This window comes from Pseudophryne corroboree, unplaced genomic scaffold (assembly GCF_028390025.1).
Source record: "Pseudophryne corroboree isolate aPseCor3 unplaced genomic scaffold, aPseCor3.hap2 scaffold_1128, whole genome shotgun sequence".
Classification (NCBI taxonomy): Eukaryota; Metazoa; Chordata; class Amphibia; order Anura; family Myobatrachidae; genus Pseudophryne; species Pseudophryne corroboree.
Window position 1 is genome coordinate 99,558 of NW_026967754.1, and position 72,089 is coordinate 171,646.

General features: G+C 38.9%; 7 non-coding genes across 7 annotated transcripts; 3 read left to right on the plus strand and 4 right to left on the minus strand.

The window, feature by feature from the left end:
- Window positions 1-10,568: 10,568 nt before the first annotated feature.
- TRNAS-ACU (transfer RNA serine (anticodon ACU)) lies at window positions 10,569-10,642 on the minus strand. Its single transcript has one exon. It is a non-coding gene; the product is annotated as a tRNA-Ser (tRNA).
- Window positions 10,643-11,737: 1,095 nt separating this feature from the next.
- TRNAY-AUA (transfer RNA tyrosine (anticodon AUA)) lies at window positions 11,738-11,811 on the minus strand. The gene has a single exon. It is a non-coding gene; the product is annotated as a tRNA-Tyr (tRNA).
- A 12,278-nt stretch (window positions 11,812-24,089) lies between these two features.
- Window positions 24,090-24,163, minus strand: TRNAS-ACU (transfer RNA serine (anticodon ACU)). Its single transcript has one exon. It is a non-coding gene; the product is annotated as a tRNA-Ser (tRNA).
- Window positions 24,164-25,237: 1,074 nt separating this feature from the next.
- Window positions 25,238-25,311, minus strand: TRNAS-ACU (transfer RNA serine (anticodon ACU)). The gene has a single exon. It is a non-coding gene; the product is annotated as a tRNA-Ser (tRNA).
- Window positions 25,312-55,460: 30,149 nt separating this feature from the next.
- Window positions 55,461-55,534, plus strand: TRNAS-ACU (transfer RNA serine (anticodon ACU)). Its single transcript has one exon. It is a non-coding gene; the product is annotated as a tRNA-Ser (tRNA).
- Window positions 55,535-56,608: 1,074 nt separating this feature from the next.
- Window positions 56,609-56,682, plus strand: TRNAS-ACU (transfer RNA serine (anticodon ACU)). Its single transcript has one exon. It is a non-coding gene; the product is annotated as a tRNA-Ser (tRNA).
- A 12,277-nt stretch (window positions 56,683-68,959) lies between these two features.
- Window positions 68,960-69,033, plus strand: TRNAY-AUA (transfer RNA tyrosine (anticodon AUA)). The gene has a single exon. It is a non-coding gene; the product is annotated as a tRNA-Tyr (tRNA).
- The last annotated feature ends 3,056 nt before the right edge of the window (window positions 69,034-72,089 follow it).

The following is a 72,089-nucleotide window of genomic DNA, read 5'->3' on the forward strand; positions in this document are numbered from 1 at the left end:
TTACAATACCAACACCGTTCTCTTGATGCATTCCATTTTGAAACATTGGGGCAGATCTATTAAGCCTGGTGAACTGATAAAGTGCAAGGTGATAAAGTACCAGCCAGTCAGCTCCTAACTGTCATTTTTCAAACCCAGCCTGTGACATGGCAATTAGGTACTTTATCACCATGCAAATTATCATTCCACCAGGTTTAATAAATCGGCCGCTTATTCATTTATGTACTAGTAGTTAGAAGTAGAAGAACTCTAACAGAAACCACTAAGCTCATCTACAGCCACACCACACTGTATATGCCCAATATCACCTGATCTTAGGCCTGGTTTGTTCTTGGATGTGAGACCACCTGGGAATACCAGGTGCTGTAGGTAGTTTTATACTACCAACACCGTTCTCTTGATGCATTCTATTTTGAAACTTATTCATTGATGTAGAAGTTAGAAACAGCAAAAATCATCTACAGCCGCATCGCACTGGATATGTCCAATCTCATCTGATGTTGGAAGCTAAGCAGTGTTGTGCCTGGTTAGTTTTTGGATTTCAGGTCCTGCCTTCTGGTTTGGCCACGGCACCTCGGAAATTCACCAAGGTCATGGCCGTGATGACGACCCTTCACCATCGGTGGACCAGGGAGGAATCTCTCCTCCCGATAAACATTCTGGAATTGCGGGCAGTGTTCAATTCATTGATACTGGCCCTGCCTCTAGTACAGAACAGGCCTGTTCAAGTACAATCGGACAACGCCACCACGGTAGTGTACACAAATCATCAAGTCGGCACTCGAAACTGCATGGCAAAGCTGGAAGTATAAAAAAATCCTCAGTTGGGTAGAACGTCATCTGCCAGCAATATCGGCAGTGTTCATTCCCGGAGTCCTCAACTGGGAAGCGGATTTCCTCAGTCGTCAGGACGTTCACGCTGGAGAGTGGAGAGGCTGCAGCAGAAATATCTGCACTGGTGTCAGTAGGTGACTGAGGCAGGGATGACTGGGAGATAGTGGGTGACTGAAGCATGTATGAGTGGGATATAGTGGGTGACTGAAGCCGGGGTGACTGGGAGATAGTGGGTGACTGATGCAGGGGTGACAGTGATAGTGGGTGACTTAGGCAGGGGTGACAGGGAGATAGTGGGTTACTGAGGGAGGGGTGATAGGAAGGGGTTGGGTAAGTATGGGAAGAAAGTGGGTGACAGGGATAATAAATGAATAAGGCAGGGATGATAGGGAGATAGTGGATGACTGTGGCAGGGGTGACAGGGACAGTAAGAGACTGAGGCAGGGGTCGCAGGTATAGTGGTTGACTGAGGCAGCGGTGACTGGGAGATAGTGGGTAACTGAGGCAGGGGTGACAGGGAAAGTGTGCGACTCAGGCAGGGGTGATAGGGAGATAGTGGGCAGCATATCTCTGCCTCACTGCAGCAGCACATTCCTGCTTCACTGACAGCAGCACATCCCTGCAACGTTGACAGCAACACATCCCTGCAACATTGACGGCAGCACATCCCTGCCTCATTGACGGCAGCACATCCCTGCCTCACTTATAGCAGCACATCCCTGCCTCGCTGACAGCAGCACATCACTGCCTCGCTGACAGCAGCACATCACTGCTTCACTGACAGCAGCACATCACTGCTTCACTGACAGCAGAACATCCCTGCCTCACTGGCAGCAGCACATCCCTGCTTTACTGACAGCTGTATATAGGGCCTAATTAAGACCTGATCCCTGCTGTGCATATTCACACAACAGGAGATCAGGTCTGAAGTGCGTGTGTGCTGGTGCCACAGTGCACCGGCACATGCCAGAGATGCGATCAGCATCTCTGCCCAGTGAGCGCCTCTGCCTGATTGACAGGTAGAGGCGGTCACTGGGCAGGAGGAGTCGGGCCAGCGGCGTTGTGCCGCCATTTTGGGAGCACAGTCAGGACAACGCAGACATGACCGGACCGTATGGGGGCGGGGCCGTGACGGCTGTGTGACCCGGACAGCAACAGGCCTTATTTACTAAAATCTCAGATAAATTTTATGGCATTTATGTGCAGTCTAGTTTGCACAGTTGATAGAGTGTTGATCTTGCACTATCAATGTAAGCCTCACATAGGTTTGATACACATGTAAGTTTGTTTTTATTTTACTACATTGTGGTTTGTGGCTCTATACCATGTAATGCATGTCTTTTAACAGTAGTCAAGTCTTCCAATGTGCTTGTTAGTGAAACCCAATACATAGCTTTATTTTATTTTGTTTCTTCAAATATTACATAGTAACATAGTAACATAGTATCTGAGGTTGAAAAAAGACAATTGTCCATCGAGTTCAACCTATTTGTGGTGTCCTATGCATGATGATTTTACTAAAATGTCTGACTGATGCTGCTGTCAGCCATTGCATTTTATCCCTATTTATAGTAATTATAATGCATGACTATGCACCATACCCCTGGATATCCTTATCCAATAGGAATTTATCTAACCCATTCTTAAAGGTGTTGACAGATTCCGCCATTACAACTCCCTCGGGCAGGGAATTCCAAACACGTATTGTCCTTACCGTGAAAAAGCCTTTACGCTGTATTGTGCGGAATCTCCTCTCCTCTAACCTGAGCGAGTGTCCACGAGTCCTCTGTGTTGATCTAACCAGAAACAGGTCCCGCGCAAGCTCTGTGTATTGTCCCCTTATATATTTGTAGATGTTGATCATATCCCCTCTTAGTCTCCGCTTTTCCAATGTAAACATGCCTAGTCTTTCAAGCCTTTCCTTGTATTCCATCATCTCCATGCCCTTAATTAGTTTGGTCGCCCTCCTCTGTACCTTTTCAAGCTCCAGGATATCCTTTTTGTAGTACGGTGCCCAGAACTGTACACAGTATTCAAGGTGTGGCCTCACTAGTGATTTATATAACGGGAGTATAATACTCTCGTCCCTAGCATCAATACCCCGTTTTATGCATGCTAATATCTTATTAGCCTTCTTTGCTGCAGTCCTACTTTGGGTACTACTGCTTAGCTTGCTATCTATGAGGACACCTAAGTCCTTTTCCAGTACAGAATCCCCTAATTTTACCCCATTTAGTAGGTAGGCATATGTCTTATAACTTTTTTTTTCAATATATAAACATTTTTATTATAAGATTTTCAATGACACAAGTACATCCAAGTTGCAGATTATGGATTGTGAAGGACAAATCAACCATATAAACAATTTAAGCAATTTAAATTGCATGCAGGTAGTAGAATATCAAACTCCTTGGATGAAAGTTGGTCGTAATAAACTAGGATAGAAAAGAATAAAGTAGAAAATAAGATTTTAAACCTACCGGTAAATCTTTTTCTCGTAGTCCGTAGAGGATGCTGGGGACTCCGTAAGGACCATGGGGATAGACGGGCTCCGCAGGAGACATGGGCACTTTAAGAAAGACTTTAGTTCTGGGTGTGCACTGGCTCCTCCCTCTATGCCCCTCTATGCCACAGTTAGAGAAACTGTGCCCAGAGGAGACTGGCAGTATGAGGAAAGGATTTTGTTAATCCAGGGCAAGATTCATACCAGCCACACCAATCACACCGTATAACTTGTGATAAACTACCCAGTTATGAGTACGAAAAAACAACATACTGTAGCATCAGTGCAGGATTGATGCAACTCTAACATAACCCTTATTGAAGCAATAACTATATACAAGTATTGCAGAAGTAGTCCGCACTTGGGACGGTCACCCAGCATCCTCTACGGACTACGAGAAAAAGATTTACCGGTAGGTTTAAAATCTTATTTTCTCTAACATCCTAGAGGATGCTGGGGACTCCGTAAGGACCATGGGGATTATACCAAAGCTCCAAAACGGGCGGGAGAGTGCGGATGACTCTGCAGCACCGATTGAGCAAACATGAGTTCCTCCTCAGCCAGGGTATCAAACTTATAGTATTTTGAAAAGGTGTTTGAACCTGACCAAGTAGCAGCTCGACACAGCTGTAGTGCCGAGACCCCTCGGGCAGCCGCCCAAGAAGAGCCCACTTTCCTCGTGGAATGAGCCTAGACCGATTTCGGTAACTGCAATCCAGCCATAGAATGCGCTTGCTGAATCGTGTTACAAATCCAGCGAGCAATAGCCTGCTTTGAAGCAGGGGCACCAATCTTGTTGGTTGCATACAGGACAAACAGCGCTTCAGTTTTCCTGACTCTAGCCGTCCTGGCCACGTAAATCTTCAAAGCCCTGACCACATCAAGTAACTCGGAATCCTCCAAGTCACGCGTAGCCAAAGGCACCACAATAGGTTGGTTCATGTGAAAAGATGAGACCACTTTTGGTAGGAATTGAGGACGGGTCCGCAATTCCGCTCTATCCACATGGTACACCAAATATGGGCTTTTATGTGACAAAGCCGCTAATTCCGACACTCGCCTAGCCGAAGCCAAGGCTAATAACATGACCACCTTCCATGTAAGATATTTTAACTCCACCGTTTTAAGTGGTTCAAACCAGTGTGATTTTAGAAAACTTAACACCACGTTAAGGTCCCAAGGTGCCACCGGAGGCACAAAAGGAGGCTGAATATGCAGCACTCCTTTTACAAAAGTCTGAACTTCTGGAAGAGAAACCAATTCTTTTTGAAAGAAAATGGATAAGGCCAAAATCTGGACCTTAATAGAGCCTAATTTTAGGCCCAAATTCACTCCAGTTTGTAGGAAGTGAAGGAAACGGCCCAGATGGAATTCTTCCGTAGGAGCATTCCTGGCCTCACACCAAGAAACATAATTTCACCATATACGGTGTAATGTTTTGACGTTACATCCTTCCTAGCCTTTATCAGCGTAGGGATGACCTCAACCGGAATGCCTTTCACTGCTAGGATCCGGCATTCAACCGCCATGCCGTCAAACGCAGCCGCGGTAAGTCTTGGAACAGACAGGGCCCCTGATGCAACAGGTCCTGTCTTAGAGGAAGAGGCCACGGATCTTCTGTGAGCATTTCCTGCAGATCCGGATACCAGGTCCTCCGTGGCCAATCTGGAACAATGAGGATTGTTCTCACTCCTCTTTGTCTTATTATCCTTAACACCTTGGGTATGAGAGGAAGAGGAGGAAATACATAGACCGGCCGGAACACCCACGGTGTCACTAGGGTGTCTACAGCTACTGCCTGAGGGTCTCTTGACCTTGCGCAATACCTCTGTAGCTTTTTGTTGAGCCGGGACGCCATCATGTCTATCTGTGGCAGTTCCCACCGACTTGTAATCTGTGCAAAGACTTCCTGATGAAGTCCCCACTCTCCCGGATGTAGGTCGTGTCTGCTGAGGAAGTCTGCTTCCCAGTTGTCCACTCCCAGAATGAACACTGCTGACAGTGCGCTTGCGTGATTCTCCACCCAGCGAAGAATTCTGGTGGCTTGTGCCATCGCCACTCTGCTCCTTGTGCCGCCTTGGCGGTTTACATGAGCCACTGCGGTGACGTTGTCTGACTGGATCAGAACCGGTTGGTCGCGAAGTAAGGTCTCCGCTTGACGTAGGGCATTGTATATGGCCCCTAGTTTCAGGATGTTGATGTGAAGACAAGTCTCTTGACTTGACCAAAGACCTTGGATATTTCTTCCCTGTGTGACTGCTCCCCAACCTTGGAGGCTTGCCTCTGTGGTCACCAGGATCCAGTCCTGAATGCCGAATCTGCGTCTGCCGAATGGAATGGCTTCGTATGATGCCACCATCTTTCCCAGGACTCGAGTGCAGTGATGCACTGACACAAGTTTTGGTTTCAATAGGTTCCTGACAAGAGTCATGAGTTCCTGGGCCTTTCCTATCGGGAGATAAACTCTCTTCTGGTCTGTGTCCAGAATCATGCCCAAGAAAGACAGACGAGTCGTAGAAACCAACTGCGACTTTGGGATATTGAAAATCCAGCCGTGTTGCTGTAACACTTTCAGTGAAAGTGATACGCTGTTCAGCAACTGCTCTCTTGATCTCGCTTTTATGAGATCGCTCAAGTACGGGATAATTGTGACACCTTGCTTACGCAGGAGAACCATCATTTCCGCCATTACCTTGGTGAAAATTCTCTGGGCCGTGGAAATGTATTTGGAGTGTAAGAAATGAAAGGATTGTGAGAGGTTTAAGAAGCAATGGTAATTATGTTAGATGTTTTAAGTGTTTGCAGGTAAAATTGCATTGGTGCAGCTGTGCTTAAAAAACAAAATTACAATAATACAGATACAGGCATTTGTAGGTGAAATGGATGGTTTATGAAATGTCCAAGTAAGGTAGTTCTGTGCTATGTAATCAGATGCAACAATCAGGAGGTGAGTGATCTGAGGAGTAAGTGACTCACATTTGTTATTAGTTCTTCAGTTTTCTTTGTTTTGTTAGATTGGTGTGCTTCTGTTTTCCTTCTTTTTCACTTCGATTGAACGCTAATTGAACACTGCTGTTATGTGTCAATTTTATCACGCTTTTATAAAAATGCACGCTTAGATCAATAAATGCACAGCCAAATGGCTTTGCACAGCCTACACCATTGGACTTAAGTAGAAGACTATTACAAGTGAAACCAATAATTTAAATCTGTAACCACACCCCACCCCCTCAAATGCCAGGCAATAAATTACCTTAAAAGCTACAACCAGGCATTCCACAAAAATTAAACTGGGTCTATATCATTCAAAACTTTAAAAAAGTACTTCAAAATCACATACTATGCAATAATGTTTCAATTTGCATTACCCAGCAGAATTAGCTTTGCATATATAGATATAGTGCAGCAGAATAGATTGGTGGTTGTAGTCAATTGTAATTACCTGTAGGTGACAAGAAGAGAAGAAACGTCAATTCACAATCGATATCAGCTGAAGATAAATTAACGCTGATTGAACGCTGCGTTATGTGTCAATTTTATCACGCTTTGATAAAAATGCATGCTTAGATCAATAAATGCACAGCCAAACAGCTTTGCACATCCTACACCATTGGACTTAAGTAGAAGTCTGGTGGTCAGCAAAATTTTGCACTGTCCTCCTACTATATATAGTGCGCACAACTACTAAAATACACCACAGGTATGGATGGATAGTATACTTGACGACACAGAGGTAGGTAGAGCAGTGGCCTACTGTACCGTATTGCTATATATTATATACTGGTGGTCAGCAAAATTCTGCCCTGTCCTCCTACTATATATACTGCGCACAACTACTAAAATACACCACAGGTATGGATGGATAGTATACTTGACGACACAGAGGTAGGTAGAGCAGTGGCCTACTGTACCATACTGCTATATATTATATACTGGTGGTCAGCAAAATTTTGCCCTGTCCTCATACTATATAATACAATGCAGCACAGATATGGAGCATTTTTCAGGCAGAGAACGTAGATATTTTCAGCACACTGAGCACAGATATTTGCAAGCACACTGAGCACAGATATTTGCAGCACACTGAACACAGAAACTGAGAAAACGCTGCACGTCCTCTCCCTATCATCTCCAATGCACAAGTGAAAATGGCGGCGACTCGTGGCTCCTTATATAGAATAGAATAGCTGCTGACGGGCACGATTGAGGGAGGAAAGGGACATGTGAATCCAGCCCATAGATGCAATGTGAATATGTAATTTGTACCTTCCTATCTTAAAATGTATATACAGTGTATATGTCACAACTGAGGGCCTGAGCTGACTGGAGGCAGCCTCAGTTGTAGGGGCTGAGGTGTAGTGGAACCTGGGAGGTTGTATCAGACCCCTGGACATGTAAGTTAAATGTAGAAGAATTGCCCGAAGGCGTGCCCACGACAACCAGGATAAAAGTCAATGATGTTTATTTTGACAAACTCCATGCATCACAGCAGTAATAAAAGAGAAACATAAAATCAGCAGAGAAATAATACAGTTCCTGGGTACTACAGGAGGACAAGGACCACAGGGCTCTGGTAGTATGAGACAGTTCTTATTATCTTCTAGTTGGAAAGTCCTTACCAGGCCCGACTGTAGCAATGGAGATAGCCCAGGATCATACTAGCTGGTGTTCCAGGAAAAGCTGGGCTGCTGTGGATAAAATGGCTGCTGTGGGTACTGGCTGAAACCAGACTGATGTAAGCACGGAGTGGATTGCTGGATGGAACCAGCCAAATAATAAATGAAGCTTGAGAGCGATGAAATATGATTGATATATGGAGTTTGAGAGCGGTGAAATAATAGTGCCGGTGGTGAGTGGTAATCTGCGGAAATGATACCGGCACTTTAAGAAGAGCTGATCTCTGCTGGAAGCTAGGCTGGAAGCAGGTAAATCTGTAACTGGAAACAGATGAGTCCCAGAGGACTGGAGAGTCAGGCTGCACCGCAGGTGGTAGACTAGAGCGGGTCTCTTTAGTGGAGGTTTGGAGATGGTAACTGGAACCTGGAAAACAACCACGGGAGAGAGACAAACTGGAACTAGGTTTGACAACCAAATCACTGACGCCTTCCTTGCTCAGGCACAGAATACTTATACCTGCAGCAAGGAAGGGATTGGCTAGGCAATTATGCAGATTACAATGGAAACAGCGGATTGGTGGAAATGAACAGGTGACAGAATCCAACATGGCTGCGCCCATGCAGACACTTGGAGGGAAGATTGGTTTGATAATCCATGTGGGAACTTTAACAGCAATGGCGGCGCCGGCAACAGTAAACAGGAGACGCCAGACTGATGAGTGCACATTTGAACCACGCGGGCAACAGCGGAGGCCGCGGCTGACATAAGCGCCACTCTGACATCCTGCATGCAGAAACTCAGGGACGGCGGCGGAGGCTGCGGGAGATGCCATTCAAGATGTAACATGGTGCCGCTGTGACAGCGTCTCAGAGTGACAGGAGAGGAGGCAGGAATGGGGACATCAGAATAACAGATGGGATCCGGTCCTGGAGCGCTGAGCCAGCCTTAGGAGGCATCTGAAAGGTAAGTTATGGCGTCCAGATACCCGGATCGTGACAGTATACACTAGAGGTCTTTCCGAACCCCCTAATCCTAACATTGTAATTTGCTTTAGGGCGCACCTCCAATTAGTCTAGTGTTTCTTGCTGCCTTTCCAATGAAGCAAGTTTAATTTAGTAATAGGTGAAAAACCATCCCTACAAAGGTGTTAATCAGAGACTTGGCTTTGTGGACACTTTTCAGAGAACAAATTTGTTAGCATAAAAATAAAGCCAGAAAATTAAGAGCTGTTTAATCACTCAATTGGATTTTTTTACCAGCATATTTCTTTTTCTCTGCAACCCACTGCTAAATTGTGCTTCCTAGCTGTTTTTATAAAATCACTGAATCAAATCTAACTCTGATTACATCAGAGAAGGCCAGGTACCCTACACCATAAGAGGGGGTTTGAAATTTTGACTTGTCTACTTAAAGATCACCAAAATCTGATAACAAGGTCAATTACATCCCTGGGTGGGATTGAACCACCAACCTTTTGGTTTATAGCCGTACACACTAACCAATTGCGCCACAGAGACACTTTGCAAAAGTCTATACTGACAAAGGCTAATAAGCATTCATCTAAAACGTTTCCTAGAAAAACTTTAAAAAGTCAATAATCTGGAGAGTTTTTGTAAGATGTTTCTTCCATCAACCAACGAAGAAACACATTGGTACTTTCCCATGATGAGTGAGTGCTTCAGGATCTCTTGCACTTACATGTGCAGCAGAGTACAGCAATGGAAGCATGCTGGGCCCATAACCCAGCGGTAGGCAGATTGAAACTATCCTCTGCTATATGCATTTTTTTTTGTTAATTAAAGTAATCCAAAACTGGGATTGATATTTTGGCTCTTTTATTTTTACTTAAAGTACAATAACTTTTACCATTTAAATTTGTTTTAATAGTATATTGACAGTATAGTTTTCTTTAAAAAATCCACTTAATTTTCTTTACCCTATTAATAAAATGGTAATTGACAAAAACAAACTACATTGTCACCAGAAGAGCAATACAAAATGTACAAGTGATATATTAAAATCATCTTTCCAGCTTGAATTTCAATGATGCATTGGGGCAACGATTTTGTGAGAAACATTTTCACCCTTAAATAAAGATTTTCTTAATCCCTTACCTGTGTGCTAATTAGATATCACCTTGTTTTCACATTAAACAGACTTCTACATGAGACAGCAGCAAGGATGCAGTGGCGGTAATGTTTCCTGGTGTCAACCTGTATTATTTCAGTAGACATTGAAATGAAGATGCATCTTGCTGCCTTTCCAATGAAGCAAGTTTAATTTAGTAATAGGTGAAAAACCATCCCTACAAAGGTGTTAATCAGAGACTTGGCTTTGTGGACACTTTTCAGAGAACAAATTTGTTAGCATAAAAATAAAGCCAGAAAATGAAGAGCTGTTTAAATCACTCAATTGGTTTTTTTTTGCCAGCATATTTCTTTTTCTCTGCAACCCACTGCTAAATTGTGCTTCCTATCTGTTTTTATAAAATCACTGAATCAAATCTAACTCTGATTACATCAGAGAAGGCCAGGTACCCTACACCATAACAGGGAGTTTGAAATTTTGACTTGTCTACTTAAAGATCACCAAAATCTGATAACAATGTCAATTACGTCCCTGGGTGGGATTGAACCACCAACCTTTCGGTTAGTAGCCAGACACACTAACCGATTGCGCCACAGAGACACTTTGTTAAAAGTACATACTGACAAAGGCTAATAAGCATACATCTAGAACGTTTCCTAGAAAAACTTTAAAAAGTCAATAATCTGGAGAGTTTTTGTAAGATGTTTCTTCCATCAACCAACGAAGAAACACATTGGTACTTTCCCATGATGAGTGAGTGCTTCAGGATCTCTTGCACTTACATGTGCAGCAGAGTACTGCAATGGAAGCATGCTGGGCCCATAACCCAGAGGTAGGCAGATTGAAACTATCCTTTGCTATATGCATTTTTTGTTGTTGATTTAAGTAATCAAAACTGGGATTGATATTTTTGCTCTTTTATTTTTACATAAAGTACAATAACTTTTACCATTTTAATTTGTTTTAATAGTATATTGAAAGTATTGTTTTCTTTTAAAAATCCACTTAATTTTCTTTACCCTATTATTAAAATGGTAATTGACAAAAACAAACTACATTGTCACCAGAAGAGCAATACAAAATGTACAAGTGATATATTAAAATCATCTTTCCAGCTTGAATTTCAATGATGCATTGGGGCAACGATTTTGTGAGAAACATTTTCACCCTTAAATAAAGATTTTCTTAATTCCTTACCTGTGTGCTAATTAGATATCACCTTGTTTTCACATTAAACAGACTTCCACATGAGAAAGCAGCAAGGATGCAGTGGCGTTAATGTTTCCTGGTGTCAACCCGTATTATTTAAGTAGACATTGAAATGAGGATGCATCTTGCTGCCTTTCCAATGAAGCAAATTTAATTTAGTAATAGGTGAAAAACCATCCCTACAAAGGTGTTAATCAGAGACTTGGCTTTGTGGACACTTTTCAGAGAACAAATTTGTTAGCATAAAAATAAAGCCAGAAAATTAAGAGCTGTTTAATCACTCAATTGGATTTTTTTACCAGCATATTTCTTTTTCTCTGCAACCCACTGCTAAATTGTGCTTCCTAGCTGTTTTTATAAAATCACTGAATCAAATCTAACTTTGATTACATCAGAGAAGGCCAGGTACCCTACACCATAAGAGGGGGTTTGAAATTTTGACTTGTCTACTTAAAGATCACCAAAATCTGATAACAAGGTCAATTACGTCCCTGGGTGGGATTGAACCACCAACCTTTTGGTTTATAGCCGTACACACTAACCAATTGCGCCACAGAGACACTTTGCAAAAGTCTATACTGACAAAGGCTAATAAGCATTCATCTAAAACGTTTCCTAGAAAAACTTTAAAAAGTCAATAATCTGGAGAGTTTTTGTAAGATGTTTCTTCCGTCAACCAACGAAGAAACACATTGGTACTTTCCCATGATGAGTGAGTGCTTCAGGATCTCTTGCACTTACATGTGCAGCAGAGTACAGCAATGGAAGCATGCTGGGCCCATAACCCAGCGGTAGGCAGATTGAAACTATCCTCTGCTATATGCATTTTTTTTTGTTAATTAAAGTAATCCAAAACTGGGATTGATATTTTGGCTCTTTTATTTTTACTTAAAGTACAATAACTTTTACCATTTAAATTTGTTTTAATAGTATATTGACAGTATAGTTTTCTTTAAAAAATCCACTTAATTTTCTTTACCCTATTAATAAAATGGTAATTGACAAAAACAAACTACATTGTCACCAGAAGAGCAATACAAAATGTACAAGTGATATATTAAAATCATCTTTCCAGCTTGAATTTCAATGATGCATTGGGGCAACGATTTTGTGAGAAACATTTTCACCCTTAAATAAAGATTTTCTTAATCCCTTACCTGTGTGCTAATTAGATATCACCTTGTTTTCACATTAAACAGACTTCTACATGAGAAAGCAGCAAGGATGCAGTGGCGGTAATGTTTCCTGGTGTCAACCTGTATTATTTCAGTAGACATTGAAATGAAGATGCATCTTGCTGCCTTTCCAATGAAGCAAGTTTAATTTAGTAATAGGTGAAAAACCATCCCTACAAAGGTGTTAATCAGAGACTTGGCTTTGTGGACACTTTTCAGAGAACAAATTTGTTAGCATAAAAATAAAGCCAGAAAATGAAGAGCTGTTTAAATCACTCAATTGGTTTTTTTTTGCCAGCATATTTCTTTTTCTCTGCAACCCACTGCTAAATTGTGCTTCCTATCTGTTTTTATAAAATCACTGAATCAAATCTAACTCTGATTACATCAGAGAAGGCCAGGTACCCTACACCATAACAGGGAGTTTGAAATTTTGACTTGTCTACTTAAAGATCACCAAAATCTGATAACAATGTCAATTACGTCCCTGGTTGGGATTGAACCACCAACCTTTCGGTTAGTAGCCAGACACACTAACCGATTGCGCCACAGAGACACTTTGTAAAAAGTACATACTGACAAAGGCTAATAAGCATACATCTAGAACGTTTCCTAGAAAAACTTTAAAAAGTCAATAATCTGGAGAGTTTTTGTAAGATGTTTCTTCCATCAATCAACGAAGAAACACATTGGTACTTTCCCATGATGAGTGAGTGCTTCAGGATCTCTTGCACTTACATGTGCAGCAGAGTACAGCAATGGAAGCATGCTGGGCCCATAACCCAGCGGTAGGCAGATTGAAACTATCCTCTGCTATATGCATTTTTTTTTGTTAATTAAAGTAATCCAAAACTGGGATTGATATTTTGGCTCTTTTATTTTTACTTAAAGTACAATAACTTTTACCATTTTAATTTGTTTTAATAGTATATTGACAGTATTGTTTTCTTTCAAAAATCCACTTAATTTTCTTTACCCTATTATTAAAATGGTAATTGACAAAAACAAACTACATTGTCACCAGAAGAGCAATACAAAATGTACAAGTGATATATTAAAATCATCTTTCCAGCTTGAATTTCAATGATGCATTGGGGCAACGATTTTGTGAGAAACATCTTCACCCTTAAATAAAGATTTTCTTAATTCCTTACCTGTGTGCTAATTAGATATCACCTTGTTTTCACATTAAACAGACTTCCACATGAGAAAGCAGCAAGGACACAGTGGCGTTAATGTTTCCTGGTGTCATTCTGTATTATTTCAGTACACATTGAAATGAGGATGTATCTTGCTGCCTTTCCAATGAAGCAAGTTTAATTTAGTAATAGGTGAAAAACCATCCCTACAAAGGTGTTAATCAGAGACTTGGCTTTGTGGACACTTTTCAAAGAACAAATTTGTTAGCATAAAAATAAAGCCAGAAAATGAAGAGCTGTTTAATCACTCAATTGGATTTTTTTTGCCAGCATATTTCTTTTTCTCTGCAACCCACTGCTAAAGTGTGCTTCCTAGCTGTTTTTATAAAATCACTGAATCAAATCTAACTCTGATTACATCAGAGAAGGCCAGGTACCCTACACCATAACAGGGGGTTTGAAATTTTGACTTGTCTACTTAAAGATCACCAAAATCTGATAACAAGGTCAATTACGTCCCTGGTTGGAATTGAACCACCAACCTTTTGGTTAGTAGCCGGACACACTAACCGATTGCGCTACAGAGACACTTTGCAAAAAGTACATACTGACAAAGTCTAATAAGCATACATCTAGAACGTTTCCTAGAAAAACTTTAAAAAGTCAATAATCTGGAGAGTTTTTGTAAGATGTTTCTTCCATCAACCAACGAAGAAACACATTGGTACTTTCCCATGATGACTGAGTGCTTCAGGATCTCTTGCACTTACATGTGCAGCAGAGTACTGCAATGGAAGCATGCTGGGCCCATAACCCAGAGGTAGGCAGATTGAAACTATCCTTTGCTATATGCATTTTTTTTTGTTAATTTAAGTAATCAAAACTGGGATTGATATTTTTGCTCTTTTATTTTTACTTAAAGTACAATAACTTTTACCATTTTAATTTGTTTTAATAGTATATTGACAGTATAGTTTTCTTTAAAAAATCCACTTAATTTTCTTTACCCTATTATTAAAAGGGTAATTGACAAAAACAAACTACATTGTCACCAGAAGAGCAATACAAAATGTACAAGTGATATATTAAAATCATCTTTCCTGCTTGAATTTCAATGATGCATTGGGGCAACGATTTTGTGAGAAACATCTTCACCCTTAAATAAAGATTTTCTTAATTCCTTACCTGTGTGCTAATTAGATATCACCTTGTTTTCACATTAAACAGACTTCTTCATGAGAAAGCAGCAAGGATGCAGTGGCGTTAATGTTTCCTGGTGTCAACCTGTATTATTTCTGTAGACATTGAAATGAGGATGCATCTTGCTGCCTTTCCAATGAAGCAAGTTTAATTTAGTTATAGGTGAAAAACCATCCCTACAAAGGTGTTAATCAGAGACTTGGCTTTGTGGACACTTTTTAGAGAACAAATTTGTTAGCATAAAAATAAAGGCTGAAAATGAAGAGCTGTTTAATCACTCAATTGGATTTTTCTGCCAGCATATTTTTTTTCTCTGCAACCCATTGCTAAATTGTGCTTCCTAGCTGTTTTTATAAAATCACTGAATCAAATCTAACTCTGATTACATCAGAGAAGGCCAGGTACCCTACACCATAAGAGGGGATTTGAAATTTTGACTTGTCTACTTAAAGATCACCAAAATCTGATAACAAGGTCAATTACGTCCCTGGGTGGGATTGAACCACCAACCTTTTGGTTTATAGCCGTACACACTAACTGATTGCGCCACAGAGACACTTTGCAAAAGTACATACTGACAAAGGCTAATAAGCATTCATCTAAAACGTTTCCTAGAAAAACTTTAAAAAGTCAATAATCTGGAGAGATTTTGTAAGATGTTTCTTCCATCCACCAACGAAGAAACACATTGGTACTTTCCCATGATGAGTGAGTGCTTCAGGATCTCTTGCACTTACATGTGCAGCAGAGTATTGCAATGGAAGCATGCTGGGCCCATAACCCAGAGGTAAGCAGATTAAAACTATCCTCTGCTATATGCATTTTTTTTGTTAATTAAAGTAATCCAAAACTGGGATTGATATTTTTGCTCTTTTATTTTTCATTAAAGTACAATAACTTTTACCATTTTAATTTGTTTTAATAGTATATTGAAAGTATTGTTTTCTTTTAAAAATCCACTTAATTTTCTTTACCCTATTATTAAAATGGTAATTGACAAAAACAAACTACATTGTCACCAGAAGAGCAATACAAAATGTACAAGTGATATATTAAAATCATCTTTCCAGCTTGAATTTCAATGATGCATTGGGGCAACGATTTTGTGAGAAACATTTTCACCCTCATGACGCTGTCGGATTCTCGCGAGACTCGGATTCTATATAAGGAGCCGCGCGTCGCCGCCATTTTCACACGTGCATTGAGATTGATAGGGAGAGGACGTGGCTGGCGTCCTCTCCATTTAGATTAGGAGAGAGAGAGAGAGATTGACCTGAGGCTGATACTGTAGAAGAGAGTGCAGAGTTTAGTGACTGACCACAGTGACCACCAGCAGTGCAGTTGTTTTATTTAATATATCCGTTCTCTGCCTGAAAAAAACGGTACACACAGTGACTCAGTCACATACCATATCTGTGTGCACTGCTCAGCCCAGTGTGCTGCATGCCTGCATCATCTATGTATATATATCTGACTGTGCTCAGCTCACACAGCTTATAATTGTGGGGGAGACTGGGGAGCACTGCAGTGCCAGTTATAGGTTATAGCAGGAGCCAGGAGTACAAGACAGTCACATACCATATCTGTGTGCACTGCTCAGCCCAGTGTGCTGCATCATCTATGTATATATATATTATATATCTGACTGTGCTCAGCTCACACAGCTTATAATTGTGGGGGAGACTGGGGAGCACTGCAGTGCCAGTTATAGGTTATAGCAGGAGCCAGGAGTACATATTATATTAAAATTAAACAGTGCACACTTTTGCTGCAGGAGTGCCACTGCCAGTGTGACTGACCAGTGACCTGACCACACTGACCACCAGTATAGTTAGTAGTATACTATATTGTGATTGCCTGAAAAAGTTAAACACTCGTCGTGTGACTTCACTTGTGTGGTGTTTTTTTTTTTATTCAATAAAAAACTCATTCTGCTGACAGACAGTGTCCAGCAGGTCCGTCATTATATAATATATATACCTGTCCGGCTGCAGTAGTGATATATATATATTTTTTATATCATTATTTATCATCCAGTCGCAGCAGACACAGTACGGTAGTTCACGGCTGTAGCTACCTCTGTGTCGGCACTCGGCAGTCCATCCATAATTGTATACCACCTACCCGTGGTTTTTTTTTTCTTTCTTCTTTATACATACATACTACTACATCTCTTTATCAACCAGTCTATATTAGCAGCAGACACAGTACAGTACGGTAGTTAACGGCTGTGGCTACCTCTGTGTCGGCACTCGGCAGTCCGTCCATAATTGTATACCACCTAACCGTGGTTTTTTTTTCTTTCTTCTTCATACATACATACTACGACATCTCTTTATCAACCAGTCTATATTAGCAGCAGACACAGTACAGTACGGTAGTTCACGGCTGTGGCTACCTCTGTGTCGGCACTCGGCAGTCCGTCCATAATTGTATACCACCTAACCGTGGTTTTTTTTTCTTTCTTCTTCATACATACATACTACGACATCTCTATATCAACCAGTCTATATTAGCAGCAGACACAGTACAGTACGGTAGTTCACGGCTGTGGCTACCTCTGTGTCGGCACTCGGCAGTCCGTCCATAATTGTATACCACCTAACCGTGGTTTTTTTTTCTTTCTTCTTTATACATACATACTACGACATCTCTTTATCAACCAGTCTATATTAGCAGCAGACACAGTACAGTACGGTAGTTCACGGCTGTGGCTACCTCTGTGTCGGCACTCGGCAGTCCGTCCATAATTGTATACCACCTAACCGTGGTTTTTTTTTCTTTCTTCTTCATACATACATACTACGACATCTCTTTATCAACCAGTCTATATTAGCAGCAGACACAGTACAGTACGGTAGTTCACGGCTGTGGCTACCTCTGTGTCGGCACTCGGCAGTCCGTCCATAATTGTATACCACCTAACCGTGTTTTTTTTTTCTTTCTTCTTCATACATACATACTACGACATCTCTTTATCAACCAGTCTATATTAGCAGCAGACACAGTACAGTACGGTAGTTCACGGCTGTGGCTACCTCTGTGTCGGCACTCGGCAGTCCGTCCATAATTGTATACCACCTAACCGTGGTTTTTTTTTCTTTCTTCTTTATACATACATACTACGACATCTCTTTATCAACCAGTCTATATTAGCAGCAGACACAGTACAGTACGGTAGTTCACGGCTGTGGCTACCTCTGTGTCGGCACTCGGCAGTCCGTCCATAATTGTATACCACCTAACCGTGGTTTTTTTTTCTTTCTTCTTCATACATACATACTACGACATCTCTTTATCAACCAGTCTATATTAGCAGCAGACACAGTACGGTAGTTCACGGCTGTAGCTACCTCTGTGTCGGCACTCGGCAGTCCGTCCATAATTGTATACTAGTATCCATCCATCTCCATTGTTTACCTGAGGTGCCTTTTAGTTGTGCCTATTAAAATATGGAGAACAAAAATGTTGAGGTTCCAAAATTAGGGAAAGATCAAGATCCACTTCCACCTCGTGCTGAAGCTGCTGCCACTAGTCATGGCCGAGACGATGAAATGCCAGCAACGTCGTCTGCCAAGGCCGATGCCCAATGTCATAGTACAGAGCATGTCAAATCCAAAACACCAAATATCAGTAAAAAAAGGACTCCAAAACCTAAAATAAAATTGTCGGAGGAGAAGCGTAAACTTGCCAATATGCCATTTACCACACGGAGTGGCAAGGAACGGCTGAGGCCCTGGCCTATGTTCATGGCTAGTGGTTCAGCTTCACATGAGGATGGAGGCACTCAGCCTCTCGCTAGAAAAATGAAAAGACTCAAGCTGGCAAAAGCAGTAGCACCGCAAAGAACTGTGCGTTCTTCGAAATCCCAAATCCACAAGGAGAGTCCAATTGTGTCGGTTGCGATGCCTGACCTTCCCAACACTGGACGTGAAGAGCATGCGCCTTCCACCATTTGCACGCCCCCTGCAAGTGCTGGAAGGAGCACCCGCAGTCCAGTTCCTGATAGTCAGATTGAAGATGTCAGTGTTGAAGTACACTAGGATGAGGAGGATATGGGTGTTGCTGGCGCTGGGCAGGAAATTGACCAGGAGGATTCTGATGGTGAGGTGTTTTGTTTAAGTCAGGCACCCGGGGAGACACCTGTTGTCCGTGGGAGGAATATGGCCGTTGACATGCCTGGTGAAAATACCAAAAAAATCAGCTCTTCGGTGTGGAACTATTTTAACAGAAATGCGGACAACAGGTGTCAAGCCGTGTGTTCCCTTTGTCAAGCTGTAATAAGTAGGGGTAAGGACGTTAACCACCTCGGAACATCCTCCCTTATACGTCACCTGCAGCGCATTCATAATAAGTCAGTGACAAGTTCAAAAACTTTGGGTGACAGCGGAAGCAGTCCACTGACCAGTAAATCCCTTCCTCTTGTAACCAAGCTCACGCAAACCACCCCACCAACTCCCTCAGTGTCAATTTCCTCCTTCCCCAGGAATGCCAATAGTCCTGCAGGCCATGTCACTGGCAATTCTGACGAGTCCTCTCCTGCCTGGGATTCCTCCGATGCATCCTTGCGTGTAACGCCTACTGCTGCTGGCGTTGCTGTTGTTGCTGCTGGGAGTCGATGGTCATCCCAGAGGGGAAGTCGTAAGCCCACTTGTACTACTTCCAGTAAGCAATTGACTGTTCAACAGTCCTTTGCGAGGAAGATGAAATATCACAGCAGTCATCCTGCTGCAAAGCGGATAACTGAGGCCTTGACAACTATGTTGGTGTTAGACGTGCGTCCGGTATCCGCCGTTAGTTCACAGGGAACTAGACAATTTATTGAGGCAGTGTGCCCCCGTTACCAAATACCATCTAGGTTCCACTTCTCTAGGCAGGCGATACCGAAAATTTACACAGACCTCAGAAAAAGACTCACCAGTGTCCTAAAAAATGCAGTTGTACCCAATGTCCACTTAACCACGGACATGTGGACAAGTGGAGCAGGGCAGGGTCAGGACTATATGACTGTGACAGCCCACTGGGTAGATGTATGGACTCCCGCCGCAAGAACAGCAGCGGCGGCACCAGTAGCAGCATCTCGCAAACGCCAACTCTTTCCTAGGCAGGCTACGCTTTGTATCACCGGTTTCCAGAATACGCACACAGCTGAAAACCTCTTACGGCAACTGAGAAAGATCATCGCGGAATGGCTTACCCCAATTGGACTCTCCTGTGGATTTGTGGCATCGGACAACGCCAGCAATATTGTGTGTGCATTAAATATGGGCAAATTCCAGCACGTCCCATGTTTTGCACATACCTTGAATTTGGTGGTGCAGAATTATTTAAAAAACGACAGGGGCGTGCAAGAGATGCTGTCGGTGGCCAGAAAAATTGCGGGACACTTTCGGCGTACAGACACCACGTACAGAAGACTGGAGCACCACCAAAAACTACTGAACCTGCCCTGCCATCATCTGAAGCAAGAAGTGGTAACGAGGTGGAATTCAACCCTCTATATGCTTCAGAGGTTGGAGGAGCAGCAAAAGGCCATTCAAGCCTATACAATTGAGCACGATATAGGAGGTGGAATGCACCTGTCTCAAGCGCAGTGGAGAATGATTTCAACGTTGTGCAAGGTTCTGATGCCCTTTGAACTTGCCACACGTGAAGTCAGTTCAGACACTGCCAGCCTGAGTCAGGTCATTCCCCTCATCAGGCTTTTGCAGAAGAAGCTGGAGACATTGAAGGAGGAGCTAACACGGAGCGATTCCGCTAGGCATGTGGGACTTGTGGATGGAGCCCTTAATTCGCTTAACAAGGATTCACGGGTGGTCAATCTGTTGAAATCAGAGCACTACATTTTGGCCACCGTGCTCGATCCTAGATTTAAAGCCTACCTTGGATCTCTCTTTCCGGCAGACACAAGTCTACTGGGGTTGAAAGACCTGCTGGTGAGAAAATTGTCAAGTCAAGCGGAACGCGACCTGTCAACATCTCCTCCTTCACATTCTCCCGCAACTGGGGGTGCGAGGAAAAGGCTCAGAATTCCGAGCCCACCCGCTGGCGGTGATGCAGGGCAGTCTGGAGCGACTGCTGATGCTGACATCTGGTCCGGACTGAAGGACCTGACAACGATTACGGACATGTCGTCTACTGTCACTGCATATGATTCTCTCACCATTGAAAGAATGGTGGAGGATTATATGAGTGACCGCATCCAAGTAGGCACGTCACACAGTCCATACTTATACTGGCAGGAAAAAGAGGCAATTTGGAGGCCATTGCACAAACTGGCTTTATTCTACCTAAGTTGCCCTCCCACAAGTGTGTACTCCGAAAGAGTGTTTAGTGCCGCCGCTCACCTTGTCAGCAATCGGCGTACGAGGTTACATCCAGAAAATGTGGAGAAGATGATGTTCATTAAAATGAATTATAATCAATTCCTCCGCGGAGACATTGACCAGCAGCAATTGCCTCCACAAAGTACACAGGGAGCTGAGATGGTGGATTCCAGTGGGGACGAATTGATAATCTGTGAGGAGGGGGATGTACACGGTGATATATCGGAGGGTGATGATGAGGTGGACATCTTGCCTCTGTAGAGCCAGTTTGTGCAAGGAGAGATTAATTGCTTCTTTTTTGGGGGGGGGTCCAAACCAACCCGTCATATCAGTCACAGTCGTGTGGCAGACCCTGTCACTGAAATGATGGGTTGGTTAAAGTGTGCATGTCCTGTTTTGTTTATACAACATAAGGGTGGGTGGGAGGGCCCAAGGACAATTCCATCTTGCACCTCTTTTTTCTTTTATTTTTCTTTGCGTCATGTGCTGTTTGGGGAGGGTTTTTTGGAAGGGACATCCTGCGTGACACTGCAGTGCCACTCCTAAATGGGCCCGGTGTTTGTGTCGGCCACTAGGGTCGCTAATCTTACTCACACAGTCAGCTACCTCATTGCGCCTCTTTTTTTCTTTGCGTCATGTGCTGATTGGGGAGGGTTTTTTGGAAGGGACATCCTGCGTGACACTGCAGTGCCACTCCTAAATGGGCCCGGTGTTTGTGTCGGCCACTAGGGTCGCTAATCTTACTCACACAGTCAGCTACCTCATTGCGCCTCTTTTTTTCTTTGCGTCATGTGCTGATTGGGGAGGGTTTTTTGGAAGGGACATCCTGCGTGACACTGCAGTGCCACTCCTAAATGGGCCCGGTGTTTGTGTCGGCCACTAGGGTCGCTAATCTTACTCACACAGTAAGCTACCTCATTGCGCCTCTTTTTTTCTTTGCGTCATGTGCTGATTGGGGAGGGTTTTTTTGGAAGGGACATCCTGCGTGACACTGCAGTGCCACTCCTAAATGGGCCCGGTGTTTGTGTCGGCCACTAGGGTCGCTAATCTTACTCACACAGTCAGCTACCTCATTGCGCCTCTTTTTTTCTTTGCGTCATGTGCTGATTGGGGAGGGTTTTTTGGAAGGGACATCCTGCGTGACACTGCAGTGCCACTCCTAAATGGGCCCGGTGTTTGTGTCGGCCACTAGGGTCGCTAATCTTACTCACACAGTCAGCTACCTCATTGCGCCTCTTTTTTTCTTTGCGTCATGTGCTGATTGGGGAGGGTTTTTTGGAAGGGACATCCTGCGTGACACTGCAGTGCCACTCCTAAATGGGCCCGGTGTTTGTGTCGGCCACTAGGGTCGCTAATCTTACTCACACAGTCAGCTACCTCATTGCGCCTCTTTTTTTCTTTGCGTCATGTGCTGATTGGGGAGGGTTTTTTGGAAGGGACATCCTGCGTGACACTGCAGTGCCACTCCTAAATGGGCCCGGTGTTTGTGTCGGCCACTAGGGTCGCTAATCTTACTCACACAGTCAGCTACCTCATTGCGCCTCTTTTTTTCTTTGCGTCATGTGCTGATTGGGGAGGGTTTTTTGGAAGGGACATCCTGCGTGACACTGCAGTGCCACTCCTAAATGGGCCCGGTGTTTGTGTCGGCCACTAGGGTCGCTTATCTTACTCACACAGTCAGCTACCTCATTGCGCCTCTTTTTTTCTTTGCATCATGTGCTGATTGGGGAGGGTTTTTTGGAAGGGACATCCTGCGTGACACTGCAGTGCCACTCCTAGATGGGCCAGGTGTTTGTGTCGGCCACTAGTGTCGCTTAGCTTAGTCATCCAGCGACCTTGGTGCAAATTTTAGGACTAAAAATAATATTGTGAGGTGTGAGGTATTCAGAATAGACTGAAAATGAGTGGAAATTATGGTTTTTGAGGTTAATAATAATATGGGATCAAAATGACCCCCAAATTCTATGATTTAAGCTGTTTTTTAGGGTTTTTTGAAAAAAACACCCGAATCCAAAACACACCCGAATCCGACAAAAAAAATTCGGTGAGGTTTTGCCAAAACGCGGTCGAACCCAAAACACGGCCGCGGAACCGAACCCAAAACCAAAACACAAAACCTGAAAAATTTCAGGCGCTCATCTCTAATTGAAACTATCCTTTGCTATATGCATTTTTTTTTGTTAATTTAAGTAATCAAAACTGGGATTGATATTTTTGCTCTTTTATTTTTACTTAAAGTACAATAACTTTTACCATTTTAATTTGTTTTAATAGTATATTGACAGTATAGTTTTCTTTAAAAAATCCACTTAATTTTCTTTACCCTATTATTAAAAGGGTAATTGACAAAAACAAACTACATTGTCACCAGAAGAGCAATACAAAATGTACAAGTGATATATTAAAATCATCTTTCCAGCTTGAATTTCAATGATGCATTGGGGCAACGATTTTGTGAGAAACATCTTCACCCTTAAATAAAGATTTTCTTAATTCCTTACCTGTGTGCTAATTACATGTCACCTTGTTTTCACATAAAACAGACTTCTACATGAGAAAGCAGCAAGGATGCAGTGGTGTTAATGTTTCCTGGTGTCAACCTGTATTATTTCAGTAGACATTGAAATGAGGATGCATCTTGCTGCCTTTCCAATGAAGCAAGTTTAATTTAGTAATAGGTGAAAAACCATCCTTACAAAGGTGTTAATCAGAGACTTGGCTTTGTGGACACTTTTCAGAGAACAAATTTGTTAGCATAAAAATAAAGGCAGAAAATGAAGAGCTGTTTAATCACTCAATTGGATTTTTCTACCAGCATATTTTTTTCTCTGCAACCCATTGCTAAATTGTGCTTCCTAGCTGTTTTTTATAAAATCACTGAATCAAATCTAACTCCGATTACATCAGAGAAGGCCAGGTACCCTACACCAAAAGAGGGGGTTTGAAATTTTGACTTGTCTACTTAAATATCACCAAAACCTGATCATAATGTCAATCATGTCCCTGGGTGGGATTGAACCACCAACCTTTTGGTTAGTAGCCAGACACACTAACCGATTGCGCCACAGAGACACTTTGCAAAAAGTACATACTGACAAAGGCTAATAAGCATTAATCTAGAACGTTTCCTAGAAAAACTTTAAAAAGTCAATAATCTGGAGAGTTTTTGTAAGATGTTTCTTCCATCCACCAACGAAGAAACACATTGGTACTTTCCCATGATGAGTGAGTGCTTCAGGATCTCTTGCACTTACATGTGAAGCAGAGTACTGCAATGGAAGCATGCTGGGCCCATAACCCAGAGGTAGGCAGATTAAAACTATCCTCTGCTATATGCATTTTTTTTGTTAATTAAAGTAATCCAAAACTGGGATTGATATTTTTGCTCTTTTATTTTTCATTAAAGTACAATAACTTTTACCATTTTAATTTGTTTTAATAGTATATTGAAAGTATTGTTTTCTTTTAAAAATCCACTTAATTTTCTTTACCCTATTATTAAAATGGTAATTGACAAAAACAAACTACATTGTCACCAGAAGAGCAATACAAAATGTACAAGTGATATATTAAAATCATCTTTCCAGCTTGAATTTCAATGATGCATTGGGGCAACGATTTTGTGAGAAACATTTTCACCCTTAAATAAAGATTTTCTTAATTCCTTACCTGTGTGCTAATTAGATATCACCTTGTTTTCACATTAAACACACTTCCACGTGGCGTTAATGTTTCCTGGTGTCAACCTGTATTATTTCAGTAGACATTGAAATGAGGATGCATCTTGCTGCCTTTCCAATGAAGCAAGTTTAATTTAGTAATAGGTGAAAAACCATCCTTACAAAGGTGTTAATCAGAGACTTGGCTTTGTGGACACTTTTCAGAGAACAAATTTGTTAGCATAAAAATAAAGCCAGAAAATGAAGAGCTGTTTAATCACTCAATTGGATTTTTTTGCCAGCATATTTCTTTTTCTCTGTAACCCACTGCTAAATTGTGCTTCCTAGCTGTTTTTATAAAATCACTGAATCAAATCTAACTCTGATTACATCAGAGAAGGCCAGGTACCCTACACCATAAGAGGGGGGGTTGAAATTTTGACTTGTCTACTTAAAGATCACCAAAATCTGATAACAAGGTCAATTACGTCCCTGGGTGGGATTGAACCACCAACCTTTTGGTTAGTAACCAGACACACTAACCGATTGCGCCACAGAGACACTTTGTAAAAAGTGCGTACTGACAAAGGCTAATAAGCATACATCTAGAACGTTTCCTAGAAAAACTTTAAAAAGTCAATAATCTGGAGAGTTTTTGTAAGATGTTTCTTCCATCAACCAACGAAGAAACACATTGGTACTTTCCCATGATGACTGAGTGCTTCAGGATCTCTTGCACTTACATGTGCAGCAGAGTACAGCAATGGAAGCATGCTGGGCCCATAACCCAGCGGTAGGCAGATTGAAACTATCCTTTGCTATATGCATTTTTTTTTTGTTAATTTAAGTAATCAAACTGGGATTGATATTTTGGCTCTTTTATTTTTACTTGAAGTACAATAACTTTTACCATTTTAATTTGTTTGAATAGTATATTCACAGTATAGTTTTCTTTAAAAAATCCACTTAATTTTCTTTACCCTATTATTAAAAGGGTAATTGACAAAAACAAACTACATTGTCACCAGAAGAGCAATACAAAATGTACAAGTGATATATTAAAATCATCTTTCCAGCTTGAATTTCAATGATGCATTGGGGCAACGATTTTGTGAGAAACATTTTCACCCTTAAATAAAGATTTTCTTAATTCCTTACCTGTGTGCTAATTAGATATCACCTTGTTTTCACATTAAACAGACTTCCACATGAGAAAGCAGCAAGGATGCAGTGGCGTTAATGTTTCCTGGTGTCAACCTGTATTATTTCAGTAGACATTGAAATGAGGATGCATCTTGCTGCCTTTCCAATGAAGCAAGTTTAATTTAGTAATAGGTGAAAAACCATCCCTACAAAGGTGTTAATCAGAGACTTGGCTTTGTGGACACTTTTCAGAGAACAAATTTGTTAGCATAAAAATAAAGCCAGAAAATGAAGAGCTGTTTAATCACTCAATTGGATTTTTTTTGCCAGCATATTTCTTTTTCTCTGCAACCCACTGCTAAATTGTGCTTCCTAGCTGTTTTTATAAAATCAATGAATCAAATCTAACTCTGATTACATCAGAGAAGGCCAGGTACCCTACACCAGAACAGGGGGATTTGAAATTTTGACTTGTCTACTTAAAGATCACCAAAATCTGATAACAAGGTCAATTACGTCCCTGGGTGGGATTGAACTACCAACCTTTTGGTTAATAGCCGTGCACACTAACTGATTGCGCCACAAAGACACTTTGCAAAAGTGCATACTGACAAAGGCTAATAAGCATACATCTAGAACGTTTCCTAGAAAAACTTTAAAAAGTCAATAATCTGGAGAGTTTTTGTAAGATGTTTCTTCCATCAACCAACGAAGAAACACATTGGTACTTTCCCATGATGACTGAGTGCTTCAGGATCTCTTGCACTTACATGTGCAGCAGAGTACTGCAATGGAAGCATGCTGGGCCCATAACCCAGAGGTAGGCAGATTGAAACTATCCTTTGCTATATGCATTTTTTTTGTTCATTTAAGTAATCAAAACTGGGATTGATATTTTTGCTCTTTTATTTTTACTTAAAGTACAATAACTTTTACCATTTTAATTTGTTTTAATAGTATATTGACAGTATAGTTTTCTTTAAAAAATCCACTTAATTTTCTTTACCCTATTATTAAAAGGGTAATTTACAAAAACAAACTACATTGTCACCAGAAGAGCAATACAAAATGTACAAGTGATATATTAAAATCATCTTTCCAGCTTGAATTTCAATGATGCATTGGGGCAACGATTTTGTGAGAAACATCTTCACCCTTAAAAAAAAAGATTTTCTTAATTCCTTACCTGTGTGCTAATTAGATATCACCTTGTTTTCACATTAAACAGACTTCCACATGAGAAAGCAGCAAGGATGCAGTGGCGTTAATGTTTCCTGGTGTCAACCCGTATTATTTCAGTAGACATTGAAATGAGGATGCATCTTGCTGCCTTTCCAATGAAGCAAATTTAATTTAGTAATAGGTGAAAAACCATCCCTACAAATGTGTTAATCAGAGACTTGTCTTTGTGGACACTTTTCAGAGAACAAATTTGTTAGCATAAAAATAAAGCCAGAAAATGAAGAGCTGTTTAATCACTCAATTGGATTTTTTTGCCAGCATATTTCTTTTTCTCTGCAACCCACTGCTAAATTGTGCTTCCTAGCTGTTTTTATAAAATCACTGAATCAAATCTAACTCTGATTACATCAGAGAAGGCCAGGTACCCTACACCATAAGAGGGGGTTTGAAATTTTGACTTGTCTACTTAAAGATCACCAAAATCTGATAACAAGGTCAATTACGTGCCTGGGTGGGATTGAACCACCAACCTTTTGGTTTATAGCCGTACACAATAACTGATTGCGCCACAGAGACACTTTGCAAAAGTACTTACTGACATAGGCTAATAAGCATTCATCTAAAACGTTTCCTAGAAAAACTTTAAAAAGTCAATAATCTGGAGAGTTTTTGTAAGATGTTTCTTCCATCCACCAACAAAGAAACACATTGGTACTTTCCCATGATGAGTGAGTGCTTCAGGATCTCTTGCACTTACATGTGCAGCAGAGTACTGCAATGGAAGCATGCTGGGCCCATAACCCAGAGGTAGGCAGATTAAAACTATCCTCTGCTATATGCATTTTTTTTGTTAATTAAAGTAATCCAAAACTGGGATTGATATTTTTGCTCTTTTATTTTTCATTAAAGTACAATAACTTTTACCATTTTAATTTGTTTTAATAGTATATTGAAAGTCTTGTTTTCTTTTAAAAATCCACTTAATTTTCTTTACCCTATTATTAAAATGGTAATTGACAAAAACAAACTACATTGTCACCAGAAGAGCAATACAAAATGTACAAGTGATATATTAAAATCATCTTTCCAGCTTGAATTTCAATGATGCATTGGGGCAACGATTTTGTGAGAAACATTTTCACCCTTAAATAAAGATTTTCTTAATTCCTTACCTGTGTGCTAATTAGATATCACCTTGTTTTCACATTAAACAGACTTCCACATGAGAAAGCAGCAAGGATGCAGTGGCGTTAATGTTTCCTGGTGTCAACCTGTATTATTTCAGTAGACATTGAAATGAGGATGCATCTTGCTGCCTTTCCAATGAAGCAAGTTTAATTTAGTAATAGGTGAAAAACCATCCTTACAAAGGTGTTAATCAGAGACTTGGCTTTGTGGAAACTTTTCAGAGAACAAATTTGTTAGCATAAAAATAAAGCCAGAAAATTAAGAGCTGTTTAATCACTCAATTGGATTTTTTTGCCAGCATATTTCTTTTTCTCTGCAACCCACTGCTAAATTGTGCTTCCTAGCTGTTTTTATAAAATCACTGAATCAAATCTAACTCTGATTACATCAGAGAAGGCCAGGTACCCTACACCATAAGAGGGGGTTTGAAATTTTGTCTTGTCTACTTAAAGATCACCAAAATCTGATAACAAGGTCAATTACGTCCCTGGGTGGGATTGAATCATCAACCTTTTGGTTAATAGCCATACACACTAACTGATTGCGCCACAGAGACACTTTGTAAAAATTACATACTGACAAAGGCTAATAAGCATACATCTAGAACGTTTCCTAGAAAAACTTTAAAAAGTCAATAATCTGGAGAGTTTTTGTAAGATGTTTCTTCCATCAACCAACGAAGAAACACATTGGTACTTTCCCATGATGAGTGAGTGCTTCAGGATCTCTTGCACTTATATGTGCAGCAGAGTACTGCAATGGAAGCATGCTGGGCCCATAACCCAGAGGTAGGCAGATTGAAACTATCCTCTGCTATATGCATTTTTTTTTTGTTAATTAAAGTAATCCAAAACTGGGATTGATATTTTGGTTCTTTTATTTTTACTTAAAGTACAATAACTTTTACCATTTTAATTTGTTTTAATAGTATATTGACAGTATTGTTTTCTTTCAAAAATCCACTTAATTTTCTTTACCCTATTATTAAAATGGTAATTGACAAAAACAAACTACATTGTCACCAGAAGAGCAATACAAAATGTACAAGTGATATATTAAAATCATCTTTCCAGCTTGAATTTCAATGATGCATTGGGGCAACGATTTTGTGAGAAACATCTTCACCCTTAAATAAAGATTTTCTTAATTCCTTACCTGTGTGCTAATTAGATATCACCTTGTTTTCACATTAAACAGACTTCCACATGAGAAAGCAGCAAGGATGCAGTGGCGTTAATGTTTCCTGGTGTCAACCCGTATTATTTCAGTAGACATTGAAATGAGGATGCATCTTGCTGCCTTTCCAATGAAGCAAATTTAATTTAGTAATAGGTGAAAAACCATCCCTACAAATGTGTTAATCAGAGACTTGGCTTTGTGGACACTTTTCAGAGAACAAATTTGTTAGCATAAAAATAAAGCCAGAAAATTAAGAGCTGTTTAATCACTCAATTGGATTTTTTTGCCAGCATATTTCTTTTTCTCTGCAACCCACTGCTAAATTGTGCTTCCTAGCTGTTTTTATAAAATCACTGAATCAAATCTAACTCTGATTACATCAGAGAAGGCCAGGTACCCTACACCATAAGAGGGGGTTTGAAATTTTGACTTGTCTACTTAAAGATCACCAAAATCTGATAACAAGGTCAATTACGTGCCTGGGTGGGATTGAACCACCAACCTTTTGGTTTATAGCCGTACACACTAACTGATTGCGCCACAGAGACACTTTGCAAAAGTACTTACTGACATAGGCTAATAAGCATTCATTTAAAACGTTTCCTAGAAAAACTTTAAAAAGTCAATAATCTGGAGAGTTTTTGTAAGATGTTTCTTCCATCCACCAACAAAGAAACACATTGGTACTTTCCCATAATGAGTGAGTGCTTCAGGATCTCTTGCACTTACATGTGCAGCAGAGTACTGCAATGGAAGCATGCTGGGCCCATAACCCAGAGGTAGGCAGATTAAAACTATCCTCTGCTATATGCATTTTTTTTGTTAATTAAAGTAATCCAAAACTGGGATTGATATTTTTGCTCTTTTATTTTTCATTAAAGTACAATAACTTTTACCATATTAATTTGTTTTAATAGTATATTGAAAGTCTTGTTTTCTTTTAAAAATCCACTTAATTTTCTTTACCCTATTATTAAAATGGTAATTGACAAAAACAAACTACATTGTCACCAGAAGAGCAATACAAAATGTACAAGTGATATATTAAAATCATCTTTCCAGCTTGAATTTCAATGATGCATTGGGGCAACGATTTTGTGAGAAACATTTTCACCCTTAAATAAAGATTTTCTTAATTCCTTACCTGTGTGCTAATTAGATATCACCTTGTTTTCACATTAAACAGACTTCCACATGAGAAAGCAGCAAGGATGCAGTGGCGTTAATGTTTCCTGGTGTCAACCTGTATTATTTCAGTAGACATTGAAATGAGGATGCATCTTGCTGCCTTTCCAATGAAGCAAGTTTAATTTAGTAATAGGTGAAAAACCATCCTTACAAAGGTGTTAATCAGAGACTTGGCTTTGTGGAAACTTTTCAGAGAACAAATTTGTTAGCATAAAAATAAAGCCAGAAAATGAAGAGCTGTTTAATCACTCAATTGGATTTTTTTTGCCAGCATATTTCTTTTTCTCTGCAACCCACTGCTAAATTGTGCTTCCTATCTGTTTTTATAAAATCCTTGAATCAAATCTAACTCTGATTACATCAGAGAAGGCCAGGTACCCTACACCATAACAGGGGGTTTGAAATTTTGACTTGTCTACTTAAAGATCACCAAAATCTGATAACAAGGTCAATTACGTCCCTGGGTGGGATTGAATCATCAACCTTTTGGTTAGTAGCCAGACACACTAACCAATTGCGCCACAGAGACACTTTGTAAAAATCACATACTGACAAAGGCTAATAAGCATACATCTAGAACGTTTCCTAGAAAAACTTTAAAAAGTCAATAATCTGGAGAGTTTTTGTAAGATGTTTCTTCCATCAACCAACGAAGAAACACATTGGTACTTTCCCATGATGAGTGAGTGCTTCAGGATCTCTTGCACTTATATGTGCAGCAGAGTACTGCAATGGAAGCATGCTGGGCCCATAACCCAGAGGTAGGCAGATTGAAACTATCCTCTGCTATATGCATTTTTTTTTTGTTAATTAAAGTAATCCAAAACTGGGATTGATATTTTGGTTCTTTTATTTTTACTTAAAGTACAATAACTTTTACCATTTTAATTTGTTTTAATAGTATATTGACAGTATTGTTTTCTTTCAAAAATCCACTTAATTTTCTTTACCCTATTATTAAAATGGTAATTGACAAAAACAAACTACATTGTCACCAGAAGAGCAATACAAAATGTACAAGTGATATATTAAAATCATCTTTCCAGCTTGAATTTCAATGATGCATTGGGGCAACAATTTTGTGAGAAACATCTTCACCCTTAAATAAAGATTTTCTTAATTCCTTACCTGTGTGCTAATTAGATATCACCTTGTTTTCACATTAAACAGACTTCCACATGAGAAAGCAGCAAGGATGCAGTGGCGTTAATGTTTCCTGGTGTCAACCCGTATTATTTCAGTAGACATTGAAATGAGGATGCATCTTGCTGCCTTTCCAATGAAGCAAATTTAATTTAGTAATAGGTGAAAAACCATCCCTACAAATGTGTTAATCAGAGACTTGGCTTTGTGGACACTTTTCAGAGAACAAATTTGTTAGCATAAAAATAAAGCCAGAAAATTAAGAGCTGTTTAATCACTCAATTGGATTTTTTTGCCAGCATATTTCTTTTTCTCTGCAACCCACTGCTAAATTGTGCTTCCTAGCTGTTTTTATAAAATCACTGAATCAAATCTAACTCTGATTACATCAGAGAAGGCCAGGTACCCTACACCATAAGAGGGGGTTTGAAATTTTGACTTGTCTACTTAAAGATCACCAAAATCTGATAACAAGGTCAATTACGTGCCTGGGTGGGATTGAACCACCAACCTTTTGGTTTATAGCCGTACACACTAACTGATTGCGCCACAGAGACACTTTGCAAAAGTACTTACTGACATAGGCTAATAAGCATTCATTTAAAACGTTTCCTAGAAAAACTTTAAAAAGTCAATAATCTGGAGAGTTTTTGTAAGATGTTTCTTCCATCCACCAACAAAGAAACACATTGGTACTTTCCCATGATGAGTGAGTGCTTCAGGATCTCTTGCACTTACATGTGCAGCAGAGTACTGCAATGGAAGCATGCTGGGCCCATAACCCAGAGGTAGGCAGATTAAAACTATCCTCTGCTATATGCATTTTTTTTGTTAATTAAAGTAATCCAAAACTGGGATTGATATTTTTGCTCTTTTATTTTTCATTAAAGTACAATAACTTTTACCATTTTAATTTGTTTTAATAGTATATTGAAAGTCTTGTTTTCTTTTAAAAATCCACTTAATTTTCTTTACCCTATTATTAAAATGGTAATTGACAAAAACAAACTACATTGTCACCAGAAGAGCAATACAAAATGTACAAGTGATATATTAAAATCATCTTTCCAGCTTGAATTTCAATGATGCATTGGGGCAACGATTTTGTGAGAAACATTTTCACCCTTAAATAAAGATTTTCTTAATTCCTTACCTGTGTGCTAATTAGATATCACCTTGTTTTCACATTAAACAGACTTCCACATGAGAAAGCAGCAAGGATGCAGTGGCGTTAATGTTTCCTGGTGTCAACCTGTATTATTTCAGTAGACATTGAAATGAGGATGCATCTTGCTGCCTTTCCAATGAAGCAAGTTTAATTTAGTAATAGGTGAAAAACCATCCTTACAAAGGTGTTAATCAGAGACTTGGCTTTGTGGAAACTTTTCAGAGAACAAATTTGTTAGCATAAAAATAAAGCCAGAAAATGAAGAGCTGTTTAATCACTCAATTGGATTTTTTTGCCAGCATATTTCTTTTTCTCTGCAACCCACTGCTAAATTGTGCTTCCTAGCTGTTTTTATAAAATCAGTGAATCAAATCTAACTCTGATTACATCAGAGAAGGCCAGGTACCCTACACCATAAGAGGAGGTTTGAAATTTTGACTTGTCTACTTAAAGATCACCAAAATCTGATAACAAGGTCAATTACGTCCCTGGGTGGGATTGAACCACCAACCTTTTGGTTAATAGCCGTGCACACTAACTGATTGCGCCACAGTGACACTTTGCAAAAGTCCATACTGACAAAGGCTAATAAGCATTCATCTAAAACGTTTCCTTGAAAAACTTTAAAAAGTCAATAATCTGGAGAGTTTTTGTAAGATGTTTCTTCCATCAACCAACGAAGAAACACATTGGTACTTTCCCATGATGAGTGAGTGCTTCAGGATCTCTTGCACTTACATGTGCAGCAGAGTACAGCAATGGAAGCATGCTGGGCCCATAACCCAGCGGTAGGCAGATTGAAACTATCCTTTGCTATATGCATTTTTTTTGTTAATTTAAGTAATCAAAACTGGGATTGATATTTTTGCTCTTTTATTTTTACTTGAAGTACAATAACTTTTACCATTTTAATTTGTTTGAATAGTATATTGACAGTATAGTTTTCTTTAAAAAATCCACTTAATTTTCTTTACCCTATTATTAAAAGGGTAATTGACAAAAACAAACTACATTGTCACCAGAAGAGCAATACAAAATGTACAAGTGATATATTAAAATCATCTTTCCAGCTTGAATTTCAATGATGCATTGGGGCAACGATTTTGTGAGAAACATCTTCACCCTTAAATAAAGATTTTCTTAATTCCTTACCTGTGTGCTAATTAGATATCACCTTGTTTTCACATTAAACAGACTTCCACATGAGAAAGCAGCAAGGATGCAGTGGCGTTAATGTTTCCTGGTGTCAACCTGTATTATTTCAGTAGAAATTGAAATGAGGATGCATCTTGCTGCCTTTCCAATGAAGCAAGTTTAATTTAGTAATAGGTGAAAAACCATCCCTACAAAGGTGTTAATCAGAGACTTGGCTTTGTGGACACTTTTCAGAGAACAAATTTGTTAGCATAAAAATAAAGCCAGAAAATGAAGAGCTGTTTAATCACTCAATTGGATTTTTTTTGCCAGCATATTTCTTTTTCTCTGCAACCCACTGCTAAATTGTGCTTCCTAGCTGTTTTTATAAAATCACTGAATCAAATCTAACTCTGATTACATCAGAGAAGGCCAGGTACCCTACACCATAAGAGGGGGTTTGAAATTTTGACTTGTCTACTTAAAGATCACCAAAATCTGATAACAAGGTCAATTACGTCCCTGGGTGGGATTGAACCACCAACCTTTTGGTTAATAGCCATACACACTAACTGATTGCGCAACAGAGACACTTTGCAAAAGTCCATACTGACAAAGGCTAATAAGCATTCATCTAAAACGTTTCCTTGAAAAATTTTAAAAAAGTCAATAATCTGGAGAGTTTTTGTAAGATGTTTCTTCCATCAACCAACGAAGAAACACATTGGTACTTTCCCATGATGAGTGAGTGCTTCAGGATCTCTTGCACTTACATGTGCAGCAGAGTACAGCAATGGAAGCATGCTGGGCCCATAACCCAGCGGTAGGCAGATTGAAACTATCCTTTGCTATATGCATTTTTTTTGTTAATTTAAGTAATCAAAACTGGGATTGATATTTTTGCTCTTTTATTTTTACTTGAAGTACAATAACTTTTACCATTTTAATTTGTTTGAATAGTATATTGACAGTATAGTTTTCTTTAAAAAATCCACTTAATTTTCTTTACCCTATTATTAAAAGGGTAATTGACAAAAACAAACTACATTGTCACCAGAAGAGCAATACAAAATGTACAAGTGATATATTAAAATCATCTTTCCAGCTTGAATTTCAATGATGCATTGGGGCAACGATTTTGTGAGAAACATCTTCACCCTTAAATAAAGATTTTCTTAATTCCTTACCTGTGTGCTAATTAGATATCACCTTGTTTTCACATTAAACAGACTTCTACATGAGAAAGCAGCAAGGATGCAGTGGCGTTAATGTTTCCTGGTGTCAACCTGTATTATTTCAGTAGAAATTGAAATGAGGATGCATCTTGCTGCCTTTCCAATGAAGCAAGTTTAATTTAGTAATAGGTGAAAAACCATCCCTACAAAGGTGTTAATCAGAGACTTGGCTTTGTGGACACTTTTCAGAGAACAAATTTGTTAGCATAAAAATAAAGCCAGAAAATGAAGAGCTGTTTAATCACTCAATTGGATTTTTTTTGCCAGCATATTTCTTTTTCTCTGCAACCCACTGCTAAATTGTGCTTCCTATCTGTTTTTATAAAATCCTTGAATCAAATCTAACTCTGATTACATCAGAGAAGGCCAGGTACCCTACACCATAACAGGGGGTTTGAAATTTTGACTTGTCTACTTAAAGATCACCAAAATCTGATAACAAGGTCAATTACGTCCCTGGGTGGGATTGAATCACCAACCTTTTGGTTAGTAGCCAGACACACTAACCAATTGCGCCACAGAGACACTTTGTAAAAATTACATACTGACAAAGGCTAATAAGCATACATCTAGAACGTTTCCTAGAAAAACTTTAAAAAGTCAACAATCTGGAGAGTTTTTGTAAGATGTTTCTTCCATCAACTAACGAAGAAACACATTGGTACTTTCCCATGATGAGTGAGTGCTTCAGGATCTCTTGCACTTATATGTGCAGCAGAGTACTGCAATGGAAGCATGCTGGGCCCATAACCCAGAGGTAGGCAGATTGAAACTATCCTCTGCTATATGCATTTTTTTTTTGTTAATTAAAGTAATCCAAAACTGGGATTGATATTTTGGTTCTTTTATTTTTACTTAAAGTACAATAACTTTTACCATTTTAATTTGTTTTAATAGTATATTGACAGTATTGTTTTCTTTCAAAAATCCACTTAATTTTCTTTACCCTATTATTAAAATGGTAATTGACAAAAACAAACTACATTGTCACCAGAAGAGCAATACAAAATGTACAAGTGATATATTAAAATCATATTTCCAGCTTGAATTTCAATGATGCATTGGGGCAACGATTTTGTGAGAAACATCTTCACCCTTAAATAAAGATTTTCTTAATTCCTTACCTGTGTGCTAATTAGATATCACCTTGTTTTCACATTAAACAGACTTCCACATGAGAAAGCAGCAAGGATGCAGTGGCGTTAATGTTTCCTGGTGTCAACCCGTATTATTTCAGTAGACATTGAAATGAGGATGCATCTTGCTGCCTTTCCAATGAAGCAAATTTAATTTAGTAATAGGTGAAAAACCATCCCTACAAATGTGTTAATCAGAGACTTGGCTTTGTGGACACTTTTCAGAGAACAAATTTGTTAGCATAAAAATAAAGCCAGAAAATTAAGAGCTGTTTAATCACTCAATTGGATTTTTTTGCCAGCATATTTCTTTTTCTCTGCAACCCACTGCTAAATTGTGCTTCCTAGCTGTTTTTATAAAATCACTGAATCAAATCTAACTCTGATTACATCAGAGAAGGCCAGGTACCCTACACCATAAGAGGGGGTTTGAAATTTTGACTTGTCTACTTAAAGATCACCAAAATCTGATAACAAGGTCAATTACGTGCCTGGGTGGGATTGAACCACTAACCTTTTGGTTTATAGCCGTACACACTAACTGATTGCGCCACAGAGACACTTTGCAAAAGTACTTACTGACATAGGCTAATAAGCATTCATTTAAAACGTTTCCTAGAAAAACTTTAAAAAGTCAATAATCTGGAGAGTTTTTGTAAGATGTTTCTTCCATCCACCAACAAAGAAACACATTGGTACTTTCCCATGATGAGTGAGTGCTTCAGGATCTCTTGCACTTACATGTGCAGCAGAGTACTGCAATGGAAGCATGCTGGGCCCATAACCCAGAGGTAGGCAGATTAAAACTATCCTCTGCTATATGCATTTTTTTTGTTAATTAAAGTAATCCAAAACTGGGATTGATATTTTTGCTCTTTTATTTTTCATTAAAGTACAATAACTTTTACCATTTTAATTTGTTTTAATAGTATATTGAAAGTCTTGTTTTCTTTTAAAAATCCACTTAATTTTCTTTACCCTATTATTAAAATGGTAATTGACAAAAACAAACTACATTGTCACCAGAAGAGCAATACAAAATGTACAAGTGATATATTAAAATCATCTTTCCAGCTTGAATTTCAATGATGCATTGGGGCAACGATTTTGTGAGAAACATTTTCACCCTTAAATAAAGATTTTCTTAATTCCTTACCTGTGTGCTAATTAGATATCACCTTGTTTTCACATTAAACAGACTTCCACATGAGAAAGCAGCAAGGATGCAGTGGCGTTAATGTTTCCTGGTGTCAACCTGTATTATTTCAGTAGACATTGAAATGAGGATGCATCTTGCTGCCTTTCCAATGAAGCAAGTTTAATTTAGTAATAGGTGAAAAACCATCCTTACAAAGGTGTTAATCAGAGACTTGGCTTTGTGGAAACTTTTCAGAGAACAAATTTGTTAGCATAAAAATAAAGCCAGAAAATGAAGAGCTGTTTAATCACTCAATTGGATTTTTTTGCCAGCATATTTCTTTTTCTCTGCAACCCACTGCTAAATTGTGCTTCCTAGCTGTTTTTATAAAATCAGTGAATCAAATCTAACTCTGATTACATCAGAGAAGGCCAGGTACCCTACACCATAAGAGGGGGTTTGAAATTTTGACTTGTCTACTTAAAGATCACCAAAATCTGATAACAAGGTCAATTACGTCCCTGGGTGGGATTGAACCACCAACCTTTTGGTTAATAGCCATACACACTAACTGATTGCGCCACAGAGACACTTTGCAAAAGTCCCTACTGACAAAGGCTAATAAGCATTCATCTAAAACGTTTCCTTGAAAAACTTTAAAAAGTCAATAATCTGGAGAGTTTTTGTAAGATGTTTCTTCCATCAACCAACGAAGAAACACATTGGTACTTTCCCATGATGAGTGAGTGCTTCAGGATCTCTTGCACTTACATGTGCAGCAGAGTACAGCAATGGAAGCATGCTGGGCCCATAACCCAGCGGTAGGCAGATTGAAACTATCCTTTGCTATATGCATTTTTTTTGTTAATTTAAGTAATCAAAACTGGGATTGATATTTTTGCTCTTTTATTTTTACTTGAAGTACAATAACTTTTACCATTTTAATTTGTTTGAATAGTATATTGACAGTATAGTTTTCTTTAAAAAATCCACTTAATTTTCTTTACCCTATTATTAAAAGGGTAATTGACAAAAACAAACTACATTGTCACCAGAAGAGCAATACAAAATGTACAAGTGATATATTAAAATCATCTTTCCAGCTTGAATTTCAATGATGCATTGGGGCAACGATTTTGTGAGAAACATCTTCACCCTTAAATAAAGATTTTCTTAATTCCTTACCTGTGTGCTAATTAGATATCACCTTGTTTTCACATTAAACAGACTTCTTCATGAGAAAGCAGCAAGGATGCAGTGGCGTTAATGTTTCCTGGTGTCAACCTGTATTATTTCAGTAGACATTGAAATGAGGATGCATCTTGCTGCCTTTCCAATGAAGCAAGTTTAATTTAGTAATAGGTGAAAAACCATCCTTACAAAGGTGTTAATCAGAGACTTGGCTTTGTGGACACTTTTCAGAGAACAAATTTGTTAGCATAAAAATAAAGCCAGAAAATGAAGAGCTGTTTAATCACTCAATTGGATTTTTTTGCCAGCATATTTCTTTTTCTCTGCAACCCACTGCTAAATTGTGCTTCCTAGCTGTTTTTATAAAATCAGTGAATCAAATCTAACTCTGATTACATCAGAGAAGGCCAGGTACCCTACACCATAACAGGGGGTTTGAAATTTTGACTTGTCTACTTAAAGATCACCAAAATCTGATAACAAGGTCAATTACGTCCCTGGGTGGGATTGAACCACCAACCTTTTTGTTTTCAGCCGTACACACTAACTGATTGCGCCACAGAGAGACTTTGCAAAAGTACATACTGACAAAGGCTAATAAGCATTCATCTAAAACGTTTCCTAGAAAAACTTTAAAAAGTCAATAATCTGGAGAGTTTTTGTAAGATGTTTCTTCCATCCACCAACGAAGAAACACATTGGTACTTTCCCATGATGAGTGAGTGCTTCAGGATCTCTTGCACTTACATGTGCAGCAGAGTACTGCAATGGAAGCATGCTGGGCCCATAACCCAGAGGTAGGCAGATTAAAACTATCCTCTGCTATATGCATTTTTTTTGTTAATTAAAGTAATCCAAAACTGGGATTGATATTTTTGCTCTTTTATTTTTCATTAAAGTACAATAACTTTTACCATTTTAATTTGTTTTAGTAGTATATTGAAAGTATTTTCTTTTAAAAATCCACTTAATTTTCTTTACCCTATTATTAAAATGGTAATTGACAAAAACAAACTACATTGTCACCAGAAGAGCAATACAAAATGTACAAGTGATATATTAAAATCATCTTTCCAGCTTGAATTTCAATGATGCATTGGGGCAACGATTTTGTGAGAAACATTTTCACCCTTAAATAAAGATTTTCTTAATTCCTTACCTGTGTGCTAATTAGATATCACCTTGTTTTCACATTAAACAGACTTCTTCATGAGAAAGCAGCAAGGATGCAGTGGCGTTAATGTTTCCTGGTGTCAACCTGTATTATTTCAGTAGACATTGAAATGAGGATGCATCTTGCTGCCTTTCCAATGAAGCAAGTTTAATTTAGTAATAGGTGAAAAACCATCCTTACAAAGGTGTTAATCAGAGACTTGGCTTTGTGGACACTTTTCAGAGAACAAATTTGTTAGCATAAAAATAAAGCCAGAAAATGAAGAGCTGTTTAATCACTCAATTGGATTTTTTTGCCAGCATATTTCTTTTTCTCTGCAACCCACTGCTAAATTGTGCTTCCTAGCTGTTTTTATAAAATCACTGAATCAAATCTAACTCTGATTACATCAGAGAAGGCCAGGTACCCTACACCATAAGAGGGGGTTTGAAATTTTGACTTGTCTACTTAAAGATCACCAAAATCTGATAACAAGGTCAATTACATCACTGGGTGGGATTGAACCACCAACCTTTTAATTAATAGCCATACACACTAACTGATTGCGCCACAGAGACACTTTGCAAAAGAACATACTGACAAATGCTAATAAGCATTCATCTAAAACGTTTCCTAGAAAAACTTTAAAAAGTCAATAATCTGGAGAGTTTTTGTAAGATGTTTCTTCCATCAACCAACGAAGAAACACATTGGTACTTTCCCATGATGAGTGAGTGCTTCAGGATCTATTGCACTTACATGTGCAGCAGAGTACAGCAATGGAAGCATGCTGGGCACATAACCCAGAGGTAGGCAGATTGAAACTATCCTCTGCTATATGCATTTTTTTTTGTTAATTAAAGTAATCCAAAACTGGGATTGATATGTTGGCTCTTTTATTTTTACTTACAGTACAATAACTTTTACCATTTTAATTTGTTTTAATAGTATATTGACAGTATTGTTTTCTTTCAAAAATCCACTTAATTTTCTTTACCCTATTATTAAAATGGTAATTGACAAAAACAAACTACATTGTCACCAGAAGAGCAATACAAAATGTACAAGTGATATATTAAAATCATCTTTCCAGCTTGAATTTCAATGATGCATTGGGGCAACGATTTTGTGAGAAACATTTTCACCCTTAAATAAAGATTTTCTTAATTCCTTACCTGTGTGCTAATTAGATATCACCTTGTTTTCACATTAAACAGACTTCCACATGAGAAAGCAGCAAGGATGCAGTGGCGTTAATTTTTCCTGGTGTCAACCCGTATTATTTCAGTAGACATTGAAATGAGGATGCATCTTGCTGCCTTTCCAATGAAGCAAGTTTAATTTAGTAATAGGTTAAAAACCATCCCTACAAAGGTGTTAATCAGAGACTTGGCTTTGTGGACACTTTTCAGAGAACAAATTTGTTAGCATAAAAATAAAGCCAGAAAATTAAGAGCTGTTTAATCACTCAATTGGATTTTTTTTGCCAGCATATTTCTTTTTCTCTGCAACCCACTGCTAAATTGTGCTTCCTAGCTGTTTTTATAAAATCACTGAATCAAATCTAACTCTGATTACATCAGAGAAAGCTAGGTACCCTACACCAGAACAGGGGGTTTGAAATTTTGACTTGTCTACTTAAAGATCACCAAAACCTGATAACAAGGTCAATTACGTCCCTGAGTGGGATTGAACCACCAACCTTTTGGTTAATAGCCGTGCACACTAACTGATTGCGCCACAGAGACACTTTGCAAAAGTCCATACTGACAAAGGCTAATAAGCATTCATCTAAAACGTTTCCTAGAAAAACTTTAAAAAGTCAATAATCTGGAGAGTTTTTGTAAGATGTTTCTTCCATCAACCAACGAAGAAACACATTGGTACTTTCCCATGATGAGTGAGTGCTTCAGGATCTCTTGCACTTACATGTGCAGCAGAGTACAGCAATGGAAGCATGCTGGGCCCATAACCCAGCGGTAGGCAGATTGAAACTATCCTCTGCTATATGCATTTTTTTTTGTTAATTAAAGTAATCCAAAACTGGGATTGATATTTTGGCTCTTTTATTTTTACTTAAAGTACAATAACTTTTACCATTTTAATTTGTTTTAATAGTATATTGACAGTATAGTTTTCTTTAAAAAATCCACTTAATTTTCTTTACCCTATTATTAAAAGGGTAATTGACAAAAACAAACTACATTGTCACCAGAAGAGCAATACAAAATGTACAAGTGATATATTAAAATCATCTTTCCAGCTTGAATTTCAATGATGCATTCCTGCGGCCACAAATACCGCTATGTTCACTGCTAAGAAAATTGTGCAGGAATTTGTATGTAGATATGGTATCCCTAGAATAATTGAAAGTGATAGGGGTACCCATTTTACAGGTGATGTCTTTCAAGGAATGTGTAAGTTGATGGGAATTGATAGCAAGCTGCACACTCCATACCGTCCACAGGCGAGTGCGAAGGTGGAAAGAGTGAACAGCACTATTAAAAATAAACTGAGCAAAGTCATGGCAGAAACAGGATTGACATGGCCAGAAGCTTTACCCATTGTACTATACAGCATCAGAACCACTCCCAGGTCCCCTCTTAATCTGTCTCCCTTTGAAATCTTGTTTGGCCGACAACCGCATGTTATGATTAACCCTCAGGATGATTTGAAGTGTAACAATGAAGTGACTGTAAAGTACCTGGTTAATATGAGTAAACAGCTAAGGAATCAAAATGACAATCTGAAGCTAGTGATTCCTGATTTACCAGATAGTAATTGTCATGACATTGGACCTGGGGATTATGTAATGATACGGAATTTTCTACGCTCAGGTTGCCTTATTGACAGATGGGAAGGACCATACCAAGTCTTATTGACTAGCACTACAGCATTGAAAGTTGCCGAGAGAGAGACTTGGGTTCATTCGTCCCATTGTAAGAAGGTTGCTGATCCAGAGAGGTCCCGTGATAAGGAACAGACGGTAGAGGAAGTTGTATCACTGGAGTGTCTGTTCCAGGAGGACTGAGGCGGCACCTGAGCATCGAGAATCACAAGATCAAAAGCAGTTGTCGATTCCCTGTTCCCTTTTATTGTTTTCCTCCACTTCCCATCCCCTCTCCCTCAAATTATTTTTCCCCCTTCTCATTCTTCTTCGTTTCCTCCTATAAGATGGACTTGCCCCAAGAGACTGTGATCCGGATTTTCCTGTTAACCATGATGTTGACCAGAGCAGTCTGTTCCGGCGAGAGTACCATGGAGGTCGAGAGAGGTTCTGGAATGGGTTCTGATGGCAGAGATGGAGGCGTAGTTTCCCAAGAACAACATAATCAACAAGCAAAGGCGAGTATCAGAAAACGATCCGATAGCATTGACCATAGAAGGAATTGTGAAGGATTGTTAGCTGAAGAAAACTGTATCTGTAGGCTCTGTGACAACGTAGTTGAGGATGGGTGCATCAAGAAATGCCAATCCAGTTTTAATATCCACATGGACCGGCATCCCTTGAGTGACTATCACTCCTTAGTGGGTAGTGTGTTAAATCAAACAGATTGTTGGGTATGCTCTCAAGTACCTCAAGGTCATAGCAAATCAGGACTAGTACCATTTCCTTTAACGATAGGGGAGGTACTTGAGCTAAGTGGTGGGAGGCCGGTGGACAGGAGGTTTAATATCTCCAGTCCTCCTAGTTTGAAGCTCCACCAATATCATGTGGATAGATCCCTAATATGTTTTAACATTTCCAATCCCCGAAAGCCGGGAAATTGGGAAGTGTCATGGAGTAACCAAACCATGACCTTTTCATATAGAGCAGATAGAATGCCGACAAATACAGAGCTTATACGCCACATAGCCAGTAGAGGAAAATCTTTCCGATATAGGTATACCCTAGGAAATAGGATTACGAGAGTTGGAGAGGTATCACCAGGATACTGTGCACATATCGTACAAGCTGATACGTGTACTAGACAGATGGGAGAATTAGGGTTAGGAGATTTCACATGGAAGATGTGTAATATGGTTATGTCCTACTCCGTCCCATATGTTCTCCCCGATGATGCATATTTCATATGCGGGAGGAAGGCGTATAAGTGGCTTGCCCCAAACTCTGAAGGATTGTGTTATATTGGAAAAGTACTGCCTGAAGTAATGACTGTATCACATGCCAAAATGAAAGATATTCACCGTGTTGCCCAAGCTCCTTATACTCATACTCATTACGAGCACGTAGTTAAACGGCACCTGATAGAAAGAACAGAGCATCCGGCCTCTGACATGATCCATGAATCCACCGGGATTCAGTTTCTAATCGCGTTAGATATCACTCGCACCGCTAGAGGAGTGCTGAACTATAGATACATCTCTGCGCTTGCAAATTTGTTAGACAATATCACAGAAATGTATGATGACACGTTTAGGTATACTGGAAGAGAACTTCAAGCTTATAAAACAGAACTAGTTCAGCATAGAATGGTTCTTAATTATCTCACAGCAGTAACAGGTAGATATTGTGTCACACTGGCAACGCAGTACGGCGTGAAATGCTGCACATATATAACGAATAGTACCGAGGACCCGGTCGAGGTCATAGACCAAAAGATGGACGATATTCTCCAATTGAAGTGGGAATTTCGCAGGAGACACAATCTCACCCTTGCTGCTGTGAGTAATGAGCTGACTAGTTGGGTGTCATGGTTGAACCCGCGAAATTGGTTCTCTGGTTTAGGAGAATGGGCTCAAGGAGTCATAATGGATGTTGGGAAGTTTCTTCTATGTATCTTAGGTGTTGTCATAACGATTGGCTTGATATTTAGATGCGGTCAGGCTTTAATGAAGTGCAAACGTAGTACCAGGGTAATGAGTCTAAGGAGTGAGGAAATTGTAATTCCAATGGATTTGATTTATGACCCAACTGTAGAAACAATGATGTGATGAAAATGCGATTTCTACGGTCCGTTTCTTTCACCTGTTTTTTTCCGGTTTCTCCAAGGTAACAAGACCGACGTTTGACGAGGAATTTGATGATCCTGTATACAGACAACGGATGGATTAAAGAAGAAGTTTTGACAACCTTATACACAGAGATTTGATGAACTATGCCATAGACCCCCAGTTTCCCTAGAAATTTTAAAATTACGCTAGCCCAACACTTTAGTAAGTCTATGGCCTTCTCTGATGTAATCAGAGTTAGATTTGATTCACTGATTTTATAAAAACAGCTAGGAAGCACAATTTAGCAGTGGGTTGCAGAGAAAAAGAAATATGCTGGCAAAAAAATCCAATTGAGTGATTAAACAGCTCTTCATTTTCTGGCTTTATTTTTATGCTAACAAATTTGTTCTCTGAAAAGTTTCCACAAAGCCAAGTCTCTGATTAACACCTTTGTAAGGATGGTTTTTCACCTATTACTAAATTAAACTTGCTTCATTGGAAAGGCAGCAAGATGCATCCTCATTTCAATGTCTACTGAAATAATACAGGTTGACACCAGGAAACATTAACGCCACTGCATCCTTGCTGCTTTCTCATGTGGAAGTCTGTTTAATGTGAAAACAAGGTGATATCTAATTAGCACACAGGTAAGGAATTAAGAAAATCTTTATTTAAGGGTGAAAATGTTTCTCACAAAATCGTTGCCCCAATGCATCATTGAAATTCAAGCTGGAAAGATGATTTTAATATATCACTTGTACATTTTGTATTGCTCTTCTGGTGACAATGTAGTTTGTTTTTGTCAATTACCATTTTAATAATAGGGTAAAGAAAATTAAGTGGATTTTTAAAAGAAAACAAGACTTTCAATATACTATTAAAACAAATTAAAATGGTAAAAGTTATTGTACTTTAATGAAAAATAAAAGAGCAAAAATATCAATCCCAGTTTTGGATTACTTTAATTAACAAAAAAAATGCATATAGCAGAGGATAGTTTTAATCTGCCTACCTCTGGGTTATGGGCCCAGCATGCTTCCATTGCAGTACTCTGCTGCACATGTAAGTGCAAGAGATCCTGAAGCACTCACTCATCATGGGAAAGTACCAATGTGTTTCTTTGTTGGTGGATGGAAGAAACATCTTACAAAAACTCTCCAGATTATTGACTTTTTAAAGTTTTTCTAGGAAACGTTTTAAATGAATGCTTATTAGCCTATGTCAGTAAGTACTTTTGCAAAGTGTCTCTGTGGCGCAATCAGTTAGTGTGTACGGCTATAAACCAAAAGGTTAGTGGTTCAATCCCACCCAGGCACGTAATTGACCTTGTTATCAGATTTTGGTGATCTTTAAGTAGACAAGTCAAAATTTCAAACCCCCTCTTATGGTGTAGGGTACCTGGCCTTCTCTGATGTAATCAGAGTTAGATTTGATTCAGTGATTTTATAAAAACAGCTAGGAAGCACAATTTAGCAGTGGGTTGCAGAGAAAAAGAAATATGCTGGCAAAAAAATCCAATTGAGTGATTAAACAGCTCTTAATTTTCTGGCTTTATTTTTATGCTAACAAATTTGTTCTCTGAAAAGTGTCCACAAAGCCAAGTCTCTGATTAACACATTTGTAGGGATGGTTTTTCACCTATTACTAAATTAAATTTGCTTCATTGGAAAGGCAGCAAGATGCATCCTCATTTCAATGTCTACTGAAATAATACGGGTTGACACCAGGAAACATTAACGCCACTGCATCCTTGCTGCTTTCTCATGTGGAAGTCTGTTTAATGTGAAAACAAGGTGATATCTAATTAGCACACAGGTAAGGAATTAAGAAAATCTTTATTTAAGGGTGAAGATGTTTCTCACAAAATCGTTGCCCCAATGCATCATTGAAATTCAAGCTGGAAATATGATTTTAATATATCACTTGTACATTTTGTATTGCTCTTCTGGTGACAATGTAGTTTGTTTTTGTCAATTACCATTTTAATAATAGGGTAAAGAAAATTAAGTGGATTTTTGAAAGAAAACAATACTGTCAATATACTATTAAAACAAATTAAAATGGTAAAAGTTATTGTACTTTAAGTAAAAATAAAAGAACCAAAATATCAATCCCAGTTTTGGATTACTTTAATTAACAAAAAAAAATGCATATAGCAGAGGATAGTTTCAATCTGCCTACCTCTGGGTTATGGGCCCAGCATGCTTCCATTGCAGTACTCTGCTGCACATATAAGTGCAAGAGATCCTGAAGCACTCACTCATCATGGGAAAGTACCAATGTGTTTCTTCGTTAGTTGATGGAAGAAACATCTTACAAAAACTCTCCAGATTGTTGACTTTTTAAAGTTTTTCTAGGAAACGTTCTAGATGTATGCTTATTAGCCTTTGTCAGTATGTAATTTTTACAAAGTGTCTCTGTGGCGCAATTGGTTAGTGTGTCTGGCTACTAACCAAAAGGTTGGTGATTCAATCCCACCCAGGGACGTAATTGACCTTGTTATCAGATTTTGGTGATCTTTAAGTAGACAAGTCAAAATTTCAAACCCCCTGTTATGGTGTAGGGTACCTGGCCTTCTCTGATGTAATCAGAGTTAGATTTGATTCAAGGATTTTATAAAAACAGATAGGAAGCACAATTTAGCAGTGGGTTGCAGAGAAAAAGAAATATGCTGGCAAAAAAAATCCAATTGAGTGATTAAACAGCTCTTCATTTTCTGGCTTTATTTTTATGCTAACAAATTTGTTCTCTGAAAAGTGTCCACAAAGCCAAGTCTCTGATTAACACCTTTGTAGGGATGGTTTTTCACCTATTACTAAATTAAACTTGCTTCATTGGAAAGGCAGCAAGATGCATCCTCATTTCAATTTCTACTGAAATAATACAGGTTGACACCAGGAAACATTAACGCCACTGCATCCTTGCTGCTTTCTCATGTAGAAGTCTGTTTAATGTGAAAACAAGGTGATATCTAATTAGCACACAGGTAAGGAATTAAGAAAATCTTTATTTAAGGGTGAAGATGTTTCTCACAAAATCGTTGCCCCAATGCATCATTGAAATTCAAGCTGGAAAGATGATTTTAATATATCACTTGTACATTTTGTATTGCTCTTCTGGTGACAATGTAGTTTGTTTTTGTCAATTACCCTTTTAATAATAGGGTAAAGAAAATTAAGTGGATTTTTTAAAGAAAACTATACTGTCAATATACTATTCAAACAAATTAAAATGGTAAAAGTTATTGTACTTCAAGTAAAAATAAAAGAGCAAAAATATCAATCCCAGTTTTGATTACTTAAATTAACAAAAAAAATGCATATAGCAAAGGATAGTTTCAATCTGCCTACCGCTGGGTTATGGGCCCAGCATGCTTCCATTGCTGTACTCTGCTGCACATGTAAGTGCAAGAGATCCTGAAGCACTCACTCATCATGGGAAAGTACCAATGTGTTTCTTCGTTGGTTGATGGAAGAAACATCTTACAAAAACTCTCCAGATTATTGACTTTTTTAAAATTTTTCAAGGAAACGTTTTAGATGAATGCTTATTAGCCTTTGTCAGTATGGACTTTTGCAAAGTGTCTCTGTTGCGCAATCAGTTAGTGTGTATGGCTATTAACCAAAAGGTTGGTGGTTCAATCCCACCCAGGGACGTAATTGACCTTGTTATCAGATTTTGGTGATCTTTAAGTAGACAAGTCAAAATTTCAAACCCCCTCTTATGGTGTAGGGTACCTGGCCTTCTCTGATGTAATCAGAGTTAGATTTGATTCAGTGATTTTATAAAAACAGCTAGGAAGCACAATTTAGCAGTGGGTTGCAGAGAAAAAGAAATATGCTGGCAAAAAAAATCCAATTGAGTGATTAAACAGCTCTTCATTTTCTGGCTTTATTTTTATGCTAACAAATTTGTTCTCTGAAAAGTGTCCACAAAGCCAAGTCTCTGATTAACACCTTTGTAGGGATGGTTTTTCACCTATTACTAAATTAAACTTGCTTCATTGGAAAGGCAGCAAGATGCATCCTCATTTCAATTTCTACTGAAATAATACAGGTTGACACCAGGAAACATTAACGCCACTGCATCCTTGCTGCTTTCTCATGTGGAAGTCTGTTTAATGTGAAAACAAGGTGATATCTAATTAGCACACAGGTAAGGAATTAAGAAAATCTTTATTTAAGGGTGAAGATGTTTCTCACAAAATCGTTGCCCCAATGCATCATTGAAATTCAAGCTGGAAAGATGATTTTAATATATCACTTGTACATTTTGTATTGCTCTTCTGGTGACAATGTAGTTTGTTTTTGTCAATTACCCTTTTAATAATAGGGTAAAGAAAATTAAGTGGATTTTTTAAAGAAAACTATACTGTCAATATACTATTCAAACAAATTAAAATGGTAAAAGTTATTGTACTTCAAGTAAAAATAAAAGAGCAAAAATATCAATCCCAGTTTTGATTACTTAAATTAACAAAAAAAATGCATATAGCAAAGGATAGTTTCAATCTGCCTACCGCTGGGTTATGGGCCCAGCATGCTTCCATTGCTGTACTCTGCTGCACATGTAAGTGCAAGAGATCCTGAAGCACTCACTCATCATGGGAAAGTACCAATGTGTTTCTTCGTTGGTTGATGGAAGAAACATCTTACAAAAACTCTCCAGATTATTGACTTTTTAAAGTTTTTCAAGGAAACGTTTTAGATGAATGCTTATTAGCCTTTGTCAGTAGGAACTTTTGCAAAGTGTCTCTGTGGCGCAATCAGTTAGTGTGTATGGCTATTAACCAAAAGGTTGGTGGTTCAATCCCACCCAGGGACGTAATTGACCTTGTTATCAGATTTTGGTGATCTTTAAGTAGACAAGTCAAAATTTCAAACCCCCTCTTATGGTGTAGGGTACCTGGCCTTCTCTGATGTAATCAGAGTTAGATTTGATTCACTGATTTTATAAAAACAGCTAGGAAGCACAATTTAGCAGTGGGTTGCAGAGAAAAAGAAATATGCTGGCAAAAAAATCCAATTGAGTGATTAAACAGCTCTTCATTTTCTGGCTTTATTTTTATGCTAACAAATTTGTTCTCTGAAAAGTTTCCACAAAGCCAAGTCTCTGATTAACACCTTTGTAAGGATGGTTTTTCACCTATTACTAAATTAAACTTGCTTCATTGGAAAGGCAGCAAGATGCATCCTCATTTCAATGTCTACTGAAATAATACAGGTTGACACCAGGAAACATTAACGCCACTGCATCCTTGCTGCTTTCTCATGTGGAAGTCTGTTTAATGTGAAAACAAGGTGATATCTAATTAGCACACAGGTAAGGAATTAAGAAAATCTTTATTTAAGGGTGAAAATGTTTCTCACAAAATCGTTGCCCCAATGCATCATTGAAATTCAAGCTGGAAAGATGATTTTAATATATCACTTGTACATTTTGTATTGCTCTTCTGGTGACAATGTAGTTTGTTTTTGTCAATTACCATTTTAATAATAGGGTAAAGAAAATTAAGTGGATTTTTAAAAGAAAACAAGACTTTCAATATACTATTAAAACAAATTAAAATGGTAAAAGTTATTGTACTTTAATGAAAAATAAAAGAGCAAAAATATCAATCCCAGTTTTGGATTACTTTAATTAACAAAAAAAATGCATATAGCAGAGGATAGTTTTAATCTGCCTACCTCTGGGTTATGGGCCCAGCATGCTTCCATTGCAGTACTCTGCTGCACATGTAAGTGCAAGAGATCCTGAAGCACTCACTCATCATGGGAAAGTACCAATGTGTTTCTTTGTTGGTGGATGGAAGAAACATCTTACAAAAACTCTCCAGATTATTGACTTTTTAAAGTTTTTCTAGGAAACGTTTTAAATGAATGCTTATTAGCCTATGTCAGTAAGTACTTTTGCAAAGTGTCTCTGTGGCGCAATCAGTTAGTGTGTACGGCTATAAACCAAAAGGTTGGTGGTTCAATCCCACCCAGGCACGTAATTGACCTTGTTATCAGATTTTGGTGATCTTTAAGTAGACAAGTCAAAATTTCAAACCCCCTCTTATGGTGTAGGGTACCTGGCCTTCTCTGATGTAATCAGAGTTAGATTTGATTCAGTGATTTTATAAAAACAGCTAGGAAGCACAATTTAGCAGTGGGTTGCAGAGAAAAAGAAATATGCTGGCAAAAAAATCCAATTGAGTGATTAAACAGCTCTTAATTTTCTGGCTTTATTTTTATGCTAACAAATTTGTTCTCTGAAAAGTGTCCACAAAGCCAAGTCTCTGATTAACACATTTGTAGGGATGGTTTTTCACCTATTACTAAATTAAATTTGCTTCATTGGAAAGGCAGCAAGATGCATCCTCATTTCAATGTCTACTGAAATAATACGGGTTGACACCAGGAAACATTAACGCCACTGCATCCTTGCTGCTTTCTCATGTGGAAGTCTGTTTAATGTGAAAACAAGGTGATATCTAATTAGCACACAGGTAAGGAATTAAGAAAATCTTTATTTAAGGGTGAAGATGTTTCTCACAAAATCGTTGCCCCAATGCATCATTGAAATTCAAGCTGGAAAGATGATTTTAATATATCACTTGTACATTTTGTATTGCTCTTCTGGTGACAATGTAGTTTGTTTTTGTCAATTACCATTTTAATAATAGGGTAAAGAAAATTAAGTGGATTTTTGAAAGAAAACAATACTGTCAATATACTATTAAAACAAATTAAAATGGTAAAAGTTATTGTACTTTAAGTAAAAATAAAAGAACCAAAATATCAATCCCAGTTTTGGATTACTTTAATTAACAAAAAAAAAATGCATATAGCAGAGGATAGTTTCAATCTGCCTACCTCTGGGTTATGGGCCCAGCATGCTTCCATTGCAGTACTCTGCTGCACATATAAGTGCAAGAGATCCTGAAGCACTCACTCATCATGGGAAAGTACCAATGTGTTTCTTCGTTGGTTGATGGAAGAAACATCTTACAAAAACTCTCCAGATTATTGACTTTTTAAAGTTTTTCTAGGAAACGTTCTAGATGTATGCTTATTAGCCTTTGTCAGTATGTGATTTTTACAAAGTGTCTCTGTGGCGCAATTGGTTAGTGTGTCTGGCTACTAACCAAAAGGTTGATGATTCAATCCCACCCAGGGACGTAATTGACCTTGTTATCAGATTTTGGTGATCTTTAAGTAGACAAGTCAAAATTTCAAACCCCCTGTTATGGTGTAGGGTACCTGGCCTTCTCTGATGTAATCAGAGTTAGATTTGATTCAAGGATTTTATAAAAACAGATAGGAAGCACAATTTAGCAGTGGGTTGCAGAGAAAAAGAAATATGCTGGCAAAAAAAATCCAATTGAGTGATTAAACAGCTCTTCATTTTCTGGCTTTATTTTTATGCTAACAAATTTGTTCTCTGAAAAGTGTCCACAAAGCCAAGTCTCTGATTAACACCTTTGTAGGGATGGTTTTTCACCTATTACTAAATTAAACTTGCTTCATTGGAAAGGCAGCAAGATGCATCCTCATTTCAATTTCTACTGAAATAATACAGGTTGACACCAGGAAACATTAACGCCACTGCATCCTTGCTGCTTTCTCATGTAGAAGTCTGTTTAATGTTAAAACAAGGTGATATCTAATTAGCACACAGGTAAGGAATTAAGAAAATCTTTATTTAAGGGTGAAGATGTTTCTCACAAAATCGTTGCCCCAATGCATCATTGAAATTCAAGCTGGAAAGATGATTTTAATATATCACTTGTACATTTTGTATTGCTCTTCTGGTGACAATGTAGTTTGTTTTTGTCAATTACCCTTTTAATAATAGGGTAAAGAAAATTAAGTGGATTTTTTAAAGAAAACTATACTGTCAATATACTATTCAAACAAATTAAAATGGTAAAAGTTATTGTACTTCAAGTAAAAATAAAAGAGCAAAAATATCAATCCCAGTTTTGATTACTTAAATTAACAAAAAAAATGCATATAGCAAAGGATAGTTTCAATCTGCCTACCGCTGGGTTATGGGCCCAGCATGCTTCCATTGCTGTACTCTGCTGCACATGTAAGTGCAAGAGATCCTGAAGCACTCACTCATCATGGGAAAGTACCAATGTGTTTCTTCGTTGGTTGATGGAAGAAACATCTTACAAAAACTCTCCAGATTATTGACTTTTTTAAAATTTTTCAAGGAAACGTTTTAGATGAATGCTTATTAGCCTTTGTCAGTATGGACTTTTGCAAAGTGTCTCTGTTGCGCAATCAGTTAGTGTGTATGGCTATTAACCAAAAGGTTGGTGGTTCAATCCCACCCAGGGACGTAATTGACCTTGTTATCAGATTTTGGTGATCTTTAAGTAGACAAGACAAAATTTCAAACCCCCTCTTATGGTGTAGGGTACCTGGCCTTCTCTGATGTAATCAGAGTTAGATTTGATTCAGTGATTTTATAAAAACAGCTAGGAAGCACAATTTAGCAGTGGGTTGCAGAGAAAAAGAAATATGCTGGCAAAAAAATCCAATTGAGTGATTAAACAGCTCTTAATTTTCTGGCTTTATTTTTATGCTAACAAATTTGTTCTCTGAAAAGTTTCCACAAAGCCAAGTCTCTGATTAACACCTTTGTAAGGATGGTTTTTCACCTATTACTAAATTAAACTTGCTTCATTGGAAAGGCAGCAAGATGCATCCTCATTTCAATGTCTACTGAAATAATACAGGTTGACACCAGGAAACATTAACGCCACTGCATCCTTGCTGCTTTCTCATGTGGAAGTCTGTTTAATGTGAAAACAAGGTGATATCTAATTAGCACACAGGTAAGGAATTAAGAAAATCTTTATTTAAGGGTGAAAATGTTTCTCACAAAATCGTTGCCCCAATGCATCATTGAAATTCAAGCTGGAAAGATGATTTTAATATATCACTTGTACATTTTGTATTGCTCTTCTGGTGACAATGTAGTTTGTTTTTGTCAATTACCATTTTAATAATAGGGTAAAGAAAATTAAGTGGATTTTTAAAAGAAAACAATACTTTCAATATACTATTAAAACAAATTAAAATGGTAAAAGTTATTGTACTTTAATGAAAAATAAAAGAGCAAAAATATCAATCCCAGTTTTGGATTACTTTAATTAACAAAAAAAATGCATATAGCAGAGGATAGTTTTAATCTGCCTACCTCTGGGTTATGGGCCCAGCATGCTTCCATTGCAGTACTCTGCTGCACATGTAAGTGCAAGAGATCCTGAAGCACTCACTCATCATGGGAAAGTACCAATGTGTTTCTTTGTTGGTTGATGGAAGAAACATCTTACAAAAACTCTCCAGATTATTGACTTTTTAAAGTTTTTCTAGGAAACGTTCTAGATGTATGCTTATTAGCCTTTGTCAGTATGCACTTTTGCAAAGTGTCTTTGTGGCGCAATCAGTTAGTGTGCACGGCTATTAACCAAAAGGTTGGTAGTTCAATCCCACCCAGGGACGTAATTGACCTTGTTATCAGATTTTGGTGATCTTTAAGTAGACAAGTCAAAATTTCAAATCCCCCTGTTCTGGTGTAGGGTACCTGGCCTTCTCTGATGTAATCAGAGTTAGATTTGATTCATTGATTTTATAAAAACAGCTAGGAAGCACAATTTAGCAGTGGGTTGCAGAGAAAAAGAAATATGCTGGCAAAAAAAATCCAATTGAGTGATTAAACAGCTCTTCATTTTCTGGCTTTATTTTTATGCTAACAAATTTGTTCTCTGAAAAGTGTCCACAAAGCCAAGTCTCTGATTAACACCTTTGTAGGGATGGTTTTTCACCTATTACTAAATTAAACTTGCTTCATTGGAAAGGCAGCAAGATGCATCCTCATTTCAATGTCTACTGAAATAATACAGGTTGACACCAGGAAACATTAACGCCACTGCATCCTTGCTGCTTTCTCATGTGGAAGTCTGTTTAATGTGAAAACAAGGTGATATCTAATTAGCACACAGGTAAGGAATTAAGAAAATCTTTATTTAAGGGTGAAAATGTTTCTCACAAAATCGTTGCCCCAATGCATCATTGAAATTCAAGCTGGAAAGATGATTTTAATATATCACTTGTACATTTTGTATTGCTCTTCTGGTGACAATGTAGTTTGTTTTTGTCAATTACCCTTTTAATAATAGGGTAAAGAAAATTAAGTGGATTTTTTAAAGAAAACTATACTGTGAATATACTATTCAAACAAATTAAAATGGTAAAAGTTATTGTACTTCAAGTAAAAATAAAAGAGCCAAAATATCAATCCCAGTTTGATTACTTAAATTAACAAAAAAAAAATGCATATAGCAAAGGATAGTTTCAATCTGCCTACCGCTGGGTTATGGGCCCAGCATGCTTCCATTGCTGTACTCTGCTGCACATGTAAGTGCAAGAGATCCTGAAGCACTCAGTCATCATGGGAAAGTACCAATGTGTTTCTTCGTTGGTTGATGGAAGAAACATCTTACAAAAACTCTCCAGATTATTGACTTTTTAAAGTTTTTCTAGGAAACGTTCTAGATGTATGCTTATTAGCCTTTGTCAGTACACACTTTTTACAAAGTGTCTCTGTGGCGCAATCGGTTAGTGTGTCTGGCTACTAACCAAAAGGTTGGTGGTTCAATCCCACCCAGGGACGTAATTGACCTTGTTATCAGATTTTGGTGATCTTTAAGTAGACAAGTCAAAATTTCAACCCCCCCTCTTATGGTGTAGGGTACCTGGCCTTCTCTGATGTAATCAGAGTTAGATTTGATTCAGTGATTTTATAAAAACAGCTAGGAAGCACAATTTAGCAGTGGGTTACAGAGAAAAAGAAATATGCTGGCAAAAAAATCCAATTGAGTGATTAAACAGCTCTTCATTTTCTGGCTTTATTTTTATGCTAACAAATTTGTTCTCTGAAAAGTGTCCACAAAGCCAAGTCTCTGATTAACACCTTTGTAAGGATGGTTTTTCACCTATTACTAAATTAAACTTGCTTCATTGGAAAGGCAGCAAGATGCATCCTCATTTCAATTTCTACTGAAATAATACAGGTTGACACCAGGAAACATTAACGCCACGTGGAAGTCTGTTTAATGTGAAAACAAGGTGATATCTAATTAGCACACAGGTAAGGAATTAAGAAAATCTTTATTTAAGGGTGAAAATGTTTCTCACAAAATCGTTGCCCCAATGCATCATTGAAATTCAAGCTGGAAAGATGATTTTAATATATCACTTGTACATTTTGTATTGCTCTTCTGGTGACAATGTAGTTTGTTTTTGTCAATTACCATTTTAATAATAGGGTAAAGAAAATTAAGTGGATTTTTAAAAGAAAACAATACTTTCAATATACTATTAAAACAAATTAAAATGGTAAAAGTTATTGTACTTTAATGAAAAATAAAAGAGCAAAAATATCAATCCCAGTTTTGGATTACTTTAATTAACAAAAAAAATGCATATAGCAGAGGATAGTTTTAATCTGCCTACCTCTGGGTTATGGGCCCAGCATGCTTCCATTGCAGTACTCTGCTGCACATGTAAGTGCAAGAGATCCTGAAGCACTCACTCATCATGGGAAAGTACCAATGTGTTTCTTCGTTGGTGGATGGAAGAAACATCTTACAAAAACTCTCCAGATTATTGACTTTTTAAAGTTTTTCTAGGAAACGTTCTAGATTAATGCTTATTAGCCTTTGTCAGTATGTACTTTTTGCAAAGTGTCTCTGTGGCGCAATCGGTTAGTGTGTCTGGCTACTAACCAAAAGGTTGGTGGTTCAATCCCACCCAGGGACATAATTGACATTGTGATCAGGTTTTGGTGATATTTAAGTAGACAAGTCAAAGTTTCAAACCCCCTCTTTTGGTGTAGGGTACCTGGCCTTCTCTGATGTAATCGGAGTTAGATTTGATTCAGTGATTTTATAAAAAACAGCTAGGAAGCACAATTTAGCAATGGGTTGCAGAGAAAAAAATATGCTGGTAGAAAAATCCAATTGAGTGATTAAACAGCTCTTCATTTTCTGCCTTTATTTTTATGCTAACAAATTTGTTCTCTGAAAAGTGTCCACAAAGCCAAGTCTCTGATTAACACCTTTGTAAGGATGGTTTTTCACCTATTACTAAATTAAACTTGCTTCATTGGAAAGGCAGCAAGATGCATCCTCATTTCAATGTCTACTGAAATAATACAGGTTGACACCAGGAAACATTAACACCACTGCATCCTTGCTGCTTTCTCATGTAGAAGTCTGTTTTATGTGAAAACAAGGTGACATGTAATTAGCACACAGGTAAGGAATTAAGAAAATCTTTATTTAAGGGTGAAGATGTTTCTCACAAAATCGTTGCCCCAATGCATCATTGAAATTCAAGCTGGAAAGATGATTTTAATATATCACTTGTACATTTTGTATTGCTCTTCTGGTGACAATGTAGTTTGTTTTTGTCAATTACCCTTTTAATAATAGGGTAAAGAAAATTAAGTGGATTTTTTAAAGAAAACTATACTGTCAATATACTATTAAAACAAATTAAAATGGTAAAAGTTATTGTACTTTAAGTAAAAATAAAAGAGCAAAAATATCAATCCCAGTTTTGATTACTTAAATTAACAAAAAAAAATGCATATAGCAAAGGATAGTTTCAATTAGAGATGAGCGCCTGAAATTTTTCAGGTTTTGTGTTTTGGTTTTGGGTTCGGTTCCGCGGCCGTGTTTTGGGTTCGACCGCGTTTTGGCAAAACCTCACCGAATTTTTTTTGTCGGATTCGGGTGTGTTTTGGATTCGGGTGTTTTTTTCAAAAAACCCTAAAAAACAGCTTAAATCATAGAATTTGGGGGTCATTTTGATCCCATATTATTATTAACCTCAAAAACCATAATTTCCACTCATTTTCAGTCTATTCTGAATACCTCACACCTCACAATATTATTTTTAGTCCTAAAATTTGCACCAAGGTCGCTGGATGACTAAGCTAAGCGACACTAGTGGCCGACACAAACACCTGGCCCATCTAGGAGTGGCACTGCAGTGTCACGCAGGATGTCCCTTCCAAAAAACCCTCCCCAATCAGCACATGATGCAAAGAAAAAAAGAGGCGCAATGAGGTAGCTGACTGTGTGAGTAAGATAAGCGACCCTAGTGGCCGACACAAACACCGGGCCCATTTAGGAGTGGCACTGCAGTGTCACGCAGGATGTCCCTTCCAAAAAACCCTCCCCAATCAGCACATGACGCAAAGAAAAAAAGAGGCGCAATGAGGTAGCTGACTGTGTGAGTAAGATTAGCGACCCTAGTGGCCGACACAAACACCGGGCCCATTTAGGAGTGGCACTGCAGTGTCACGCAGGATGTCCCTTCCAAAAAACCCTCCCCAATCAGCACATGACGCAAAGAAAAAAAGAGGCGCAATGAGGTAGCTGACTGTGTGAGTAAGATTAGCGACCCTAGTGGCCGACACAAACACCGGGCCCATTTAGGAGTGGCACTGCAGTGTCACGCAGGATGTCCCTTCCAAAAAACCCTCCCCAATCAGCACATGACGCAAAGAAAAAAAGAGGCGCAATGAGGTAGCTGACTGTGTGAGTAAGATTAGCGACCCTAGTGGCCGACACAAACACCGGGCCCATTTAGGAGTGGCACTGCAGTGTCACGCAGGATGTCCCTTCCAAAAAACCCTCCCCAATCAGCACATGACGCAAAGAAAAAAAGAGGCGCAATGAGGTAGCTGACTGTGTGAGTAAGATTAGCGACCCTAGTGGCCGACACAAACACCGGGCCCATTTAGGAGTGGCACTGCAGTGTCACGCAGGATGTCCCTTCCAAAAAAACCCTCCCCAATCAGCACATGACGCAAAGAAAAAAAGAGGCGCAATGAGGTAGCTTACTGTGTGAGTAAGATTAGCGACCCTAGTGGCCGACACAAACACCGGGCCCATTTAGGAGTGGCACTGCAGTGTCACGCAGGATGTCCCTTCCAAAAAACCCTCCCCAATCAGCACATGACGCAAAGAAAAAAAGAGGCGCAATGAGGTAGCTGACTGTGTGAGTAAGATTAGCGACCCTAGTGGCCGACACAAACACCGGGCCCATTTAGGAGTGGCACTGCAGTGTCACGCAGGATGTCCCTTCCAAAAAACCCTCCCCAATCAGCACATGACGCAAAGAAAAAAAGAGGCGCAATGAGGTAGCTGACTGTGTGAGTAAGATTAGCGACCCTAGTGGCCGACACAAACACCGGGCCCATTTAGGAGTGGCACTGCAGTGTCACGCAGGATGTCCCTTCCAAAAAACCCTCCCCAAACAGCACATGACGCAAAGAAAAATAAAAGAAAAAAGAGGTGCAAGATGGAATTGTCCTTGGGCCCTCCCACCCACCCTTATGTTGTATAAACAAAACAGGACATGCACACTTTAACCAACCCATCATTTCAGTGACAGGGTCTGCCACACGACTGTGACTGATATGACGGGTTGGTTTGGACCCCCCCCAAAAAAGAAGCAATTAATCTCTCCTTGCACAAACTGGCTCTACAGAGGCAAGATGTCCACCTCATCATCACCCTCCGATATATCACCGTGTACATCCCCCTCCTCACAGATTATCAATTCGTCCCCACTGGAATCCACCATCTCAGCTCCCTGTGTACTTTGTGGAGGCAATTGCTGCTGGTCAATGTCTCCGCGGAGGAATTGATTATAATTCATTTTAATGAACATCATCTTCTCCACATTTTCTGGATGTAACCTCGTACGCCGATTGCTGACAAGGTGAGCGGCGGCACTAAACACTCTTTCGGAGTACACACTTGTGGGAGGGCAACTTAGGTAGAATAAAGCCAGTTTGTGCAATGGCCTCCAAATTGCCTCTTTTTCCTGCCAGTATAAGTATGGACTGTGTGACGTGCCTACTTGGATGCGGTCACTCATATAATCCTCCACCATTCTTTCAATGGTGAGAGAATCATATGCAGTGACAGTAGACGACATGTCCGTAATCGTTGTCAGGTCCTTCAGTCCGGACCAGATGTCAGCATCAGCAGTCGCTCCAGACTGCCCTGCATCACCGCCAGCGGGTGGGCTCGGAATTCTGAGCCTTTTCCTCGCACCCCCAGTTGCGGGAGAATGTGAAGGAGGAGATGTTGACAGGTCGCGTTCCGCTTGACTTGACAATTTTCTCACCAGCAGGTCTTTCAACCCCAGTAGACTTGTGTCTGCCGGAAAGAGAGATCCAAGGTAGGCTTTAAATCTAGGATCGAGCACGGTGGCCAAAATGTAGTGCTCTGATTTCAACAGATTGACCACCCGTGAATCCTTGTTAAGCGAATTAAGGGCTCCATCCACAAGTCCCACATGCCTAGCGGAATCGCTCCGTGTTAGCTCCTCCTTCAATGTCTCCAGCTTCTTCTGCAAAAGCCTGATGAGGGGAATGACCTGACTCAGGCTGGCAGTGTCTGAACTGACTTCACGTGTGGCAAGTTCAAAGGGCATCAGAACCTTGCACAACGTTGAAATCATTCTCCACTGCGCTTGAGACAGGTGCATTCCACCTCCTATATCGTGCTCAATTGTATAGGCTTGAATGGCCTTTTGCTGCTCCTCCAACCTCTGAAGCATATAGAGGGTTGAATTCCACCTCGTTACCACTTCTTGCTTCAGATGATGGCAGGGCAGGTTCAGTAGTTTTTGGTGGTGCTCCAGTCTTCTGTACGTGGTGCCTGTACGCCGAAAGTGTCCCGCAATTTTTCTGGCCACCGACAGCATCTCTTGCACGCCCCTGTCGTTTTTTAAATAATTCTGCACCACCAAATTCAAGGTATGTGCAAAACATGGGACGTGCTGGAATTTGCCCATATTTAATGCACACACAATATTGCTGGCGTTGTCCGATGCCACAAATCCACAGGAGAGTCCAATTGGGGTAAGCCATTCCGCGATGATCTTTCTCAGTTGCCGTAAGAGGTTTTCAGCTGTGTGCGTATTCTGGAAACCGGTGATACAAAGCGTAGCCTGCCTAGGAAAGAGTTGGCGTTTGCGAGATGCTGCTACTGGTGCCGCCGCTGCTGTTCTTGCGGCGGGAGTCCATACATCTACCCAGTGGGCTGTCACAGTCATATAGTCCTGACCCTGCCCTGCTCCACTTGTCCACATGTCCGTGGTTAAGTGGACATTGGGTACAACTGCATTTTTTAGGACACTGGTGAGTCTTTTTCTGAGGTCTGTGTAAATTTTCGGTATCGCCTGCCTAGAGAAGTGGAACCTAGATGGTATTTGGTAACGGGGGCACACTGCCTCAATAAATTGTCTAGTTCCCTGTGAACTAACGGCGGATACCGGACGCACGTCTAACACCAACATAGTTGTCAAGGCCTCAGTTATCCGCTTTGCAGCAGGATGACTGCTGTGATATTTCATCTTCCTCGCAAAGGACTGTTGAACAGTCAATTGCTTACTGGAAGTAGTACAAGTGGGCTTACGACTTCCCCTCTGGGATGACCATCGACTCCCAGCAGCAACAACAGCAACGCCAGCAGCAGTAGGCGTTACACGCAAGGATGCATCGGAGGAATCCCAGGCAGGAGAGGACTCGTCAGAATTGCCAGTGACATGGCCTGCAGGACTATTGGCATTCCTGGGGAAGGAGGAAATTGACACTGAGGGAGTTGGTGGGGTGGTTTGCGTGAGCTTGGTTACAAGAGGAAGGGATTTACTGGTCAGTGGACTGCTTCCGCTGTCACCCAAAGTTTTTGAACTTGTCACTGACTTATTATGAATGCGCTGCAGGTGACGTATAAGGGAGGATGTTCCGAGGTGGTTAACGTCCTTACCCCTACTTATTACAGCTTGACAAAGGGAACACACGGCTTGACACCTGTTGTCCGCATTTCTGTTAAAATAGTTCCACACCGAAGAGCTGATTTTTTTGGTATTTTCACCAGGCATGTCAACGGCCATATTCCTCCCACGGACAACAGGTGTCTCCCCGGGTGCCTGACTTAAACAAAACACCTCACCATCAGAATCCTCCTGGTCAATTTCCTCCCCAGCGCCAGCAACACCCATATCCTCCTCATCCTAGTGTACTTCAACACTGACATCTTCAATCTGACTATCAGGAACTGGACTGCGGGTGCTCCTTCCAGCACTTGCAGGGGGCGTGCAAATGGTGGAAGGCGCATGCTCTTCACGTCCAGTGTTGGGAAGGTCAGGCATCGCAACCGACACAATTGGACTCTCCTTGTGGATTTGGGATTTCGAAGAACGCACAGTTCTTTGCGGTGCTACTGCTTTTGCCAGCTTGAGTCTTTTCATTTTTCTAGCGAGAGGCTGAGTGCCTCCATCCTCATGTGAAGCTGAACCACTAGCCATGAACATAGGCCAGGGCCTCAGCCGTTCCTTGCCACTCCGTGTGGTAAATGGCATATTGGCAAGTTTACGCTTCTCCTCCGACAATTTTATTTTAGGTTTTGGAGTCCTTTTTTTACTGATATTTGGTGTTTTGGATTTGACATGCTCTGTACTATGACATTGGGCATCGGCCTTGGCAGACGACGTTGCTGGCATTTCATCGTCTCGGCCATGACTAGTGGCAGCAGCTTCAGCACGAGGTGGAAGTGGATCTTGATCTTTCCCTAATTTTGGAACCTCAACATTTTTGTTCTCCATATTTTAATAGGCACAACTAAAAGGCACCTCAGGTAAACAATGGAGATGGATGGATACTAGTATACAATTATGGACGGACTGCCGAGTGCCGACACAGAGGTAGCTACAGCCGTGAACTACCGTACTGTGTCTGCTGCTAATATAGACTGGTTGATAAAGAGATGTCGTAGTATGTATGTATGAAGAAGAAAGAAAAAAAAACCACGGTTAGGTGGTATACAATTATGGACGGACTGCCGAGTGCCGACACAGAGGTAGCCACAGCCGTGAACTACCGTACTGTACTGTGTCTGCTGCTAATATAGACTGGTTGATAAAGAGATGTCGTAGTATGTATGTATAAAGAAGAAAGAAAAAAAAACCACGGTTAGGTGGTATACAATTATGGACGGACTGCCGAGTGCCGACACAGAGGTAGCCACAGCCGTGAACTACCGTACTGTACTGTGTCTGCTGCTAATATAGACTGGTTGATAAAGAGATGTCGTAGTATGTATGTATGAAGAAGAAAGAAAAAAAAAACACGGTTAGGTGGTATACAATTATGGACGGACTGCCGAGTGCCGACACAGAGGTAGCCACAGCCGTGAACTACCGTACTGTACTGTGTCTGCTGCTAATATAGACTGGTTGATAAAGAGATGTCGTAGTATGTATGTATGAAGAAGAAAGAAAAAAAAACCACGGTTAGGTGGTATACAATTATGGACGGACTGCCGAGTGCCGACACAGAGGTAGCCACAGCCGTGAACTACCGTACTGTACTGTGTCTGCTGCTAATATAGACTGGTTGATAAAGAGATGTCGTAGTATGTATGTATAAAGAAGAAAGAAAAAAAAACCACGGTTAGGTGGTATACAATTATGGACGGACTGCCGAGTGCCGACACAGAGGTAGCCACAGCCGTGAACTACCGTACTGTACTGTGTCTGCTGCTAATATAGACTGGTTGATATAGAGATGTCGTAGTATGTATGTATGAAGAAGAAAGAAAAAAAAACCACGGTTAGGTGGTATACAATTATGGACGGACTGCCGAGTGCCGACACAGAGGTAGCCACAGCCGTGAACTACCGTACTGTACTGTGTCTGCTGCTAATATAGACTGGTTGATAAAGAGATGTCGTAGTATGTATGTATGAAGAAGAAAGAAAAAAAAACCACGGTTAGGTGGTATACAATTATGGACGGACTGCCGAGTGCCGACACAGAGGTAGCCACAGCCGTTAACTACCGTACTGTACTGTGTCTGCTGCTAATATAGACTGGTTGATAAAGAGATGTAGTAGTATGTATGTATAAAGAAGAAAGAAAAAAAAAACCACGGGTAGGTGGTATACAATTATGGATGGACTGCCGAGTGCCGACACAGAGGTAGCTACAGCCGTGAACTACCGTACTGTGTCTGCTGCGACTGGATGATAAATAATGATATAAAAAATATATATATATCACTACTGCAGCCGGACAGGTATATATATTATATAATGACGGACCTGCTGGACACTGTCTGTCAGCAGAATGAGTTTTTTATTGAATAAAAAAAAAAACACCACACAAGTGAAGTCACACGACGAGTGTTTAACTTTTTCAGGCAATCACAATATAGTATACTACTAACTATACTGGTGGTCAGTGTGGTCAGGTCACTGGTCAGTCACACTGGCAGTGGCACTCCTGCAGCAAAAGTGTGCACTGTTTAATTTTAATATAATATGTACTCCTGGCTCCTGCTATAACCTATAACTGGCACTGCAGTGCTCCCCAGTCTCCCCCACAATTATAAGCTGTGTGAGCTGAGCACAGTCAGATATATAATATATATATACATAGATGATGCAGCACACTGGGCTGAGCAGTGCACACAGATATGGTATGTGACTGTCTTGTACTCCTGGCTCCTGCTATAACCTATAACTGGCACTGCAGTGCTCCCCAGTCTCCCCCACAATTATAAGCTGTGTGAGCTGAGCACAGTCAGATATATATACATAGATGATGCAGGCATGCAGCACACTGGGCTGAGCAGTGCACACAGATATGGTATGTGACTGAGTCACTGTGTGTACCGTTTTTTTCAGGCAGAGAACGGATATATTAAATAAAACAACTGCACTGCTGGTGGTCACTGTGGTCAGTCACTAAACTCTGCACTCTCTTCTACAGTATCAGCCTCAGGTCAATCTCTCTCTCTCTCTCCTAATCTAAATGGAGAGGACGCCAGCCACGTCCTCTCCCTATCAATCTCAATGCACGTGTGAAAATGGCGGCGACGCGCGGCTCCTTATATAGAATCCGAGTCTCGCGAGAATCCGACAGCGTCATGAGGGTGAAAATGTTTCTCACAAAATCGTTGCCCCAATGCATCATTGAAATTCAAGCTGGAAAGATGATTTTAATATATCACTTGTACATTTTGTATTGCTCTTCTGGTGACAATGTAGTTTGTTTTTGTCAATTACCATTTTAATAATAGGGTAAAGAAAATTAAGTGGATTTTTAAAAGAAAACAATACTTTCAATATACTATTAAAACAAATTAAAATGGTAAAAGTTATTGTACTTTAATGAAAAATAAAAGAGCAAAAATATCAATCCCAGTTTTGGATTACTTTAATTAACAAAAAAAATGCATATAGCAGAGGATAGTTTTAATCTGCTTACCTCTGGGTTATGGGCCCAGCATGCTTCCATTGCAATACTCTGCTGCACATGTAAGTGCAAGAGATCCTGAAGCACTCACTCATCATGGGAAAGTACCAATGTGTTTCTTCGTTGGTGGATGGAAGAAACATCTTACAAAAACTCTCCAGATTATTGACTTTTTAAAGTTTTTCTAGGAAACGTTTTAGATGAATGCTTATTAGCCTTTGTCAGTATGTACTTTTGCAAAGTGTCTCTGTGGCGCAATCAGTTAGTGTGTACGGCTATAAACCAAAAGGTTGGTGGTTCAATCCCACCCAGGGACGTAATTGACCATGTTATCAGATTTTGGTGATCTTTAAGTAGACAAGTCAAAATTTCAAATCCCCTCTTATGGTGTAGGGTACCTGGCCTTCTCTGATGTAATCAGAGTTAGATTTGATTCAGTGATTTTATAAAAACAGCTAGGAAGCACAATTTAGCAATGGGTTGCAGAGAAAAAAAATATGCTGGCAGAAAAATCCAATTGAGTGATTAAACAGCTCTTCATTTTCAGCCTTTATTTTTATGCTAACAAATTTGTTCTCTAAAAAGTGTCCACAAAGCCAAGTCTCTGATTAACACCTTTGTAGGGATGGTTTTTCACCTATAACTAAATTAAACTTGCTTCATTGGAAAGGCAGCAAGATGCATCCTCATTTCAATGTCTACAGAAATAATACAGGTTGACACCAGGAAACATTAACGCCACTGCATCCTTGCTGCTTTCTCATGAAGAAGTCTGTTTAATGTGAAAACAAGGTGATATCTAATTAGCACACAGGTAAGGAATTAAGAAAATCTTTATTTAAGGGTGAAGATGTTTCTCACAAAATCGTTGCCCCAATGCATCATTGAAATTCAAGCAGGAAAGATGATTTTAATATATCACTTGTACATTTTGTATTGCTCTTCTGGTGACAATGTAGTTTGTTTTTGTCAATTACCCTTTTAATAATAGGGTAAAGAAAATTAAGTGGATTTTTTAAAGAAAACTATACTGTCAATATACTATTAAAACAAATTAAAATGGTAAAAGTTATTGTACTTTAAGTAAAAATAAAAGAGCAAAAATATCAATCCCAGTTTTGATTACTTAAATTAACAAAAAAAAATGCATATAGCAAAGGATAGTTTCAATCTGCCTACCTCTGGGTTATGGGCCCAGCATGCTTCCATTGCAGTACTCTGCTGCACATGTAAGTGCAAGAGATCCTGAAGCACTCAGTCATCATGGGAAAGTACCAATGTGTTTCTTCGTTGGTTGATGGAAGAAACATCTTACAAAAACTCTCCAGATTATTGACTTTTTAAAGTTTTTCTAGGAAACGTTCTAGATGTATGCTTATTAGACTTTGTCAGTATGTACTTTTTGCAAAGTGTCTCTGTAGCGCAATCGGTTAGTGTGTCCGGCTACTAACCAAAAGGTTGGTGGTTCAATTCCAACCAGGGACGTAATTGACCTTGTTATCAGATTTTGGTGATCTTTAAGTAGACAAGTCAAAATTTCAAACCCCCTGTTATGGTGTAGGGTACCTGGCCTTCTCTGATGTAATCAGAGTTAGATTTGATTCAGTGATTTTATAAAAACAGCTAGGAAGCACACTTTAGCAGTGGGTTGCAGAGAAAAAGAAATATGCTGGCAAAAAAAATCCAATTGAGTGATTAAACAGCTCTTCATTTTCTGGCTTTATTTTTATGCTAACAAATTTGTTCTTTGAAAAGTGTCCACAAAGCCAAGTCTCTGATTAACACCTTTGTAGGGATGGTTTTTCACCTATTACTAAATTAAACTTGCTTCATTGGAAAGGCAGCAAGATACATCCTCATTTCAATGTGTACTGAAATAATACAGAATGACACCAGGAAACATTAACGCCACTGTGTCCTTGCTGCTTTCTCATGTGGAAGTCTGTTTAATGTGAAAACAAGGTGATATCTAATTAGCACACAGGTAAGGAATTAAGAAAATCTTTATTTAAGGGTGAAGATGTTTCTCACAAAATCGTTGCCCCAATGCATCATTGAAATTCAAGCTGGAAAGATGATTTTAATATATCACTTGTACATTTTGTATTGCTCTTCTGGTGACAATGTAGTTTGTTTTTGTCAATTACCATTTTAATAATAGGGTAAAGAAAATTAAGTGGATTTTTGAAAGAAAACAATACTGTCAATATACTATTAAAACAAATTAAAATGGTAAAAGTTATTGTACTTTAAGTAAAAATAAAAGAGCCAAAATATCAATCCCAGTTTTGGATTACTTTAATTAACAAAAAAAAATGCATATAGCAGAGGATAGTTTCAATCTGCCTACCGCTGGGTTATGGGCCCAGCATGCTTCCATTGCTGTACTCTGCTGCACATGTAAGTGCAAGAGATCCTGAAGCACTCACTCATCATGGGAAAGTACCAATGTGTTTCTTCGTTGATTGATGGAAGAAACATCTTACAAAAACTCTCCAGATTATTGACTTTTTAAAGTTTTTCTAGGAAACGTTCTAGATGTATGCTTATTAGCCTTTGTCAGTATGTAGTTTTTACAAAGTGTCTCTGTGGCGCAATCGGTTAGTGTGTCTGGCTACTAACCGAAAGGTTGGTGGTTCAATCCCAACCAGGGACGTAATTGACATTGTTATCAGATTTTGGTGATCTTTAAGTAGACAAGTCAAAATTTCAAACTCCCTGTTATGGTGTAGGGTACCTGGCCTTCTCTGATGTAATCAGAGTTAGATTTGATTCAGTGATTTTATAAAAACAGATAGGAAGCACAATTTAGCAGTGGGTTGCAGAGAAAAAGAAATATGCTGGCAAAAAAAAACCAATTGAGTGATTTAAACAGCTCTTCATTTTCTGGCTTTATTTTTATGCTAACAAATTTGTTCTCTGAAAAGTGTCCACAAAGCCAAGTCTCTGATTAACACCTTTGTAGGGATGGTTTTTCACCTATTACTAAATTAAACTTGCTTCATTGGAAAGGCAGCAAGATGCATCTTCATTTCAATGTCTACTGAAATAATACAGGTTGACACCAGGAAACATTACCGCCACTGCATCCTTGCTGCTTTCTCATGTAGAAGTCTGTTTAATGTGAAAACAAGGTGATATCTAATTAGCACACAGGTAAGGGATTAAGAAAATCTTTATTTAAGGGTGAAAATGTTTCTCACAAAATCGTTGCCCCAATGCATCATTGAAATTCAAGCTGGAAAGATGATTTTAATATATCACTTGTACATTTTGTATTGCTCTTCTGGTGACAATGTAGTTTGTTTTTGTCAATTACCATTTTATTAATAGGGTAAAGAAAATTAAGTGGATTTTTTAAAGAAAACTATACTGTCAATATACTATTAAAACAAATTTAAATGGTAAAAGTTATTGTACTTTAAGTAAAAATAAAAGAGCCAAAATATCAATCCCAGTTTTGGATTACTTTAATTAACAAAAAAAAATGCATATAGCAGAGGATAGTTTCAATCTGCCTACCGCTGGGTTATGGGCCCAGCATGCTTCCATTGCTGTACTCTGCTGCACATGTAAGTGCAAGAGATCCTGAAGCACTCACTCATCATGGGAAAGTACCAATGTGTTTCTTCGTTGGTTGATGGAAGAAACATCTTACAAAAACTCTCCAGATTATTGACTTTTTAAAGTTTTTCTAGGAAACGTTTTAGATGAATGCTTATTAGCCTTTGTCAGTATAGACTTTTGCAAAGTGTCTCTGTGGCGCAATTGGTTAGTGTGTACGGCTATAAACCAAAAGGTTGGTGGTTCAATCCCACCCAGGGACGTAATTGACCTTGTTATCAGATTTTGGTGATCTTTAAGTAGACAAGTCAAAATTTCAAACCCCCTCTTATGGTGTAGGGTACCTGGCCTTCTCTGATGTAATCAAAGTTAGATTTGATTCAGTGATTTTATAAAAACAGCTAGGAAGCACAATTTAGCAGTGGGTTGCAGAGAAAAAGAAATATGCTGGTAAAAAAATCCAATTGAGTGATTAAACAGCTCTTAATTTTCTGGCTTTATTTTTATGCTAACAAATTTGTTCTCTGAAAAGTGTCCACAAAGCCAAGTCTCTGATTAACACCTTTGTAGGGATGGTTTTTCACCTATTACTAAATTAAATTTGCTTCATTGGAAAGGCAGCAAGATGCATCCTCATTTCAATGTCTACTTAAATAATACGGGTTGACACCAGGAAACATTAACGCCACTGCATCCTTGCTGCTTTCTCATGTGGAAGTCTGTTTAATGTGAAAACAAGGTGATATCTAATTAGCACACAGGTAAGGAATTAAGAAAATCTTTATTTAAGGGTGAAAATGTTTCTCACAAAATCGTTGCCCCAATGCATCATTGAAATTCAAGCTGGAAAGATGATTTTAATATATCACTTGTACATTTTGTATTGCTCTTCTGGTGACAATGTAGTTTGTTTTTGTCAATTACCATTTTAATAATAGGGTAAAGAAAATTAAGTGGATTTTTAAAAGAAAACAATACTTTCAATATACTATTAAAACAAATTAAAATGGTAAAAGTTATTGTACTTTAATGAAAAATAAAAGAGCAAAAATATCAATCCCAGTTTTGGATTACTTTAATTAACAAAAAAAATGCATATAGCAGAGGATAGTTTTAATCTGCTTACCTCTGGGTTATGGGCCCAGCATGCTTCCATTGCAATACTCTGCTGCACATGTAAGTGCAAGAGATCCTGAAGCACTCACTCATCATGGGAAAGTACCAATGTGTTTCTTCGTTGGTGGATGGAAGAAACATCTTACAAAAACTCTCCAGATTATTGACTTTTTAAAGTTTTTCTAGGAAACGTTTTAGATGAATGCTTATTAGCCTTTGTCAGTATGTACTTTTGCAAAGTGTCTCTGTGGCGCAATCAGTTAGTGTGTACGGCTATAAACCAAAAGGTTGGTGGTTCAATCCCACCCAGGGACGTAATTGACCATGTTATCAGATTTTGGTGATCTTTAAGTAGACAAGTCAAAATTTCAAATCCCCTCTTATGGTGTAGGGTACCTGGCCTTCTCTGATGTAATCAGAGTTAGATTTGATTCAGTGATTTTATAAAAACAGCTAGGAAGCACAATTTAGCAATGGGTTGCAGAGAAAAAAAATATGCTGGCAGAAAAATCCAATTGAGTGATTAAACAGCTCTTCATTTTCAGCCTTTATTTTTATGCTAACAAATTTGTTCTCTAAAAAGTGTCCACAAAGCCAAGTCTCTGATTAACACCTTTGTAGGGATGGTTTTTCACCTATAACTAAATTAAACTTGCTTCATTGGAAAGGCAGCAAGATGCATCCTCATTTCAATGTCTACAGAAATAATACAGGTTGACACCAGGAAACATTAACGCCACTGCATCCTTGCTGCTTTCTCATGAAGAAGTCTGTTTAATGTGAAAACAAGGTGATATCTAATTAGCACACAGGTAAGGAATTAAGAAAATCTTTATTTAAGGGTGAAGATGTTTCTCACAAAATCGTTGCCCCAATGCATCATTGAAATTCAAGCAGGAAAGATGATTTTAATATATCACTTGTACATTTTGTATTGCTCTTCTGGTGACAATGTAGTTTGTTTTTGTCAATTACCCTTTTAATAATAGGGTAAAGAAAATTAAGTGGATTTTTTAAAGAAAACTATACTGTCAATATACTATTAAAACAAATTAAAATGGTAAAAGTTATTGTACTTTAAGTAAAAATAAAAGAGCAAAAATATCAATCCCAGTTTTGATTACTTAAATTAACAAAAAAAAATGCATATAGCAAAGGATAGTTTCAATCTGCCTACCTCTGGGTTATGGGCCCAGCATGCTTCCATTGCAGTACTCTGCTGCACATGTAAGTGCAAGAGATCCTGAAGCACTCAGTCATCATGGGAAAGTACCAATGTGTTTCTTCGTTGGTTGATGGAAGAAACATCTTACAAAAACTCTCCAGATTATTGACTTTTTAAAGTTTTTCTAGGAAACGTTCTAGATGTATGCTTATTAGACTTTGTCAGTATGTACTTTTTGCAAAGTGTCTCTGTAGCGCAATCGGTTAGTGTGTCCGGCTACTAACCAAAAGGTTGGTGGTTCAATTCCAACCAGGGACGTAATTGACCTTGTTATCAGATTTTGGTGATCTTTAAGTAGACAAGTCAAAATTTCAAACCCCCTGTTATGGTGTAGGGTACCTGGCCTTCTCTGATGTAATCAGAGTTAGATTTGATTCAGTGATTTTATAAAAACAGCTAGGAAGCACACTTTAGCAGTGGGTTGCAGAGAAAAAGAAATATGCTGGCAAAAAAAATCCAATTGAGTGATTAAACAGCTCTTCATTTTCTGGCTTTATTTTTATGCTAACAAATTTGTTCTTTGAAAAGTGTCCACAAAGCCAAGTCTCTGATTAACACCTTTGTAGGGATGGTTTTTCACCTATTACTAAATTAAACTTGCTTCATTGGAAAGGCAGCAAGATACATCCTCATTTCAATGTGTACTGAAATAATACAGAATGACACCAGGAAACATTAACGCCACTGTGTCCTTGCTGCTTTCTCATGTGGAAGTCTGTTTAATGTGAAAACAAGGTGATATCTAATTAGCACACAGGTAAGGAATTAAGAAAATCTTTATTTAAGGGTGAAGATGTTTCTCACAAAATCGTTGCCCCAATGCATCATTGAAATTCAAGCTGGAAAGATGATTTTAATATATCACTTGTACATTTTGTATTGCTCTTCTGGTGACAATGTAGTTTGTTTTTGTCAATTACCATTTTAATAATAGGGTAAAGAAAATTAAGTGGATTTTTGAAAGAAAACAATACTGTC